Here is a 71,905-nt window from a genome sequence, read left to right on the forward strand (position 1 = left end):
GGGGGCGAATGGTACCTTGCTTGATCGACACTGGATCCATGGTATCCACAATAACTGAGTCCTTCTTTGTACAGAATTTCGAGCCATGGGGCCAGGATCGCCTACGATCGTGTCACTGGTTGCGGCTGAGCGCTGCTAATGGGCTCCCTATCCCTTATGTCGGCTACATGGAGCTGGACGTAGAGCTTTGTGGGAAAATCGTGCAGAAGTGCGGAATACTAATCGTCAGAGACCCTCCAACAACTCTTGCTTCCCAGGCTCCTGGGGTCCTGGGGATGAACGTCATGGTTCGTCGCTATCGCGAGCTCTTTGGCCAGCATGGGGCTGCACTCTTTAAATCGCTGCCAGTATTGCAGGCCCCCAGTCCCATCGTAGAGGCTTTACAACGATGCCACAGGGCGGAAACTCAACCAGCTAGGTTTGACCTGGGGAAGGTAAAGGTTCGTGGCAGGCACGCATGGCGCATCCCGGGGGGCATGATGAGGCTGGTCGCGGCGACATGTACAGACCACGAAGTTCCCACCTCGGTCTTCTTCGAACCCCCAGAGTCTGGTCTACCTGCTGGGTTGTTGGCTTCTCCAGCCTTACTTACAGTGACTCGGGGCACGGTCTATGTCCCAGTAGTCAATGTGGGGACCACCGACGTCTTGCTTTACCCACGGGTTGTCTTGGGCCAAGTGAGCAGCACTCAAGTGATTACCTTGCCGTCGGGCGTCATCGAGGATGGATCAGTCACAGCGACCATCTCTTCCCAAACCGGGTGTACTTCCATATCAGACCAGATTGAGGCTCTGGATCTGAGTGCTCTGTCGAGCGAAGACCAAGGGCCGGCTAGAGCCTTGCTGCGGAAGTACAGCGGAGTGTTCGCTGCCCATGAAGGGGACTTGGGCTGCACGGACTTGATCTCCCACGAGATTCCGTTGCTGGACGATGCACCAGTTCGCCAGAGACATCGGCGCATACCTCCCTCTGCATACGAGGTTGCAAAGGCCCATATTAATCAGCTGCTGGAGTCACACATTATCAGGGAGAGTAGCAGTCCATATGCATCTCCCATCGTCTTGGTAAAGAAGAAAGATGGTAGTCTCCGCATGTGCGTTGACTACCGACGGCTAAATGCAAAGACGAGGAGGGATGCATTCCCGCTGCCCCGAATCGAGGAGTCACTGGATGCGTTGACGGGAGCTCGCTGGTTCTCGGCGATGGACTTGGCCAGCGGGTACAACCAGGTCCCGGTCGTTGAAAAGGACCGTCAGAAGACTGCGTTCTGCACCCCATTTGGCCTCTTCGAATGGAACCGAATGCCATTTGGGCTCTGCAATGCCCCTGGGACTTTTCAGCGACTGATGGAACGCTTGTTTGGGGATCAGAACTGTCAAACTTTACTTCTTTATCTTGACGATATTGTCATTTTCTCTTCCACCGTGGCTCAGCACTTGGAGCGGATGGACCTCGTTCTTGGCAGACTGCAACGGGAGGGTTTGAAGGCCAAGCTGTCAAAGTGTGCTTTCTTCCAACGTGAAGTTCACTACTTGGGCCATGTGATCTCTGGCCAGGGAGTCTCCACAGACCCCGGGAAAATTGAGGCTGTCGCCAACTGGAGTCAACCAGCCACGGTCTCAGAGTTGCGCTCGTTCCTGGGCTTTGCCAGCTACTACCGCCGTTTTGTGGAGGGGTTTGCCAAAATGGCAGCCCCTCTGCATGCACTGGTAGCTGAGCTTGCAGGGACAAAGTCCAAGAGGGCTTCCCTTAGAGTTTCAGAACAGAACTTTCCTTCTCTATGGTCAGAGCAGTGCCAATCAAGCTTTGAGGCCTTGAAGAGGAAGCTTACATCTGCGCCTGTCCTGGCTTACGCGGACTTCTCCTTACCGTTCATCTTGGAAGTGGACGCCAGCCACAGCGGATTGGGTGCTGTCCTATCCCAGGAGCAGGAGGGCAAAGTGCGCCCAGTGGCTTTCGCCAGCCGGGGTCTCCGTCCCACTGAGCGCAACATGACGAACTATAGCTCCATGAAGTTGGAGTTTGTAGCGCTCAAGTGGGCCATGACAGAGAAATTCCGTGAGTACTTGCTAGGGCATCGTTGTATTGTTTATACAGACAACAACCCACTGGCACACCTCTCTTCAGCCAAACTCGGTGCAGTGGAGCAGCGCTGGGCCAGCGAACTGGCGCCATTCGACTTCGAGCTGAAATATCGCTCGGGTAGGAGTAATGGGAATGCGGACGCACTGTCTCGACAACACCCAGCAGGGGCGACAGAGCTACAGGAGTTGATTCCTGGTACCACCCTTCCAACCGTGCTGCGGATGACTGTACCACCGGAACAACCAGTTCAGGCAACTCAGGCCACCATTACAGCTTTGCCTGGCCATAGCTTATCTGACTTGCAGACCTTACAGGCGGGGGATACGGTCATTCAAGAAGTTCTAGTTCACTGGAGGCAGGGGACACGCCCAAGCACTGCGGAACGCAAATTATTGTCTAAACCAGCAACAACACTGCTTGGCCAATGGGACCGCTTAGTGGAGAGAGGGCGTGCTATACCGTAAGGTTTTCCGCCCGGATGGGGCGGAGGAGACACATCAGTTGGTTCTACCTGAGGTCCTGAGAAAGGACGTTCTGACGCAGTTACATCAGCAACATGGACATCAGGGTGTCGAGCGAACCACAGAGTTAATCCGTCAGCGTTGTTATTGGCCGGGTGTGTCTGCCGATGTGGCTCAGTGGTGCCTGGAATGTGAGCGGTGTCAGGTAGCAAAGGATACCAGACCGGCTGCACGAAGCTTCATGGGGCACCTTCTTGCTTCACGGCCCAACGAGATTGTGGCGATTGACTTCACCATCCTGGAACCTTCCCGGTCAGGTCACGAAAACGTCTTGGTCATAACTGACGTGTTCAGTAAATACACGCTGGCCATTCCCACTAGGGACCAACGGGCATCCACGGTGGCGCAAGTACTGGTCAATGAATGGTTTTATAAATTCGGGGTCCCTGGTCGCATTCATTCGGATCAGGGCCGAAACTTTGAAGCATCCCTCATCCAACAGCTCTGTAGTCTGTACGGGATTCAAAAGTCTCGGACTACACCGTACCACCCTGCTGGCAACGGACAGTGTGAACGATTCAATCGAACTCTACACAACCTCTTGCGCACACTGCCATCCTTCCGTAAGACGGATTGGGTTGACTATCTCCCGCAGATGCTATTCTGCTATAACACCACCCCCCCATCAGGCCACAGGGGAGACTCCTCATTACTTACTGTTTGGTCAGGAACCACGTCTACCTGTGGACTTCCTGTTAGGGAGGGTCCCGGAACCGATAGCAGGCAGCGTAAACGCTTGGGTCACCGGACATCAGAATCGGCTGCAGATAGCCTTTGAGGGGGCTCGGGATCGGCTGAAGATTGCGGCAGATCGGAGAAAAGCCCTTCATGACCCAAAAGTCCGGGACCCGTCCTTGGAGGAGGGCCAGCTGGTTTATCTCCGTGACCTTAGCGTTAGAGGCCGCCACAAAATTCATGACCTATGGCATCCCGAGGTTTATAGGGTAATTAAAGCTCCCAAGCCTGGGGGGGGCGTGTACACTATTGCACCTGTGAAGGAACCGAACCAAGTGAAGCATATTCATCGCACACTCCTCAAACTCCGGATTGGGAAAGAGCCTCCCACCAGTAACTCTCCAAGCGACCAACAGGTAGAGCAGTCACATTCTCAAGTGGGTGACGATCACAGCGATGGCGACTGGTTTGTTCTGACATCAGAAGTACCCCAGGCCCCTTTGGCTTTGCCCGTAGATCCACCTCCAGTGGGGACTCCCCTGTGTCCTTCTGGCCAACCAGATTCCACCTTGGCTGAGCCGGTCAACCCAGAAGAGAGCCCTACGGGGCAGTTGGATTTAGAACCCCCCCGTTCCTCGGTTAGACGAACCGCTTATTAACGAAGATAGACAGGTGAGTCCAGAGCGTGGGGAAGCGGATCCGAATCGGAAGGATTCACCCCCCACTGTGCTGGTGGCTCTAGAAACATCTGCGGTTGTGCCTGTGGACTTACTGTCCAGCAGGTTACTTCCACTCCCTACATCTGACGAAAATAGCGAGGCAGTCCGGAGAACGGAGAGGTCCACAGCAGGCCAACATTCGAACCGTTACCACCTTCCACAGGCTGTGGATAGGGGACCCACGTCGGCATCTAATGCTGTCTACGTGTTGCACAGACCATGGAGTTAGCCATCGTCGGGTCGACGATGCAAATGGGGGGGACGGATTGTGGCAGGATGGGCGTTAGCGTTCCCACGCTGTCACGGCCCGTCCTCCGCCCACTGATTAGGGCTTGATGAGTGTCCTGGCTGGCTTTATAAGGTGACGTGTCGGCCGTGTTTGTCAGCTGTCAGTCTCTCTCTGCCACACTGCTGGTGGGTTTCACGGCCAGGAGTTATTCCGCGCATTGAGGTGATCATCCTTAACAAAGCTGTCCCGTCGGGTGACAGGGTGTTTGGTCCGCACTTCAGTGCAGGTATGTTTCTATACGTTGCTGTTACGATCGCCTGCACTTAATAGTTGACTGTGAACTTGACTGTGAGCATTTGTTGTTGTTTTAGCCTTGGAGCTACTTGCTCTGGCCTGTGTCCTGTTCGGCGTGTTGTGAACCAACACCACGCCACCTAGGTTGGTGTTCCTCCCTCTCCGCAGTATTCATATTCATTTGGTGTCTGTGATACCATGGGGGTATAAACATGGGCTCTTGTTGTTTACAGTTGTATTATTTACCTGGCTACCGCTGCAGTGGGTACAACGACGGTGCACGTTGGCCTCATTAAAGCGGGTGAGTTTGCGTGTCTTTGCTGTTCCTGCCTCAGTGACTAGTAGTATAAGAGTAGTATTTTAATACAGCCGTTGTGCTTTCAGGGCCGGCACTACACCTGCTGCTTTGCTGAACCATTCTAACCATTCTACACACATTCGTACTGCCGGGTCTGAAAGGGCTCATCCCACGGCCACGAGTGGTCGGTCGCCTGAATCTGTGCCCTGGTTGATAGTAGCCCATATCGGGCACCATTATCTATATTTCTCCTGTATTATATATCGTATTCCTCCTTATCCTTGCTGGTGTATGTATAGATACTTGGTGCTGTATTATATATATATATATACCTCTAATCTGGATACGACTGGGCCCTATAGGCCCACTATAGGCTGGAGAGAGTACTGTCATTATTATTACCCTGTATACCCTCCCCTGCGAAGTGCTCATATTATATCTATCCTTCTTGCAGGACTGGTGCCGGGGGCAGCTACGCTGGAGCAGTGTGCAGCCGCCCAGTGGTGGTGGTAAAGCCCTTTTCCTTTGAGTTTGTTATTGTGTTGTGCTTTATTTTGAGTTGCTGTGTTGCATATATTACCACCACCCTGGATAGGTGAGCCTGCCAGCTCCCCTCATTCCCCCGGTACTGGCTTGTAGGGGTGCGATAGTGATATATATATATATGTATTTATGTATTATCTATATATAATATATATACATGCTCTATGCACTTTATAGCACTTAGACCTCCTGGGAGCTGTTGTTTATTGTTGAACTGTCTGCTTGCTATATGAAATACTTAACTGACTTGTTTTTATAACTTTTATATTGTTAAAACAATTAATTTAATAAAGACTTTTGTATATTTGTTACACACGTTTCTGCCTTGCCTATCTATTATACTGTATACTGAATCTGTGTTTGGGGAGTCATTACGTGCTCCGGGTGTTCAGTGTTGTATTTAGTAATTATCTCCTGGGGCGCAATTCCCCAGGTGGCGTAGTAGGCTACCTTAAGCAATACCACCTTACCACATTTACAAGAGGGTCCACCACAAACGGACGCACACGCTACATAAAATAGGTAAACATGACATCAAAGTAAGTGATCGCTGACCCAACAGGAAAATGTACAGAATGTGATAAACAAGAAACAGTTGAACATGTACAGTACAGTATCAGTACTACTCCATATTATATTAGGAAGTTATGAATCAATGAATCATGAATGATCCATCAAGTTGACTTGACTGCAAGGAATTCAATCTCTGCCGAGGTGTAAACTCTGGTGACGCGAGGTTAGTGGCACTGGCACTGTGTGACCACCGAGTGGTAGTATAGAGAGCTACACAAATAGCTTGATTAGATTGATTGAAATATTTATTAACAGTTTGCAGAATTACAGTACATTTCAAGCACAAACTCAATACAAAGTGGAGGACCCAATTAGGCGTTACACTTGTTTACAAGAGGGTCCACCATGTTCAATTCATCAAAACATTTAGAGACATACAAATAGGCACTTCAATATAGTCAAAGAACAGAACAGGAATTAATCATATCAGTGTCCACTGTCCATCCTCAATTCAAAACATCGGATAGGACACTCTGGGTCTTCAAAAAGAAGCCCTAATCACCAGTTATTTACATGAATTTAAGTAGGCCTATAGTTAAGTATAGGGAAGTAAGAAAAAATCCATAACAAATGGATAGTGATAATTACCCAGTACTTACGATATTAGATGATAATCAAATATTAGTAGTAGTTAAATATTAGGAAAGTATTAACCATTTGGCGTGTTTTTAACTCGTACTGCCAGTATACCTTTAAAGATATCCAGTCAATCAAGCTGTCTAAACATGCTGGATTTATAGCTAGAACAGAAGCACATTTCCATCCGTAATCCCCTGCACACTATTTGGTTTGTGTGGACTCTGAACTGTCCACATTTTAAACATGCTGTACAAATAGTGCTCTACTTTAATTAATGATTAGTGAATGTGTGATTGTTAGCTTGGGACACAGAGCAAACAGTGGTTGTAGGTATCCTTAGAGCTTCAGACACTGAGCAGACAGCAGGATGAAGATGATACTGTGGCTGAGTGTGACCTCTCTGCTCCTTTCCTCTCTAACCATGGAGCTGCAATCAGTGCATTGTAAGTAGATCAAATCCACCACCTGCTGATACCATGCATGTGGGCAGGGGTGGAAGAAGTGTTGATTTCTAAATAACTGTTCACCACCCGGTTTAGTAGCCTCGTAGTTGTTCAGTTCTGAGAGTTTATCGTCAACGTTTTGCCAGAAGCAAAAATTCAGCAACAGAATCAGCTTTATTGTCACGTAGGGCCTACGTTAAAAAAAGAGGTGAAAATGTGTTAATACAGCGTCACAATAATTTTAACCACTTTATTGATAGTACGTTGGCAATTCAAAGTTTGAGAAGCATTTGACTTAAGCAACAGAGAAGGCCCGGCCACATTCAGTTTAATTCCAAGGGCTTTATTGGCATGAGAAAACATACGTTTACATTGCCAAAGCAAAAAGTGGAACAATACGATCAAAACTAAATGAAGCCTATGTTCTCCAATAAATCAATTTCCATGTAGGCTACCAGGTCACTCAATGCAGTAGTCAAAGATTCGTAGTCTTTAGGGTGGTGGTGTAATTGTTCCATTTCATATCTCACATTCAGTGTTAAGGAGCTTTTGGGTCGACCATGGTGCATCAGGCAGTGGTTCTCAACCTTTTTACAATGTTTGCCTCTTATATTATCTAAGAATTTGGCAAATGTTTGAGCAAAGACAATGTTTCAGCAAAGACCCCCCCCCCCCCTCTCTCTCTCCTAATGCCCCCCATGTGTACTCTGTGACCGTCATGCTCATATATATTTGATGTTGTTTCTCTTCAGCTCTCCAAGTTCAACCAACACCAAAACCAACACCAGGTAAACAAAGATGATAACAACAACACATTATGTACACATTGTAGCCTAAAAAGGTTTTCTTCTGATCAAGGTATAACCTTATTTTTCTTTCTCTCCTACACTGTTTATTCTGTTGTCTCTGTACAGATGTCAAGTTGAGGGGAGGATCCAGTCGCTGCAGTGGTAAACTGTGGAAGGACAATGATGGGAAGTGGGCTAAGGTTCAGGTAGCGGTGAACGTGAAGGAAGCGCATGAAGTGTGTCGACAGTTGGATTGTGGCCCTGCTATTTCAGCCAAAACCATTGGGAAATATTCGAGCGCCTACGTGGAGGTGATCTGCTCCGGTAAGAAACAATGACTTAAACAGTTGCTTTTCCTAATCTTGATCTGTAACTAACTATGTAACTCCTGCTGTCTATCTATAGGAAAAGTACATTTTAAATTATTTTGAAAACTCTCTCTCTACAGAGTCCGTGAGGTTGGTGAATGGGACTGGTCTGTGTTCAGGCAGAGTGGAGGTGAAGTCAAATCAGTCGTGGGTCTCAGTGTGTGAAGGTGACTTTGACCAGCAGGATGCAGAGGTGGTGTGCAGGCAGCTTGGCTCAGTTGGCTGTGGATCTTATCCAGTCCTCCTGGGGGCGTTCTATGGAGAAGCCAATGTTCCAGTGTGGACCAAAGAGTTCCAGTGTGAAGGCAATGAGACTGTTCTCCTGGACTGTAGAGCCTCACACTCAACTAGAAACACCTGCTCACCTGACAAGGCTGTTGGACTCACCTGCTCAGGTAAAATATCAACTAGGCCTACACTTTACAGTGCCGTCGCTACATATACGTGCAATACACACTGCGAGTAGGGCAACACGCCGAGGAGGGCAACAAAATGTGCCAACAAGTACCAAGCCGACCCTATAATAACGCTCACTAGACAGTGCCCATAATAACCAATTTCTCCGCGGCTCTTCTGCGTAATAACGAGCGGCCGTGTGTGCGTCCTCGCAAACGGCAAAAATATCCGATCTGAATGAGAAAATGCAGCGCACTTGTCGGGAGGGAGGGGCAGCAGAAATATCCTACGAGTAGGGCAACCAAATGGTCAGCTACGTCCCTGACACTTTAGGTTATTTATATTCACAGTTTACAATTTAGGCATTTACCAGTCTTACCAGACGCTATTATCATTCCATCCTGGAGGCAAATCTTTCCTGTGATAAAATGGCCACAAATGTAATCAAAAAAGTCAACCAAAGAACAATATTCCTGTATAGGCCTACAGGATCTCCTCACTGGTCAACAAAATCACTTTGAAGACTGTCTTGTATGTAACCTTGTATGAGGGCTCCTGTTACGGCGCAAAACAGGTGCAAAACAGCCAACAGCTAATATATTATAGATTGCGGCCTATTAACCCATTTTGGGCAGGAACCCCTTTTGGTGTTTTAAAGCATTATGTTATACTTTAGCTATTGAGTGCCGCGCTATGAACTCGTAGTATAGGTCTGCTATTCTTGAAAAATCATGAAAATGTGCCTCTAATCTTTGAATATATATTATTACAGAGTGAACATTTTAACTCAAATCTTTGCTTCTGGGGAGGTCCCTGGAACAACATATTTCCAGATGGGGGGCGGAGGCATATTACAGTTTTTGGGGTCCTGAAATATGAAATATTGAGCACCACTGATACAGAAACATTTTCAGAAAACTGTCAGGATTTTGAAGACTTTTAATCAAAGTAATATTATTTTGAACTGTCTATTCTGTTGCCTCTGTATAGGGGTCAGGTTGGTCAGAGAAACAAGTAAATGTATTGGTACACTAGAGGAAACACCAGATGGAGAGTGGAGAACCTTGTATCCGTATGAGACTGAGTACAATATTAACCATATATGGAAGCTGATGGAAACACATCACATGTGTAGACAGCTGGACTGTGGCTCTGCTACTCCAGCAGGAACGAGTGAGTCATTTGGGTTCTGGTTCCGGAAGAGTGATGACACAGTGGAGGTGATCTGTTCAGGTAACAAACAACGACTTCAACGATGACACAACTCTAAACAGTTACCAAACTGTGGTTCAAATCTTCAGAGAGGTCAGCCTCTATTCAACAAAATGCTCATGTCCATGTTACAGATGTCAGGTTGGTGGGAGGAGGCAGTGGCTGTAATGGTACACTGGAGAAGAAACTCGATGGAGAGTGGAGTCCAGTGCATGATGATAATTATAAGCTTAACCAGAAGACGGCACAAGAAGTATGTCGACAGCTGGACTGTGGTACTGCTGTTTCAACAAAAACCAGTAAAATTGAGCCAGACGGTAAACACACTAAAGTGAAGGTGATATGTTCAGGTAATAAATTACATCTATCTATCTATCTATCTATCTATCTATCTATCTATCTATCTATCTATCTATCTATCTATCTATCTATCTATCTATCTATCTATCTATCTATCTATCTGATAAAAAAGAAAGCAGGCTCACATGCTGCAAGGTAGTCCATGATCCATGCCACCATTCTCTCTCTCTCTCTCTCTCTCTCTCTCTCTCTCTCTCCCCCCAGAGTCTGTGAGGTTGGTGAATGGGACCAGTGTGTGTTCAGGCACAGTGGAGGTAAAGTCTAATCAGTCGTGGGTCTCAGTGTGTGAAGGTGACTTTGACCAGCAGGACGCAGAGGTGGTCTGTAGACAGCTTGGCTGTGGGATTCCTTTAGTCCTCCAGGGGGCGCTCTATGGGAAAGCCAATGTTCCAATGTGGAACAAAGAGCTCCAGTGTGAAGGCAGTGAGTCTGTTCTCCTGGACTGTAGAACCTCAGACTCAACTAGAAACACCTGCTCACCTGACACGGCTGTTGGACTCACCTGTTCAGGTAAAAAACTCGTTCTATGCAGGCAATGAGTTTTAACACTTTAACACTCCCTGCTGACAGGCTCCGCCCCCAGCCAATAGGAGTACAAGCAGTGACAAATATCGGGCCATTGGAATACAAAAATATGATACCGGAAGTCCCCACTTTTTCTCCCAGGGGATCCTTAACCCTTTTACTGCTGCCATTTATTGAGAAATTAGGACCTAATTCATGCCAGCATTTTTTTAATTTGAGCTCTTATTTTGAAAAGCCACATTTTGCCTCAACCGGAAGTGAGCTTATCCCTGCCAGCTTTACGTTGCCAAGACAACCTTTGTTTACATAATCGAATCAATGCCGGTACATATAGCACTGCACAACGTCGGCTCTGTGCCGTCAAAGAAACGCTGGTTTGACCAAAAATGCCATCTGGGACAAGGAATAGGAGATACAGGCGATTGAAAGAAACGGATAGAATGGATTCTTATGGCGACCGCGATCTAATCTGAACGATCCAGTGCAGTGCTAACAACATTGCTAGCTAACCGGCTAACGTGAGTAGCATTATGGCTCGATCGATCATATGCACTATAAAAGTATAATTGCCGAAGGGCTACGGCAATGGCAGCAAGGTGTATTATCAAATTGAGGCTTTGATTGCCGAAGGGCTTCGGCAATGGCAGGAAGACGGTTAAGGGTCAAGCAATAATTCACGTGAGTGTATTTGGTCTACAATGGCCTACTGTCCACAAAGCTCACAATCATTTCACACAAAGGTACATTGAAGTTAAAATAATACAAAAGCATGCAGTATAATTATAAAAACACAGGCTAGAGGTCTGTGTCCCAAACAAACAGTGAATCAATTTCTCCAAACAGGTGGAGGCTGACAATAAAAACTATAACTAAAATAATGGTTAAACTGAATCCATTCAATGATTCGACTGCACAGTGCACACGCCGTCAATATCATCAGCTACAAGGTCATAGAGGGGTACTTGGCTCCAAAGAGGGGCTAGTCGAAACGTGGCCCGATCTGCTGAGTTGAGTTGGCATCCCTTCTTTCACCGTCTGCCACCTCTCACTGGGTCCTCTCCTCTGGGTCCTCTCACTGGGTCCTCTCACTGGGTCCTCTCACTGGGTCCTCTCCTCTGGGTCCTCTCACTGGGTCCTCTCACTGGGTCCTCTCACTGGGTCCTCTCACTGGGTCCTCTCCTCTGGGTCCTCTCCTCTGGGTCCTCTCACTGGGTCCTCTCACTGGGTCCTCTCCTCTGGGTCCTCTCCTCTGTGTCCTCTCACTGGGTCCTCTCACTGGGTCCTCTCACTGGGTCCTCTCACTGGGTCCTCTCCTCTGGGTCCTCTCACTGGGTCCTCTCCTCTGGGTCCTCTCCTCTGGGTCCTCTCACTGGGTCCTCTCCTCTGGGTCCTCTCACTGGGTCCTCTCCTCTGGGTCCTCTCCTCTGTGTCCTCTCACTGGGTCCTCTCCTCTGGGTCCTCTCCTCTAGGTCCTCTCACTGGGTCCTCTCCTCTGGGTCCTCTCACTGGGTCCTCTCCTCTGGGTCCTCTCCTCTAGGTCCTCTCACTGGGTCCTCTCCTCTGGGTCCTCTCCTCTAGGTCCTCTCACTGGGTCCTCTCCTCTGGGTCCTCTCCTCTGGGTCCTCTCACTGGGTCCTCTCACTGGGTCCTCTCACTGGGTCCTCTCACTGGGTCCTCTCACTGGGTCCTCTCCTCTGGGTCCTCTCACTGGGTCCTCTCACTGGGTCCTCTCCTCTGGGTCCTCTCCTCTGGGTCCTCTCACTGGGTCCTCTCACTGGGTCCTCTCCTCTGGGTCCTCTCCTCTGGGTCCTCTCACTGGGTCCTCTCCTCTGGGTCCTCTCCTCTGGGTCCTCTCACTGGGTCCTCTCACTGGGTCCTCTCACTGGGTCCTCTCACTGGGTCCTCTCCTCTGGGTCCTCTCCTCTGGGTCCTCTCACTGGGTCCTCTCACTGGGTCCTCTCCTCTGGGTCCTCTCACTGGGTCCTCTCCTCTGGGTCCTCTCACTGGGTCCTCTCCTCTGGGTCCTCTCCTCTGGGTCCTCTCACTGGGTCCTCTCACTGGGTCCTCTCCTCTGGGTCCTCTCACTGGGTCCTCTCCTCTGGGTCCTCTCACTGGGTCCTCTCCTCTGGGTCCTCTCCTCTGGGTCCTCTCACTGGGTCCTCTCCTCTGGGTCCTCTCACTGGGTCCTCTCCTCTGGGTCCTCTCACTGGGTCCTCTCACTGGGTCCTCTCCTCTGGGTCCTCTCACTGGGTCCTCTCCTCTGGGTCCTCTCACTGGGTCCTCTCCTCTGGGTCCTCTCCTCTGGGTCCTCTCACTGGGTCCTCTCCTCTGGGTCCTCTCACTGGGTCCTCTCACTGGGTCCTCTCACTCGGGCCTTCCCTCCTCTGGCGTCCTCCCTCAGCGCCTCCACAGACGGGTCCTGCCACGGGCGGACAGGGCACATAATACAACAATACAACATCAGAGCCAGGGGGGATTAGATTACTAACAGAAAACATTAAAGAGTGAACACAAAGCAACAGTTCTCTGCAGCTTTTTTATTTAGAAGTGCTGAATGCATTTTCTGAAGGCACTCTGCGTCGCCACCCAAGTGATGTCACTCCTCCATGTCTCAGGCTGTCACTCAAGTGACTACTGGCCACTCACAGCGCCTCTTTTCCGGGACTTATGTAACGCACGCGGAAGCTGCTCATTGAAGGCAAATGCTTTGCAGGGAATCTCGGGAAAATTGTGCCTTCAATTGTGACATGCGCCTCAGAGCCGGAAAGGGCGTCTACGTTTATAGATTCTTCTATGCTTCTTCTGCCCTCTGCTCCTCTGCACCAAACAACTTTCTTCTCTCTGGACTGCTCTCTCTCTCTCTGCACTGCAGTCTGCATTTTAAAGCCTCCACCCAATTGAGCAGGTGCAGGTGATTTCCTATAATCACCAGCTCTCAGAAACCATTCTGGCACTGGCTCAATCAAAACCGACCCCGTCACATAAACACAAACATTGAAGACGAAGGTGAGTACGCAAATTGTGATTGTGCCGGAATGAGATGATGTATGATGATAAGAGCGCCCCTCACTTCACACGGGTGTGATTGTTTTTGTTTTTTTCCTGTTGTCTCTATCAGCTTACAGGTTGTTGGATCCAAGCCACAGTGAACCAAACTGTTTTGGTAACCTGGCCGAGAGACACGATGGAGGGTTGAGATATCTGCATGACAGAGATCACATATGGAAGCTGATGAAGGAAAACAACCTGTGTAGGCAGCTGGACTGTGGCTCTGCTCCCTCTGGGATCTGGATCTATCATACTGGTTGGAACATGGAGATGATCTGTCTAGGTAACAAACAATCAGTGGTGGAAAGTAACTAAGTACTTTTAGGTATTTTAGGTATACTTTTTAGGTGTTTGTACTTTTACTTCTACTTCACTACATCTCGGAGCCAAAATGTGTACTTTTACTCCACTACAATTGATTTGAAAACTTTAGTTACTAGTTACTTTGGCGATTTAAACATACATTAACCACTTCAACCCTATACATTTCGGCCATTTGAAAATAGCCGATTTACAAGCTCTCAATGTGTCGCAGATCTGCTATTTTCAATACATTTTCTACACATTTTGAACTTGTGAAATGGGACATTCTGCAACATGAGTACTTTAAGTACATTTTGATGCCGATACTTTTGTACATTTTAAATTCCGTACTTTTACTTGTAACGAAGTATAGTTCTACAGCAGTATTGGTACAATGGAGTACTTTTTCCACCACTGCAAACAATGAAAGGCATCTATGGGAGGTGCCAGTGACTGGCTATATAGACTGCAGAAAGGTGCTCAACAACATTTTCATGTCTATACTACAGAGCTCAGGTTGGTGGGAGGAACCAGTGACTGTGATGGTACACTGGAGAAGAAAGAGCATGGAAAGTGGGCTACGGTTCAGGATCGTGAACGCCAAATTAAAATGAGGACGGCGCACGAAGTGTGTCGACTGCTGGACTGTGGCTCTGCCGTTTCGACGGAAACAATCGGGGATTGGAGTTGGGACCCTAAAATCACCAAGATGATCTGTTCAGGTATAACAGATTTTGTCTGTCTGTCTGTCTGTCTGTCTGTCTGTCTGTCTGTCTGTCTGTCTGTCTGTCTGTCTGTCACGGCATTCCCCTGGGTGTCCAGATGTGTGAAGTGCATGTTCATCAATGGTACGTGCCGTGGACTGATAAGCGTGTGGAGGTGGTCACTCACCAGCAGTCTCAGATGAGGCAGTAACAGGCTCAGCCGATCAAAGGTTGTGACTCTCCCTCGTTTTTATTTATGTATTTTATTTTATTGATTGAATACTATATACTGCTAAAAGTATAACACAAGAAGTCTTGGGAACTTGTTTCCATTGTGGTCCTTTTATTCAATTAATCAACATAGCATTCCCAAATCATATGTTCCCTCAATCCCTGCATTCTGTTTTGCCAAATTATGCCCTATATTCCCTCAGCCCAATGTTCCCTCAACCCTCTGTTCCTCCATCCCAAAATAGACCCTATGTTCACTCAGCAACACATATCATATATGGCCCTTCCATAATGTGCTGTCGGGGTAACCTGTTACAACATTTATTAATGTGCTTGTAAGGCACTATAATACTCATTATAAAGGTTTATAGACTCTGGGGGTGGGGGGAGAGAGAGAGAGAGAGAGAGAGAGAGAGAGAGAGAGTGTGTGATGCAGTCTAAACACAATTATTTGAGATAATCAAAATTACTTTGCAAACATGTAAGTAGCAGATCTACAAGCTGGTTGTGAGCTTGTAGATCGGCTATCAGTGTCCCGTGTGTTCCATACTCTCTCTCTCTCTCTCTCTCTCTCTCTCTCTCCCTCTCTCTCTCTCCCCACCCCCAGAGTCTGTGAGGTTGGTGAACGGGCCTAGTGAATATTCAGGCAGAGTGGAGGTGAAGTCTAACCAGTCGTGGGTCTCAGTGTGTGAAGGTGACTTTGACCAGCAGGACGCAGAGGTGGTGTGCAGGCAGCTTGGCGGGGGAACTCATGCAGTCCTCCAGGGGGCGCTCTATGGAGAAGGGAACGTTCCAATGTGGACCAGAGAGTTCCATTGTGAAGGCAACGAGTCCGTTATCCTGGACTGTAAAACCTCAAACTCAACTAGAAACACATGCTCACCTGACAAGGCTGTTGGACTCACCTGTTCAGGTAAAATATCAACTATACGCTTTTTTAATTATTATGGTGTCTGTGTGTGCATGTGGTATGTGTGTTCTACACATAAGTAAAGTTACAAATTCCCACCCAGTGAATATCAAATAAATAGCAGCAAATCATGTCCTTCAACAAATAAACCAACCTGTTGCACTCACACACTCACACACACTCTCACACACACTCTCTCTCTCTCTCTCTCTCTCTCTCTCTCTCTCTTTCTCTCTCTCTCTCTCTCTCAACCAACACACCAACAAAACAACAACTGAACATTATTGATTGTAGCCACAAGGTTTTCATCAATCATTACTTTTTCTTTCAATTTCTTTCCTTCACTGTTTATTCTCTGTTGTCTCTGTATACAGAGTTCAGGTTGGTGGGAGGAACCAGTAACTGTGCCGGTGTACTGGAGATGGAAATCGGGAAAGCGTGGAGACCGACGTTTGATCGGTATCGCGACTGGGACATGAAGGATTCACATGTGGTGTGTAGACAGCTGGGCTGTGGCCATGCTCTTTACATAAAACGCACAAGGCGGGGTTCTAAACGCCATGCTGTATGGCACACCATATCCAACTGTAAAGGATCTGAGGCTGTGGCAAAAGACTGCATTACAAAGGAATGGACTTACTCTGGTAAAACTAACGACTTATGGGAGATAACATGTTCAGGTAACCCCATTTAGACCTGAAGTCGATTCTACAAATGTCTTCTAAATCCTGACAGTTTTCTGAAAAACCTCATGTTTCTATGGCAGTTGTTCTCAAACATTTTCATGTCAAGGACCCCCAAAAGTGTATGTATTTGGCCGCTGTCCGCCATCTGAAAATGTGTTGTTCCAGGGATCCCCTCAGAAGCAAAGATTTGAGTTAAAATTGTTCGCTCTGAAGGAATATATATTCAAAGATTTGGGCCACATTTTCACACTTTTTCAAAAATAGCAGATCTACAAGAGCTTTTTTTTTTTCAATAGCTAAATTATAACATAATGTTATAACATAATGTTTAAAACACCAAAAGGGGTTCCCGCCCAGAATGGGTTTACAAACAATGACTAATGAGTAATACAGTAACATGTATTTAAGACATGCCCAAATGCTACCACCCTATGACTCTGATGAAGACCGCAAGGTCGAAACGTTAGTCGTTTGTATACTCAGCACCTAAATAAAAGGCTCTAAATGTCCGTGCTGCTCCAGTCTCTTATGTAATACAGTAACTTATTTCATCTATCTATCTCAGCTATAGAAATATTTTGACAAATTGAAAAACCTTTTTAAAAGAAGTAGTATTCTGCACAATGAGTACTTTTAATGTTGGCACTTTGTATTAACATGAACCGGCTGGGGTGGGTGTGTTGCGGTTGCACATCATCAAACCAAAAAAGACAGTTTACTGGCCTCAAGTAGCCTATACCCGCTCGTAAATTGCAATAACAACAATTAGAATAAATTACGAATTATTGAGAAGTGTGTGGTACTGAGCGCAGCGTGACACACACACAGCTAACTGCGCTCTGTAGTAACTAGTTGGTGTTGGCTAGACCTCACTCTGTGGTGTTGGTGTTAGACCTCACTCTGTAGTAACTAGTTGGTGTTGGCTAGACCTCACTCTGTAGTAACTAGTTGGTGTTGGCTAGACCTCACTCTGCAGTAACTAACTAGTTGGTGTTGGCTAGACCTCACTCAGTAACTAGTTGGTGTTGGCTAGACCTCACTCAGTAACTAGTTGGTGTTGGCTAGACCTCACTCAGTAACTAGTTGGTGTTGGCTAGACCTCACTCTGTAGTAACTAGTTGGTGTTGGCTAGACCTCACTCTGTGGTGTTGGTGTTAGACCTCACTCTGTAGTAACTAGTTGGTGTTGGCTAGACCTCACTCTGTAGTAACTAGTTGGTGTTGGCTAGACCTCACTCTGCAGTAACTAGTTGGTGTTGGCTAGACCTCACTCAGTAACTAGTTGGTGTTGGCTAGACCTCACTCAGTAACTAGTTGGTGTTGGCTAGACCTCACTCAGTAACTAGTTGGTGTTGGCTAGACCTCACTCTGTAGTAACTAGTTGGTGTTGGCTAGACCTCACTCTGCAGTAACTAGTTGGTGTTGGCTAGACCTCACTCAGTAACTAGTTGGTGTTGGCTAGACCTCACTCTGTAGTAACTAGTTGGTGTTGGCTAGACCTCACTCTGTAGTAACTAGTTGGTGTTGGCTAGACCTCACTCTGTAGTAACTAGTTGGTGTTGGCTAGACCTCACTCTGTAGTAACTAGTTGGTGTTGGCTAGACCTCACTCTGTGGTGTTGGCTAGACCTAACTCTGTAGTAACTAGTTGGTGTTGGCTAGACCTCACTCTGTGGTGTTGGCTAGACCTCACTCTGTTGTGTTGGCTAGACCTCACTCTGTGGTGTTGGCTAGACCTCACTCTGTGGTGTTGGCTAGACCTCACTCTGTGGTGTTGGCTAGACCTCACTCTGTAGTAACTAGTTGGTGTTGGCTAGACCTCAGTCTGTGGTGTTGTCTAGACCTCACTCAGTAACTAGTTGGTGTTGGCTAGACCTCACTCTGTGGTGTTGGCTAGACCTCACTCTGTAGTAACTAGTTGGTGTTGGCTAGACCTCAGTCTGTGGTGTTGTCTAGACCTCACTCAGTAACTAGTTGGTGTTGGCTAGACCTCACTCTGTGGTGTTGGTTAGACCTCACTCTGTAGTAACTAGTTGGTGTTGGCTAGACCTCACTCTGTAGTAACTAGTTGGTGTTGGCTAGACCTCACTCTGTAGTAACTAGTTGGTGTTGGCTAGACCTCACTCTGTGGTGTTGGCTAGACCTCACTCTGTGGTGTTGGCTAGACCTCACTCTGTGGTGTTGGCTAGACCTCACTCTGTGGTGTTGGCTAGACCTCACGCTGCAGCAACTAACTAACAGTGGTGTTATGGTGGTGCAGTGCTCTGCCCTTCAGCATCTCTGAAGGGACCCAACTCATAAACTATGATATAGATATAAAGATATAGTGAGAGACCCAACTCATAAACTATGAGGTCCTGTTCTCAGGTATAGAAGATATAATGGTGCCTCTCTCAAGAAGGCAAAGTGTCAGTTTCATCCCCACAGCCATCAGGCTCCTTAATTAATAAACACAAACTCCCTAATACCTGATCCAGCTCAACTGGTCCAACTGGACTTGCCCCATTTATGCACGTCACACACACACACACACACACACACACACACACACACACACACACACACACACACACACACACACACACACACACACACACACTGGATGAGCTGGACTCGGTGTGCTAATTGCTTCCATTGTGCATCATTGCATGCATGCACACATACACACATGAAAACTACACACAAACACATAGGGTATTCCACAACTATAGAGAGGACATATTGCTTTCTTTAAAAAAACAACTTTGCTTGGTGTTTTAATTGTGTATAAAATGATGTATTGTCTTGTCTTGAATGTATGCATTGACCCACGCAAAATGATTTTCCCTGGATGGATAATAAAGGACATCTAATCTAATCTTTCTCACAACAAGCAACACAAAATGCATTTGCCATGAAAAGCTCTGGTAGAGTCACAACCTAGCCTGGGCACCATTCCATTTCGGGTTTATGATCCGGTCAGGAGCGGATGATATCGCTACGTCATGTTGTAGTATTGTTTTGTAGTCATCAATCTTCCGGAACTTCCTTTTCCCTCAAACCGATTTTTCTCAATAAAAGCTACAGGCTACGAGAGCTTTTATTGTTATTCTTCCGTTTTGAGGGAAAAGGACGTCCCGTTTGATTGTTCCTGCCTGATGACTACAACATGACGTAACGATATCATCCGCACCAGACCGGTTCCCACGGCACTTTTGGAACAGAGACCAGGCTTTCCTCCGAGGTGGAAAGCCTGGTGAGGTGAGGTTAGTCACAACCTGAGAAGGTATGGATCCCAATAAGTGCTTGAACACACACTGGTGTCAAGATAGCTGATATAACACCTAGTACATCTGACTGCCGGCTTAAATCAATCACAGGGATTGTTATGTTTGATTGTACAGGTAAAAACACCCATGGTGGGGTCCACCCCACCCCACCTCGAGGTGAGCTGAGATAGGGTCTCAGGGTGAGGTAGGCTCAGGGGGGGTGAGGTGGAGTGAGATAGGGTGCACAGTGAGAGTGAGGTGAGTCGTTTTGAGATGGGGTGGGGAAAGGTGGCTGCATAATATTACAGTATGCTACAGGATATTTTTATTTGGGTTGAGTTCAGTATTGTTTTTGGCAGCAATTTTTGATTTTTAGTTTTAGTCAGATTTTCTTGAATAGTTTTAATTTTGTTTTAGTCACATTTTAGTCACCTGGAATGTTTGTTAGTCTAGTTTTAGTCGACTAAATATAAGATTTTAGTCGACTAAATCTACAATTGATTTAGTCGACTAAAATGTATTTTGGCGGTCCTTGATGCCCTCGTAATGACACTTGCTGAAAATAGCCGATCTACAAGCTCACAACGCCTCGCACTGCGACGCGTTGTGAGCTTGCAGATCGGCTATTTTCAGCATGCAACTAATTGTAAAATTACTTATACTGGATCTCTTGTCCACTAGCCACTAGTGACTAGTCCCTTCCTAACATTTTAGTTAGGAAGGTTCTGTGGGGCTGCCGGCATACTAGGCAGCAGACCAGTACAACACTGATGACTGAAGAGATAGCATCCATAGCTGTGGAGCACCCAGCTCTCCCAGTGCAGTGCAGTGGCAGATTAACTGGGATTTAGAGCTTCCTCCACTATACTGAACCAACACACAGCAAGGGGACAACACAACGCAGGAGGTCATTCAGCCGGCCGCATGTGGCCCAGCGTTTCCCACATGGTCCGGCTTTGATTGTCTCGATGATGCATGGAGCCCATTTGCTCCTACAGTGACCACAAAACCCCTCTGCTCACATCCTACATGGTCTCACTCTCATTCATACAGGTGTCGTTCTAAATGAACAAGGTGCATTGACACAGATTGTCACATGTCACAATAGAGGGTGGGCACATAGTGAGTTGCAAAGTGAGTTTAATGTCGTGTAAACGTTGTTTAATGCAATCAGATAGGACTTTTCTGTTTATGGGCTGTCAAGGCCAGAAAGTAGTTTTTTGCCACTCGGTAGGCGTTCCCGCATAACTTCTGGGCATGATGATGATGTCATGCGCATACCCTCTATAGAGCCATCATGTGTCAATATTGTCAGAATGTGTCAGTTTTAGTTTCAGTTTTAGTTTATTTGTTGACGGAAATTTTCAGTATATTTAGTCTTAGTTTTAAGTCATCATAGCTTAGTTTTCATTTAGTTTCCATTTAGTTTTCGTCAGTGGAAAAAGGTCCAAGGTCCAAAATGACATGGCGTAGGACGATCGAGAAGGAGCTCCAGCAACAACATCAGAGCTGGGGGACCATAGAGAATATGGCAAAGACAGATACAAGTGGAGGAACTTTGTTGCTGCCCTATGCGCCAGCCGGCGTAATGGGGATAAGTAAGTAAGTAAGTGGAAAAAAGTAGTCGACGAACATTTTTAGTTGACGAAATCAACACTGGTTTAGTTGTAACATAGAAATAGAATATTTTGCGAGAGGTTCTGATCTACTGATGAGTGATGAGACACACTGTGACATTAATACATTGTTGTATTGTAATAAATATTGTGTAGTATTACCATATTCTGTAATGCATCTTTTCTAGTATTGTAGTTATTTTTTTTTGCATTATTTGAAGATAAACACAATAAGTAGATTGCACCTACACCATGTGATGGGGGCACACACACACGTACACACACGTACACACACACACTCTGAATCTAGCAGAATGCAATTTACAATGGAAACAAGCTTCCTGTGTTGTCCTTTTAACAATCATTGTAAACTCTCTACAAATTGAAAACTGTTAATAAAGTAATCAATCAATCAATCAATCACGAGGCTATGCCACCAAAATGTGGAATGCTCTACCAACAGCCATCGGAAAGCGTGACTGCTTACCCTCCTTCAAAACCTCCACAAAAGAGCACCTATCTGTCTGCAAATGGTAACTGGTCCTATTAATCTCAACACCAGAAATGACCCCCCACTACCACCCCCAACTGTTTACTGTAGGCTACATTTTATTTGCTGATTATGTTATGTCTGGTGTATTATTGTATGTCTAGTTTAAATGTCTCTATGAATTGACAGTCAGGAGTCGACCACAATGGAAATAAGCCCTCAGGCCTTTTTGTGTTATCCTTTTAGCACTATTGTATAAATAATCATACTAGTCTAGTAGTGTACTGGCACAGTACTGTACTGTTAATAAAGTATTCAATCAATCAGTCTGTCAGTTAGTCAGTCAGTCAGTCAAATGTCGGTGATAAAATGGCCACCAACGTAATCAAAAAAGTCAACCAAAGAACAAGATTCCTTTACAGGATCTCCTCACTGGTCAACAAAAACACCTTTAAGACCCTAACAGGAGCCCTTGTACAAGGTTTCTTTGACTATGCATGCACCTCTTGGTACCACAGCACCTCAAATGCCCTTAAAACAAGGCTCCAGACTTCCCAAAACAAACTGGTCAGGCTCCTACTTGGCCTCACCCCCCGAACCCACCTCACCCCTACCCACTTTGACAGGCTGGCTTAGGGTCGATGACAGAGTACAGCGTCTTGCAATGGGTCTGGTCCACAAGATTCGATACACCACCCATGTAGGCCTACCTGTCTAAATACTTCCTTAATGTTAACGAAGTCCACACCCACAACACCAGAGGGAGTGCAACAAACCATGTGCAACCCAGATTCGGCACAAACAAGGGACAAAATAATTTTCGCACGTATGCCACCAAAATGTGGAACGCCCTACCAACAGTCATTAAAACATGTGTTTTGATGATTTGAACATGGTGGACCCTATAGCTAAACAAGTGTAATGAGTAATGCTTTATTGGGTCGTCCACTCACATTTAACAGTTTTTGTATTGAGTTGTGCTTGAAATGTACTGTAATTCTGCAAACTGTTAATACATATTTCAATCAATCAATCAATCAATCAATCAATCAATCAATCAATCAATCAATCAATCAATCAATCAATCAATCAATCAATCAATCAATCAATCAATCAATCAATCAATCAATCAATCAAATAAATAAACGCAGAAGTTCCGAGCACCAAAAGTGGACCAAACACTACCATCTAGTGTTATTTTGCTGGAATATCACCGTGCTTTCTTTCTGCTGGCGGCGCCCTGTGCTCCGCTCTCTCTGTCATGACGATCACTGGCCGCTAGTAACGTTCCTGTGTCAGACCTAGCCTGGGTAAACCTGGGGTAAACCCCTCCCAATGAAATGTTGTCCAGCAGGGGGAGTGGGTTTACCCAGGCTATGTCAGACCACACAGTGTCACATAATACCGCTGGCTCAAGAAGGCACAACAACACCACGGCACGGATACCTGCAACTTAATCCTGGTAAACAACCGCTGTGTCCCACTCGTTCCTAGAAGAAGATTAGATCATCACACAGAGTCCTTCGGATGAAGAAGAAGAAGACGCGATTTTGGACGCAGCCACCATAGCAGCAGCGCCAGACAGCAGTAATAATAATAATAATGGCAACCGTTACAGAAGACGTCAGACTGACAAACTACCAGGGCTTTTTGTGCGTCGGTTTCGCTGGGTTTTTCAGCAAGACCGTCACGTCGCCTCTGGAGGTGGTGAAGATCAAGAGCCAGGTGGGCACTTTCCACTGCAAGAGGGGCTTCTGGCACACTTTTCTCCTCGTCGCACAGAACGAGGGACTCAGGGGATTCTGGAAAGGGAATGTGGTCTCCTGTCTCCGACTGTTTCCCTACAGCGCGGTGCATGTAGCAACGTACAAAAAGTAAGCGAATTGAGACAGACACACTCACACAAATATTATAAATATGAAATATTGTACACATATTAATAGGTTGTAGCCTGTGGGACACATTCAAACTGTTAATTACTGGGGGGACAGTGGGGTAGAAAGAATGCTGCACCCTCTTGTAAACAAGTGTAATGCTTTTTTATGGTGTCGTCCACTCACAGTTAACAGTTTTTGTATTGAGTTGTGCTTGAAATGTACTGTAACTCTGCAAACTGTTAATAAATACTTCAATCAATCAATCAAAAAGCTACCAGTGTCTTGTAAAAAGCCCGCTGAAAAAGTGGATAATAGCTTGAACATGTACAACTACTGCAAGCATGGTTGTTTGTGTCTTCAATTGTGTCTAATTTGGACTGGACAGCAAATTAAGGAAATGCATTGTGTACTTTAAAATGGAACAACGTGTGATCATATTATTATTAGCAAGCCAAGCTCTGACAGTAGCTTTAAGCTTCTACAAAACCAACACATACATGACTTCCTGTTTTCTGGAACGCGAGTGTCACGCCTTCACTATTGGTCCAATCAGAACGCTAGGATTTACTCGGACGATTTTGGTGTCATTGTAGGGCAAGAAAATCCCCCCCCCCCCCGTACCGTACAGCTATTGATTGTAAACAGACTATCGGGGATATAAATAATAATAGTATATGATGAGGTGTAACACGTGTCATCTAGTTAGTACCTAAGGTTAGTACTTTAATAGAGTAGTTATTGCTGTAGCCTGTCATGATGGGTGAAGAAGGCACGTGTAGGCTATATGTAAACAACAGCACACACCCCATCCCCTCTGCAAATGATTGTTCTGTTCTGTACACAATGTTCCTTCCTGGAGAGAAGAGCTCTTCTGTTTTATGATTATCCCTCATAAACAGTACGCCTTCCTGGATAATATTAGTTGGTTGATTAGCACACTAATGAATAATAATGACCTGCTTAGTTTTGTTGATGCTGCTTTTCAAATACCCAAGAGGCACTATTTATTATGTTCTTTCTGGATGCCTTGTCAGCAAATACAATTCCTGATTATTGTTTGTAAATAACAGAATGAAACGGCCAGCAGCAACGTTTTAGTTGTAGTTGCTATATTTAACCATGACACAAATCTGCAAACCTGCTTAAAAACAATTATGCCATGCCTGAATAATCCCCTCTCGACTGTCCCAGCCAACGCCCCACTATAGAGGGTATGCGTGTGACATCATCATCAAACCCGGAAGTTATGCAGGAATGCCCACTGGGCAACAAACTACTTTCTGGCCTTGACAGCCCATGCATCCAAACAGAAAAGTCCTATCTGATTGCATTAAACAACGTTAAACAATGTTAAACTCACTTTGCAATGCATGTTGCTTTGCCACTCGATTTGCCACTCGACGTGCCATTCACTTTAAGCATGCGCATACCTTCTATATCTTAACCCCTCTCGGCATATCCCTGCCTAAAAACTCATCACAATGACAAATGACAAAACTGTCATCACTCGACCCCCAGCCGACTCCCCTGCCGGAAAGTCTGCTGTCAGTCCCTGGCTGCCGACGCCTGAAACCCCCCACCCGGCCTTCTCTCTCTGCTGAAGCCCCCTGACCTTGTCTGCTGATGCCCTGCCTCAGACCATTTCGTTTTAGTCAAGTCAAAATTGTCTAGTTTTAGTTGACTGAATATCATAAGATTTTACCATTCATCAGTGAAAAAAAGGTAGTCGTTAGTTTAGTTTTAGTGGTCGCAGAAATGAACACTGAGACCGCCATGAGAATTTTTAGGAGTCTCTCACAACAACCACGTCCTGTGGAGTCAGATTCACTGACTGTACAGGGCAGCCTGTACAGTAAAACTTTATACATTATTCATTACAGTAAGGGGAGTTATGTCCTCCCAGTCAGCTGTAGTCTGTGCAGTGTGCTGTGTGGTGCTACTTTTACCCAAGACATGTGACGTCACCCGATCTTACCTCCTGACATAGTCACAGTTAAGGTCACACCGGGTGCGATTTTCAGATTTTTTTTTTTCCTCCATCGGTTTTCCAAAAAACGCGCCCAGTGTGCAACCACCTTTACAGTCAGGAAAAGACAGCTTGGTCTTTTCACAGGCATGAAATTAGGCTGATTTTGTAATTTGTTCTCTTGTTCAGGTTAAAAACTATGTACTGCCGATTAGATCATGGCTTGTAAGCAACGCAGCTGAATACAATTAATGATGGGTGTGTTAAGGCCCAAACCGCACCAATGATTGGCCATGCAACTCCTTGCAACCAAACGGTTGCGAGTAGTTGCATGAAATCAGTATCCTCAGTGGCAGTTGCAAGGACTTGCATTGGTGCGGTTTTGGCCTAATGTGCCTAGAGCCATGGGTGTGCCAATTTGCAAGTAGGCTTGTATTGTCAAAGCACATTGACAGTGACAGACACACCTAAATCTTTTTAACCTGAACTGGAACACAAAAGTCAAACTCAACCTAGAGTTTCATCCCGCATTAAGAGTGAGATGGGTTTTTGAGATTGTCAGGACTTTTAAAGCAAAACCAGGCCCATTAGAGTTGAGACACATTCCATACATTCTACAAAAGCCTGTTGCACGGGTGCCACCTCTCGGCCATCCCCCATATAGCTGAGATCCCACCCCGTCCACGTGACAACCCTCTACCACACAATGATCAGCTGTTAACCCGTTACGACCCACCTCAGACCCATTCTACCAATGCATTCTAAATCAGTAGTTTAGATTGAACCCCAGAATTATATGTATTTGGCAGAAATGTTTCATGTAAAAAAATGGCAGATGTACAAGCTGGCAGAGACTCGCTGTGTTTACATTTTGTCCATATTCAGTAATTGTCAACATTAGCTGTAAGTCACTGTATTGTTAAACGACCACAAGCCAACATTCAAGTTTCAAATGCACAATGCAGCAGAATTCTTCCAGGCCTTGAGCAAGAGACACTGAACCCCAAACTGCTCCCGATGAGCAGGTTGGTGCCTTGGCCTGGTTTCCTCCAATTTACAATTTACGATTTAGGCATTTAGCAGACGCTCTTAATCCAGAGCAAGAACAAAAAAGCATGGGAATACATCACATAAAAAGCATTTATCATGAAACATGCGTAAGCTAAGAAAGTAACAGTGGAATATCTATATAATTAAACTATACATATATACTATACTATGCTATACATAATGTACTGTCTATGACGTGCTATGACTACATACAATGCAATTATAGTGCTGTCTACATAATATGCTATAAGTCTGTATCAAGTGCTATCTAAGTGTACAGAAATGCTATCTAAGGGGGTAGGGTAAGTGCTATGGGCCGTGTGTGTGTGTGTGTGTGTGTGTGAGAGAAAGGCACTATATAAATGCACCAATCACAATTCTTTCATGTGACTTTGATTTTTTCGTTCCCACCTTCTGAGTGTTTATATTTTCTTTCTTCCATCTCCAGGATAGTCCACCTGCACATGGATGAATTGGGCTACATATCTCAGTGGAGGGCTATATTTGCTGGAAGTGTGGCGGGAATAGCGGCTGCCCTGGTCACGTACCCTCTGGAGGTGGCAGAGACCAGGCTCATTGTTCAGAACTGCAGGGAGCCCACGTATGTCGGTGTGGTTCACACTCTCACAAAGATCTACCGGGGCGAAGGACTTCTGGCACTTTATAGGGGCTTCTCTCTCACCGTCTTAGGTAAACTAAACATCAATACACAAATAGCATTCATTCATTTACAATAAGGTTGTGGCACGATGATAAAGATGATAAATGATAAAGATAATGTTGGAGGTTGACTGTGTCATTGCTGACCACTTATTTTCAGAAATTGTAATATGTAGCTTCAGTGTGTTCTATTCTAAATAATTTAAACCGGGAAAGGATCTGTGTCATTTTAGATTTTTAGCGCTCAAAAATAGCAGATGTACAAGTTCACTTTGTGCCACGCTGTGAGCTTGTGCTGCTATTTTTGAACATTTTAGAAAAATCTTCAAAGTGTTTTTTGGAATTATTTGGAATTATGAAAAATAACTACTGGTTTCTCAGGTCTTAAGTTTGGCAACCTGCATTTTCTTTCACTACAGGTGCATTCCCCTTTTCTGTTGGGTGCTGTGTGGTTTACATGAACCTGGATAAGCTGTGGCAGCAGCCTCTTTTCCGTTTAACTTCACTCCAGAACTTTATTATTGGCTGTGTTGCTGCAGGAGTGGCACAAACCTTGTCTTACCCATTTGAAACTGTCAAAAGGAAGATGCAAGTAAGTTTACTAATTGGTGGTATTGATCTTGTTCATTGCATGCAATTTGTATGTAAGGCTATTGTTTCTCGCTCTTTTGCCTACAATCATTTTGAAATCTCAGTAAGAAATAGTATGTTGAATTGAATTGAATTGCATATTTATTTGGTTACATTTTGAAAAGTAGTGAAGTTATATGGGTTTCAATTTCAGAAAATGAAATTAATAAGGGGGCACGGTGGCACAGTTGGTAGTGCTGTCGCCTCACAGCTAGAAGGTCCTGGGTTCGATTCCCGCTCTGGGCACTGTGGGTGCTGGCGGCGTGTTTCCTCCTCCACGTCATCAGTGCCCATACCCGAAGGTGGGGTTGGCGAAAGGGCCTTTCTGTGTGGAGTTTGCATGTTCTCCCCGTGTCCCCTAGGGTAGGTACCCTCACAAAAACATGCAGTAATCCTGGTCTCTAAACTGCCTCCCCCTGGCCACCCGGAGCGCCTGATGGAGGGGAAAGGAACTGGTTGGAATAATGTGTTCCTTCCACGCGCTACGTCCAACCAGGGAAACTCCCCCCTGTCAGGTGTAAAGGAGCAACTTGGACACTCAAGCATGAAGGAAGCATGAGTTAGGTCCGTTGCTCTCCCCAGGTTGGCGGAGGGTGTGTAGAGCCCAGGATCACATTAGATGATTGACACAGGGGTGAAAAATGGGTTACAAAATCGTGGGATAAAAAATATATTAAAAAAAAAGAAAATTAAATTAATACTACATGAGTAGTGCATGCTTTCATGTGTCTTGTCTGTCTGTCTTTCCACAGCTAATCTTACAAACTACTTGGTGGATCAGTGTCATATTTATTTTCCGTGCTATATAGATATATATGTATATAGTACCATACGCGATATAAGCAGGGGTGTCAGTGGTGAACGCAGTACCACGCCTTGGTACCAAAACAAAAGTGATGTGCACGCGTAGGTATGGAACGGTGCACGCACATGCATGCTAGACGTGTCCCCCGGCCTAGATTCAAGAGAACGCCCCTCACCCCCCCCGTGTCAAGTACCGTGCCCAAATAAAATGCTACCACTTTGCATAACAACACGTGAACGCACGTTCTCATAGCAACACAGCACAGCAGTGATAGCAGTATTGCTCATGTAGGCTGCTGCTTCTGTGTTCTGCACGCAACAAGAATGCCCCCTCCTCTATCAAAGAAGATATCATTCAAAGCAAACTTTAGTTTCGCTACGCAGCGCAGTAGAGAACTTTTTCTGATTTATATTAAGTCTACTTTTGTGTTGTGTGCGTCTAAAACTCATAATACACTATAAACAATATAGGCTTAGGCTACCAGCAGTTCTCTGTGTGTGTGTGTGTGTGTGTGTGTGTGTGTGTGTGTGTGTGTGTGTGTGTGTGTACACACACACACACACACACAGAGTGTGTACACACACACACACACACACATGGGGAACAATAGGTCTTCGAAGGGCAGAATACTACTTCCGGTTTTATCAGCCTATTATTAGCTACCGTACCACAAGGTTCAACAGCAGCTGAGAATGCAAATGTAGTCTTTGGTCTGCTGAAGCTATAGATAGCCAGTAACTATCACACAGTCGGCTAGTTGGGTGTCACTTGTTTCTAGTATATCAAACAATAAAACAACTTTCAGATGTGATAGTTACTACAATTTAAAACTCTCACATATCTATTATGAGACTTATCCACAGTTCCTCTGTCATCAACAGCTCGGAGTTAAGTGTCAGTGAGAAATGGACAATAGAAACGCAATCTTTGTAGTAGTAGATTAACCTAGGTATTGTTTAACTGATAAGTTTGCTGAGCATTCATGTACCTTAACAAAAGGTCATCCAGTGTGATTGTAAAACTGAATTATTCTATTCCCAGCAAAACCGTGATAACTGCACTGTGAGTTTTTTTCTGTTCTGCGGAATATTACCGATTCCTATGCTAGGCTATTAGGTCAACATTATCTATTGAAATATGTTGTAGTCACTTTGTTGTGTTCACAACTATCACACATTTGAATGTTCTTATTGATCGATCTGCCCACATAAAAAATAAAACCAGAGTATCTTCTTGATGTTAAATGCACATTTTCACTTTTGCAAGTTAATCATGTACCAATTGGTCCATTGAATGAGCCTTACTCAGTGGAACCAGAAGCTTACATTTTCCTTGATGAAAATAAAAGTAATGTAATACACAGAGTTTGTGTCCATCACATCCGTGAACCCAATTGCACTTACTTAATCTGTCTTCTTTTAATATGCCACCTTCTTCCTGAAGTTTGGTTTATTAGATACCTCATGACACTTTACTGACTGACATTTGTATTCTCCTCTCAGGCGCAGAGTGCCCGGTTGCCCCATTTTGGTGGAGTTGACGTTCATTTCAGAGGAATGGTGGACTGTTTTAGACAAGTGGTGAAAAACAAGGGCATCCTCTCACTTTGGAGTGGCTTTACTGCCAATGCAATAAAGGTATGGCTTGACTCGACGGTATATGTTGGCTATAAATTGCCGTACTCTACATTGTTTGTTTATTCATGTCAACTTGTCAAGTAAGACACGATTGTACACATGGCTGTTCACATCAATAGTGTGTGAGCTTGATGTCACAACAGTCACATGCGTCAAAATCGTACTTTGTCTGTTACATTAAATAATTACAACCTCTGTTCCAGATAGTAAACGACGTGTTCAGATGAGTTCAAGGGGCGTTACACTGGCAGATAAAAAGTTAAACTTAACTTGAAACCAGCTCAACCTTTTTGTAGCTGCTGTAGCAACTACTAATATATATATATGACTGTATGTCGCTGGCTTACATTGAAAATGAATGGTAGCCTGTATCTTTATAGCTGTCAGTGTGAATGCAGCATTACCTTGAATTATTTTATTTTTGCCAAGAGATACCGTCGTGCGGCGGCGTATACATTAGACGTGTGTGGGTGTGGGATGGGGTTTGGAAAGCAAAGCTCTACGTGTAATACATGAAGGTATGCCACAACGCTAGGTGGGCAGCTTCTATTTCTGGCATAGCATGCTCTGTTCTGTTATTCCACCTCCAAATGTCATTTGATGGCAGTTTGCGGCCCCAATATGTAAATGCTCAGAACGTGCACCGCGTTGTGAGCTTGTAGATCTGCTATTTTCTCCCTAATTTAGTCATGAAATTATTTAGTCATGAATTATTCTTTTGAATAATGTTTTAATTAGTTTTAAATTTACATTAAAATTTACATTTTAATTTACATTTTTAAACAACTGTAATTATCCCATTTAGAATTGAATTTAGTTTTAAATTTACATTTAAATTTACATTTTTAAACAACTGTAATTATCCCATTTAGAATTGAATTTAGTTTAAAATTTACATTTAAATTTACATTTTTAAACAACTGTAATTATCCCATTTAGACCTGAGGACGATTCTACAAATGTCTTCTAAATAATGACAGTTTTCTGAAAAACCTATGTTTCTATGTCAGTGGTGCTCAAACTATTTCATGTCAAGGACCCCAAAAATAATCTGTAATTGGCCTCCGACCCCCATCTGAAAATATGTTGTTCCAGGGATCCCCCAGAAGCAAATATTTGAGTTAAAAAGTTTGCTCTCAAAGAATATTTATTCAAAGATTTACGCCACATTTTCACGATTTAAAAAAAATAGCAGACCTACAAGCTCATAGCGCGGCACTCGGTGCCACGCTATGAGCTTGTACGAGCTTGTGTTTGAGAACCAGTGTTCTAAAATATCTACCCCTTTCTTCCACAGATTGTTCCCTACTCTGGCCTTCTCTTCACCTGCTTTGAGATGTGCAAGCAGGTGTGCCTTTACCGCAACGGGTACATTGTCTCGCCGCTGAGCTACACACGCAAACCAGGGGTAGACCAAAGCCTGAGGCCTTACGAGTTGGAAGAGGTGAAGCGTCGTGTGAAAAACATGAGCTTTCGGTCACAGGCGTCATCCTTTGAAAATCGTTGGTGACACAGCGCGATGAATTTTGTCTTCTATGCCGGAATATACTCCTCCTCACCTCACTGGTGAATATTTTATAAGACATGGACTGGCCAAATGGGCCTTGAACCTTTTACTAGCTGCTATGGCAGAAGCTAGTGTCAGTCTTAATCCTCCTATTCTCCTGAATTTCAGCTTTCATGTGCAATCACACCGAACTTTGATTCGGCCTATCTCCGGTTGGATTCTGCCATTGCTTTCCAATGGAAATGAAGCGGTGTGTTGCCGTTCGAGGATTTCCGCAAAAAAGACTCCATTCCCATTGAAAAGCATTGGCAGAATCTGACCCCATAGGCAGAATTTAAGTTTGATGTGACCGCACCCTTCATTTGTTCATGGCAATGATATTATACGTACTTGACTTGACATCTACTATCATGCATTTCTGCCAGCAAAGCTCTACCTCTATCACAACAGTTATTCTTCTGACAGTATTATCTCTCCATGTATTATTATCTTGGTCTGACCATGGCCTTACATGGTGCAAAGCACAAACTTTAATTTATATACATTTTTCTTATCTTTCTTAATATTTCTGTAACTACTATTCGTATTTAAACCATAGTAACATGGTTTGCTACATGGTTGTAATGTGCCTTGGGTGTCATTATTATTATTATTATTTTATTATTTTGTAGTGTTTTTAGAATTGCACAACTTGGCCTTAATCCAGAAGATGAGACTGATATTATTATGAGGTTACAATGCAGTTAGGCTAGAAAGACATCCCAATCTAAAGTCAAGGTGCTGGACAAACAGAAGTTCAGTTCAACAGTAAAATGAGTGAGGTCCACACATCGGTTCTCAGCTCCACTTTCTTTTTATTGGTATTCAATGCACACGATCACAAGATCTTTTATCAGGAAGAACTAGCAGCAATAAAAGTCTGAACCGGTGTGCAGACTTTTAATTGTTTATTACTATAATACAGTAGGCTTCCTAACATTACAGTATTGGCCTGACATTCAGGCTGATGTTATAATGAATGAATGTAGAACAGTAATTGTTCACATGCCATTTGGCTGCTCTATGTTTCACCTGTACAAACCCTGGAAATTTGACATGTGTTGTTTAAAAAAGAAAAGAAAATCATCATGCTGTATGAAAACACATTTCAATATGTTACATACTTGATTCTGGACTGTCAACAATAGCATTGTGGGGTTCTAATAAACCATCGCATTGCATTGTAGTGAGACTTGTTTTCGTGGGTCCATGTGGTCACTAGTGATTGTTTTCATTTTGTTGCCCTCGGGTGGAAACCTTGTATGTCCAAAACCGTTTTTATTGTTTTAACCCATTAAAACAGGGAAAGCATCCGTGTCATTTTAGATTTGAGCTATATAGCGTCGGGTGGAAACCTCATGTGTCCAATGCTTTTAAGTTTCAGGATTCAAATTCAAAAGTAGTAGATCTACATGCTCAAAACATTGCTTGGCAGCGCATTTTGAACTTGTGAATCTGCTACTTTTGATACTTTTTGTTTGATGCTGTAGTATGATCAAGTATAGGGTGTTCATTTATGAAAAAACACAAAGTTAAACTAGAAAAAGTGCCCCATTGGGGCACAGGTCTCCACCAGGAGGAGAGGAGTGTTTGTGATAGATAGTGTATACTGATGTGGCAGTTTTACACACACTAAACGCGTGAGGAATAATTCTTGATTATCTTCATTTAACGTGCACAGCAGTACACGGATGCTGCAGCACCGGCGGGTCTCAAGGCAGCCAGGCACAAAGTCACAAATCAGAGGTACAGATTATATCAGTGATAGACCCCACCCAGAATTTGGGGCAGAAAGAGACATGAGAGAGAGGGAAGGTTTAGGAACAGGAGGGGACCAGGTGAGCAGGAAATGGTCCCAGGTCACAGGAGCCATGTGTCAGGCACTGTTGTTATCACAGCGTGGTTCAGAGCTTCAAAGCGTTTGTATAGACTCATGTCATGCTGTCAATACATTTAAATGTCCTTTTGGTGTGAATGTATGATGGAAATTCCTCGTCAATACCGATTTGTGTGATGATGGATAAAATGTATACGAGTAATGTTAAGAACTGTGTTTTGCAAAAATCTGCCTCATATCAGGCAGATGCGAAAAATGCAGGGTAAAGGTGTTTTCCTTGCCCTCTAGGCCTAGGGAGTGCGCATACAAAGTTGTACTGTACACAGATCAGTGACGTTATCAGTAAAAACAGGAATTGGCCTGTTATAGCACCACCATGAGGCTAATTTGACAAAATTGCATTCACGGAAATGGCACACTGTTCATGATTTGTGGCATTTTGTTAGAAAAGGACCAATCCTGCAAGCTTTAGAAGGCAATCTTAGCCAAACGGGATGGAATATAGCAAATGGGACAGATCTGTGTTGATCACATGACTATAGAGATAGTGTATACCGATTTGCGTGATGTATGGTTAAAATGTGTACGAGTAATGGAATGTGTGTGTTTAGTATAAATCGGCCTCATGGTGGTCACTAAAGGAAGCGCTTGTTTTACAGGCAACCGGATTAAGGTTGGCGAGGGGTCCTTTAAAACCACCGGATTAAGGTTGGTGAGGGGTCCGTTAAAACGACCAGTTTAAGGTTGGTGAGGGGTCCGTTAAAACGACTGGATTAAGGTTGGTGAGCGGTCCGTTAAAACGACCGGTTTAAGGTTGGTGAGGGATATATTGCGTTATGGTTGGGGTTTGAGGTAGGTAGTAGCCGGCGCTGTAAAACAAGCGTCCCATCAGCGCCCATCGAAACCGAGGCTCTGCATAAAAGGTAGTCCCAGTTTAGCATCTGCCGGGCCAACGGTGCCGGAGATTAGCTGTACACGGACGGACAGACACACACACGGACGGACGGACGGACGGACGGACGGACGGACGGACGGACGAAGTGCAAAACATACTCTCTCCCCATGCCTTCGGCCTGGTGGAGACAAATATGGAGATAAGGGGTTTCTTAGAAACATAGGCTTTTCAGAAAACTTATTTAGAAGGCATTTGGCCTCAGGTCTTAATGGGTTCAAAAAAAGGGGAAAATAGAACTACCGGTAAGCTCTCAACAACAACATGCAGGTCTATATATATTACCCCCCATTTGTCTGACACCTGTGATCCAACTTCTTACACCTGTTAATGTCACTAATCCTATCTGAAGTGTCTGCACAATAGTGTTGCATTTCCAACTAACCATAGCCTACAATTACTTTCTCTCAAAATAATTACGTGAAATTATGTTGGGTTGGTATAATTGGGTTCTCTTAGCTTTGATTAGTATATTCATTTAAAAACGTACAATTAGATCAAATCATTATGAGAAATTGAAGATTAGAGGACATGAACTGGTTAGATGACCTTTCCTTACTATTGGGACCCAATTGAGAGGGCCTCCTGCACAAAGCTGACATTTGATTTGACCTTGATCCAGTTAAAGAACATGACATGATGATAAATACCCTCCAATTCGGCACTGTGTGTTTAAAACTGACAATATCAAAACAAGTAGCAGCCCTATGAATTGATTGTGTAACGTGGTGCCATAAATTGCGACCCCCAAACTTTGCTATTATTTGCCCTGACTTGAGAGTCATGAGGAAGACAGACAAATGTGTCCAAGGACATTCTATCCCCGCCCACAACTTCACTTCACACAGCTTGCAACCAATTAAATCTGAGTGTGAGGCTCACGTTTTTTTCCTCGCCGTCCAGCCTTCTTCTTAAACGCCCTGTCAAAGTTAGCAGAACGTTCACTTCACCTCTGTCGGCATACCCTACCGGTCCTGTCCTGAGTGAGTCCTGCGGCTGTCTGAACGGGGAGGACATTTGACAACATCTGAAAACATGAATGAGACGGCAATTTCTTTCGCCAAGGACTTCTTGGCTGGTGGCATATCCGCTGCCGTCTCCAAGACAGCTGTTGCTCCCATTGAGAGAGTGAAGCTCCTTCTCCAGGTTAGTAATAATTGTTACATAAGTTGTTCGGGAACAATGGGGCTTTATTCTTTTCTCCCACTGCGGTTATTTGGCAATGAGCATTGTGCAACCGTCTCTCAATGCTAACGTCAGCTAGCTAGCAGCTAGCTCATGGGCTGTAGCGGTAGGTAATTCGACATTTGACTTCTTCCTGTTTCTTGCTGTCGTCTAAAAGGTTGAGATAATTAAACTTGTATGTGTATGCCCCATTTCATATACCATATCACAGGTGCAACAATGTGCTTCGTAGAAAAGAACAACTTTAAAAGAGGGGGAAATGTTTTTTGTTAATGGGCCAAAAATGAATAGTTGTGTTGACTAATGGCATATTTTTCCCCACTTCCTGACAGTGATACGTTAGTGAATTCACACATTGTTCGTGTCAAATGACCACCAAGGTCAACTCAAAGGGGTTAGCGTCGGTCCCCATGTTTGAAAGTTTGCCAGTTTGTACTAGCGGCGCATGGTGCGTCGAGGCTCAAATTACATGCAGGAGGCGGGGCTGTGAATTTGGTCAATGGCTGCCATGAAGTTTTTAGTAGTAGGCTAATGGTCTTGCTATGAGTAGTAGGCCTCAACTGAACGGCTAGTATTTCAGTCTCCCTTATGCGAGTTTTTCTTCCTAGGATGGCTGGGGGATTCGATGAATTTGGAGCGCTGTGATTGGTTGTCAGTGGAGTAGGAAGCGCTGGGCTGTGTTTTGGACCGCACACAAGTGTTTATGCCTACCAACCTTAATCCAAAAACTATTAAAAAATCCGCTGTGGCGGCAGTGGGGCGCGAACGGGCAAAGCATGTATTACAAATCGACGTAATCCGCGAGGCAGCTGGCTGGGGGTTTGTTTATTAGAAGGTGAGGTTCTGCCCGTGCGGGCGGCGCTTTCCTTGACTACTAGTAGTAGGGAAGCCCCGCCCTAGTAGCCGGCGTGGTAAAACGAGCGCTCCTTTCCTGAGCTATCCTAGGAATAAAAAAACTTTCCTCCGCGAATGGCAGCGTGGTGTAATTTAAGTTTGTACTTTACTCCGTTACAATTATTTGACTGCCTTAGTTACTAGTTTGTAGATTTAGATTATTTAAAAAAATTGCATTATGAACCGTTTCAGCCCATTTGAAAGTGGCCGATTTACAAGCTCACAATGCGTCACTATGAGCTTGTAGCTATGCTATTTTCAAAAGTTTTTATATATTTGAATACCTGGAAATGTGCATTATGAGTACTTTCTAGTCTACTTTTGGTACATTTTGATACCAATACTTTTAATCAAGTAAATTGAATTCCAGACCTTTACTTGTAACAGTATTTATTGATCCCTTTAAAAGTAAAAACATGTCCACCTGCTATTTTGCATATTATATTTTTAAGTTGTCACAGTTTTTTTGCGGCTTACGCCTTTATTGATTTTTTTAAGGGACAGACAGTAGGCTGACAGGAAACGGGAGAGAGATGGGGGGATGACATGCGGTAAAGGCCGTGTCGGGTCCGGGAGTCGAACCCGCGGCACACCGCGACTGGATCACCAGTCCGGTGCCCAGACCGTTACGCTACGGCCTGGGCCAAGTTGTCACAGTTTAACCTTCAAATGTTGACGTTTGAATTGTGACTCCTCAAAATGTGATACAAATCTATGACCCTTGAATAGTAGGCTGGTTGAGAACAACCTTTTTTGTATTAATCACTAATGCTAAAATTAATCTCAAAATCACTTTGCTTATTCCAGGTACAACATGCCAGCAAACAGATCACAGCTGCCCAACAGTACAAGGGCATCATGGACTGCATCGTTCGTATCCCCAAGGAACAGGGCTTCATGGCCTTCTGGAGAGGGAACCTGGCCAACGTCATCAGATACTTCCCCACCCAGGCTCTCAACTTTGCGTTCAAGGATAAGTACAAGAAGGTCTTCCTCGACGGTGTGGACAAGACCCAGTTCTGGAGGTACTTCGCTGGCAACCTGGCCTGTGGCGGTGCCGCAGGTGCCACCTCCCTCTGCTTCGTCTACCCACTTGACTTCGCCAGAACGCGCCTCGCCGCCGACGTCGGCACGAGTGGAAAGCGTGAATTCAGTGGCCTCGGCAACTGCTTGGCGTCGATCTTCAAGTCTGACGGCCTCAAGGGCCTGTACCAGGGCTTCAGTGTGTCTGTGCAGGGCATCATCATCTACAGAGCTGCCTACTTTGGCGTCTATGACACAGCCAAGGGTAAATTCAAATTATTTCTTGGCAAAATGTCTACCAGGGTTTGGGTGTTTAGGTGAACTCTTGGACGGTCCTAATCCTCTTGCATCATTTTTCTCCAGGTATGCTGCCAGATCCCAAGAATACACACATTGTTGTCAGCTGGGCAATTGCTCAGACTGTGACTGCCTGCGCCGGTTTCGTTTCCTACCCCTTCGATACCGTCCGCCGTCGTATGATGATGCAGTCTGGACGCAAAGGAGGTAAGTTAAAATCTGACAGAGAAAAGACAACGCTCATGCACTTTAACACTAGTTTCCAAAAACATTATTGCACCCACAAAGTGCCCATGTACAAATTTTTTTGGCTTTTCTAATCCTTTAGTTCAGCACCTGCCCAATTTATGGGATTGGATGTGCGTGTAAAGGTTAAATCTGAAACATTTTTAAGCTTAAAAAAAACCTTGCAACGTTTGTGTGATGCATCTTTGTATTTCCTCCCCCCCCCAGCGGACATCATGTACAGTGGCACCATGGACTGCTGGAGGAAGATTGCCCGTGATGAAGGCAGCAAGGCTTTCTTCAAGGGAGCCTGGTCCAATGTGCTCAGAGGCATGGGCGGAGCCTTTGTGCTTGTCTTGTATGACGAGCTGAAGAAAGTCATGTAAATCATTTTGTATGTCCACTGTTCATGTCGTGAAGTGTAACTGTAACATACCATGTACATTTTACTTAATGCTGCAATATTTATAGGGACCAGCTAGTATTTTATTACTAGTTGTACCAGGGGAATCCGTTTAGAATTTGTTTCTTGGCCCATGTTCGTTTAGTATTTTGTCATTGCCCCTCACCAGAATGTCATTCCCTAAACACAGGAACCTTGTCGGAAAAAGTGAATAAAAGCAATTAACCTACATGACTCCCCTGCCTGTTTGAATGTTTTTTGTTTGTTCCAGAGTAGCCCTACCTGAAACCAAGTTAGACTTCTGCTGGATTCATTGGATGTTATCCTGGGGTAGTAGTTTCACTGAGGGTGGTCTGACTTGGTGTTTCAGTGTTGGTGATAACATGGGAATATTGCAGCAGTGTCATGTGACATGCTTGAGTTGTAAGTACACATTTTTGCTAATTTGAGGACCTTTAGTGCTTGTAAAAATAGTGGTGTGCACCAGGATTGCCTGTGCCACTGTGTGGCTTGTTCCACATATCTTATCTCTTCCTGACTTTAATCTGTGAATTAGGACTTTAACCTTGCGCTGCTTGCCTGAGTGACACACCTGTTTTCAGGAAAGTCACTAACAGTCAAGGACGACACACTAATATTCAGTGCATGTTCCCAGAACATAATCATCTACAGGACTGTAAAGGGTAGCGTTGCGTGCCTGATGACATTTGAGTCGCTGTTTACATGCCTGGACTGTCCTGCTCAGAGTGTGATGAAACACTGATCACACCAGTTGTAAAGTAGCGTGGGGTTCTAGCCAAATGTCTGTCAACATAGTCTAGCGGTGAGTATTCATGCCCTCTCAACTATCACAGGGGTCATATTTAAGTGCCAGGCCTGTAGTAGCTGGCTACAAACCTTGCAGTCTCGTGACTGCTTAACTACCATGTCTTGTCAAGTGATCAGCACAAAGTAATGGTTACGGATAGTACCACAGTACACTGTAAAATCCAATCGTAGATGGGCAACCTTTGGGGAACAAGAATGTAGATGCCTACCCTGGACCTGGGAGAAATTGTTTGCCACAGATGCATATTGTGACTGTACAGTGTCGTATTTATATGCATTAAAATTTTGGGAGTACCATTTTAATCTAAAAGATGCTCGTTGCCATCTTATAAGGAATTATTTTAGAGAGCATATTATAATTGCATGTTGACTCATGTCACAACGGTACTGTTCATGTCAATCTGGATAATTCTCTTTATATAAAGATTAAACTCATGTCGATGGACATACAGTTGGGGCATTATGGTGAATAGAACAGCTGTGAGTAGGTTTTGCTCTAGTATTAAAACTTTGAATCCATATTTACAATACAGATTCTCAAAGACAAGGACCTGCTTTAAAATCTCTGAAATCTTCATTAGAGCAATTTGTTCCAATGAAGTATCCAATCGGCTCACCTATATTTCCCTACAAGCTGTAATTACTAAAATATTCCACAAGGTGGAACTGTGGGAACAAGAACCATGTTCCAGAGGAGAAGTAGAATTAAAATCTGTAGTGAAAATTCAAAACTGTTACAAGGAAGGACATTCCTACTACTAGGAAATCTGAATCTCTTGTAGGCTAGTAAAAGCATATTTTTCAAACCCTTCATTTCAAGTGCACCAACTTTGGTGTATAAAATAAGGAACTGGGATTATGAAATGTAGGCCTACTACAAGATCAATTTAAAATAGTGATTATATTCTACTGAACTGACATTAAGAAATTAGATTTTTCCTCAATTTCATACTGTGTGATTTGGGCTAAAGGTGCATTTTCTGGAGTTTACTGCAGTTGCTTTAAAATTCCACTTTCTGGAGTTCGGGAGTGAGTCTGCCGTATACCGTCTGTGAGTGGAGTTTATTCCACAGCTTGGGAGCCAGGAAGAAGACTAGATCACGCAGAGCATGTAGCATCTTGTCAAAGTAGTTGGTGGTGATAAGCCTCAGCAGAGAGGGATGGGTGGGGGTACCCTTTCTCCACCAACATCAGTGTATACCCTTTTCTCCTCAGGTCCAACACCAAACATCATGATTTCTATACTTTTTAAGTTATGTTGTTGCAATGGATTCTAATAAGCGATATGACTTGTACATAAGATTGTCATCTCTCAAGAAAGACGCATAAACACTCAAAGCACACAGAAAGCTGAGGAGCTTTATCTATGGACATTATTATTTATTTTACTTTATTTATGGAATTGTTTTTGAGCGGTGACTCCATTACGCAGCTACCGGTATGTGTGTCCCTATCTATGTCTAGTCTACGCGACGTGAGCACGGAAAGCTGCAACACGATAACTCTGTAATTTCTCGACCATTTCGGACGCAGGAAGGCTCGCCAGAACTGGCCCGGCCCCCTGGGCGAGTTCCCAGGGGTCTGGATGTTCGGGGTCCCCCACGCGGTAACTCATTTCTCAAAGATTTCTTCCAAAAATAATCACAGTACAGTACAGTACAGAGCACAGCACAGTCAAGTACTATACACACTAGCAATTCTGGCCAGGTGCTCCCAATGGATTGGCACCCCAATTTTGCAACCTGCAGGCCTTGTGAAGACAGAGACAGTAGGCAGCACAGACTCTGGCAGGCCAAGCTACAAGGGGTTGTGACAGGCGATATAACTTGACCCTTTCAGTGGAACAACAGCACCTAGTGTACAACACATGGTGATGGACACTTCACAACAAGACAATGTGGTAAGAAAAATGTTCAAAGATACAAAACTTAAGTATTGTCCCATTTTTTGTTTTTAGCCTACCTTCGAGGAAGAGGGAACTATACCATTGTATCTGGTGTACAGCAGATGGTAAATGTTGAAAGAAATATAGCCTGAATATTATCTGTAATGTCAGTTAAATTGCCCATCATAAACTATTATTTTCTGTATCTATAGGTAAATCATGGCAGAGGCAGAAGTACCTGAAGAGGGACCATCAAAGACCGAACTGAATTTCCAACTGTGCATCAAATGCCAAAAAGGTCCATCTAATGATCTGGTACGGCCAGCAAACCAGTCTTATGATAAAGTCTTGGCAGCAGTTGTAAAGAGAGCAGATTTCGGTAACAGTGAATGTATTGCACTCAAAGAGAAAATTGGAAAATTTAGTGCACAAGATTTAAGTGACAAACATGTAGTGTGGCATAAAACATGTTATGGAAACACTGTCAGTAAAGTACATACAGAACGTGATGAAGAGCGCTACAAGCGAGCTTGTGTCACATCAAATGTTACTATACTTAGTAACCGAAGTAAAGGGAGACCATATACTGGTGGTAGGTACTCATCAGTGGTCAGGCCTACTGTAACGGATGAGGTCCCAACAAAATACACCCGGTCAAAGAAGGAACCTTTTAATAAAAAAAATTTCTTTTGTCAATGCAAAAGTCATGCTCCTTTAATCGAAGGTCGATCGAGAAATATTGGGAAACAAATCAGAGAGTGCAATCATCATGGGCACAGGAGATCAAAGACGGACGATAAAACTCAGACCAATCTACACGGCCATTGGCCCCAAACGAGCAGCCGCATTGCCAGGATTCCACACGCTCACTGGTTGCGATACCACTGGTCACATCCGAGGAAAAGGTAAATCTTCCTGCTTCAAATCGTTCATGAAGACTGGTGATGATGTTCTCCATGCACTTGCTGAACTTGGTGTTGGCCCTCATCCATCCTTGGAGGTGTTAGCCGGGTGTGAAAAGTTTGTTTGTCAGCTCTTCAAACCTGGGTATGAATCAGCTGAAGTACTTCGGTGGCACATGTTTAAACAGCTCAAGGGCAATCAGGGTGTTGAAAAGATATGTCCAACGCAACGGTCCATCGTCGAACACATTCTGCGAGCACATTGGCAAGCCAATGTATGGGCACAAGACATCGTTGCTGAGCCACAGGTTTTAGATCCACTTTCTTTAGGATGGAAGCAACAAGATGATGGAAGGTGTGTCCTTTGATTTTGATTTGAAATAAAACTGTCCGTTACTGATTATTCAAGGTTTTTGTGGAAAATTGGTCAGGTAGCTTATGCACCTTGTGAAATTGCATATTGAATCTGTTGTTGTAGCGCCACCTATTGGTGGATTTTGGTCAAACTTTCTGGGCTTGTGCTTCAGCCCATGGTACAACAACCTAGCCAATGTCATTGGAATTGGACAAGTAGTTTGTGAATAATCATGAATTTTCGTTTTGAATCTGGTGCTGTAGCGCTACCTATGGGCTGATCGTGGTGAAATTTTTATTGGGTCTTCCAGAGCACATCATACACTCCTGGACCACATTTGGTGTAAATCGGGGTGGCAGATTTGGAGAAATGATGTCGACAGAAATACAGACAGACACGGAATATTGCTACACATTGCCATGTATTGCATGGTGATAAAATGTTGTTAGGGCGGGAAAAAAAAAAGTAAACCGTTTTCTTTGTGTCTTCTAGGGTCCATGGAACAGATAAAACATGGTTTACAAGAATCTTCACGAAACGTTCACTTAATTACACAATGACATACACTACTATAACAAAAAATGTATAGTTGCACCGCTCAGTCCACACAGGTGTGATTTTCTTTTAATGTATTGCTACAGCAAAAGGCTAAAGCCAACCTGTTGCTCCCTCTCTCTCTCTCTCTCTCATACTTATCCTCTCTCCCCGCCCCCGTCTCTCTCTCCTCTCTCCCCGCCCCCTCTCTCTCTCTCCTCCCCCCCCCCCCCCCCCTCTCTCTCTCATACTTATCCTCTCTCCCCGCCCCCGTCTCGCTCTCTCTCTCTCTCTCCTCTCTCCCCGCCCCCTCTCTCTCCTCCCACCCTCTCTCTCTCTCTCTCTCTCTCTCATCTCTCTCTTATATCCTCTGCTTTGCGCTGGAACAGCTAGAAAGCAGCTGAGCTTAACGTTTATTGCTCAGAGAGCTCGTCAGAGGAAAGCATGGCTGAGAAGAAGCGGGTTATCGTCTACGGTGGAAGAGGAGCACTGGGTTCTAAGATTGTTCAGCATTTCAAATCCAAAGGATGGGTGAGTGAGTGTTGATTAGTTGGGTTCAGTAGGCTACACTACACTACTGCACGCTTCTTGTTGCTAGTTTGGCTACTCGAACTTTTATTTTCATGTGTAATTAATTACACTATTTACCTCGCTGCTCACGGTCCCTTTCTTAACCTAGCTGTCTCTGTTTTTACTCAATATAGTGGGTCGCCAGCATCGACATCATTGCAAACGAGGACGCAGATGAAAATGTGCCTGTCAAGTTGTCTGAATGCTTTACGGAGCAGGCGGGACAGGTAGGTACAAGTACAACATGCTCATAAGCTCCCCCAATGTGGCCAGAACTAAGATTTAAACAACTTCTTCAATAAAGAAGTGTTAATTGGCTTTTTGATTCCATAATAAATTACGAGCAATTGCAGCCAGCTGGAAAAGTTGAAAAACCATACACCGTGGTAGGCTTTACCTATTTTTTTTACATTAACTATTTTAATTATTGAAGTGAATTCATAGGTTTTTATAAAATAAAGATTTTCCAGTCCAGTAGGGTGTCCATGTCCAGCATATTTAAACCTCTAAAAGCCTAAAACCACACCAATGCCAATGGGTCGCCATGCAACTCCTTTGCAACCAAACGGTAAAAACAGAGTTTCATGGCGACCCATTGGTGTGGTTCTGGGCTTAATAACAAGACGTGTTATCTCTAGGTGACAGCAGATGTGGCCCAGTTGCTAGGGCAACAGAAAGTGGATGCCATCTTGTGTGTGGCTGGAGGCTGGGCCGGAGGAAACTGCAGCTCTAAAGGTCAGAGCAGGATGCACGATGTTGCAGCATCACTTATGTCCTTTTTGCCTTTACATCAGGTAGCCTATATTCGTAGTCAGTATATATTCTTATCGATTACTTGTTTGATTAATCAAATAATAAAAAAAAAAAAAATAGATTTCTTTTAATAATTGACTGAATTGATTTGTCTGCCAGTGATTAATCACTTAAACACTTTTATATTATTTTATACAAAATAGCAATATATTCAAGCTTGTAGATAAAAAATGAACCCCAATTATTTTTATTTATTAGGAATGATATGGAAATCCTTGGCCAATACCGATGTTTAAAATAAAAATGTAGCCGACCGCCAATACTGATACAGATAAATGTTTATTTAGTTTTTGTTGTTTTTATTTCCCCCTTTTGTGCCAGAGAAACAAATACATGTTCAATACAAGTCATACATTTTCAGAATTTCAGAAGTTGCCACAGACTACAGATAACCAACATACCAACATAGCCAATGCGAAATGTATGCATCAACAACATAACACCAGCTACTGCCATCAGTTAATGTCTATTGCAGATTCCGATTATGTGGCCGATACATCGGTGCATCACTCTTTTTTAGAATTGATTTGTTCGCAATGGAACTTTTAACACATTTATTTGCATCCATATTATTAAACTGTACTCTTACACTTCACATACGTGTCTGCATTAGACTTCTACAAGAACACAGACATGATGTGGAAGCAGAGTGTGTGGACGTGCACGGTCTCCAGCCATCTAGCTGCTCTCCACCTGAAGCCTGGAGGTCTGTTGACTCTTCCCGGGGCTAAGGCATCCCTCGCCGGCACAAGTGGTAAGGACAAGCAAATGGACTAATCACGTAGGATCACTGATACGTTCCCCACAACCGTGTTAGTGAGCCCACGCAATGCCAGGCTAACGCACATTTGTTTAACCAACTTAGACCTGAGAACAGATTCTACAAAATGTATATAACGTGTACACAAGCGTACACGTTACATGATATTGGCTAGTACTACTACTATTATCCATATGATAACCTTTCTGGGCTTACTGTTATGGAAACCGTGTTAATCCGTTTTCAGCTTCACCCAGCTGATGGCTACTCAGATGGCTTTGATGAGCGCTCGGTTAGGGGTTACCATAAACCGTGTCTTGTTCATCATGGGCACGTCTGCACCGTATGGCCGTGGCGGGAACGGCAAAGAGATTTGCTGTAGAGGGGGAAAGAAAATGAGGCGGCACCTGTGTGGCCTCCAGTCAACAAAGTAGACTAGGTAGGATTGAAGTGGTTAAGTCACAGAGCTGAGCCACTGTGCAGACACTATCAGCTTTTGGTCATTTGACAGACAGCGGCTAGCGGTACATTGCGGTCCACTGCCAAACCCACAAACAACATCAGGAGATAGAGATGATCCAAAAACACTTGAGCGCTCACTTGAACATATGGGTTCATCCTGTGATTTCTCTCCTCTAATGTTTCCTATTGTCCGGTTCAATAAAGAAACAAGCTTAACAAATACACAGGCAAGTAGTCTGCCCACTTAATGGTAATAGTCATTGGCATAGTCATTAGTGGCATGGGAAACGGTCCAGACAATTAGGAAGAAAACAAGACACAAGACTGATGCTGATGAATCTCTGGTGGTTGTGTAATGTGGGCCTCCTATAGCCTTGTTCACAGCAACATCCCCAGTATTGGTTTAACTGAAGACTTTGTGTATAGAGAGTAACGGGATCACAGTGCTGAAAAAAGTGTCAACCGATCAGCTTGCATCCTACACGCCTTACCTCAAGAATAATCCATTGCTACAGTATAACTTAGCCCATTTAGACCTGAGGACGATTCTACAAATGTCTTCTAAATCCTGACTGTTTTCTGAAAAACCCATGTTTCTATATCAGTGGTTCTCAAACTATTTCCCCAGAATTATATGTATTTGGCCACAGAACCCCATCTGAAAATATGTTGTTCCAGGGGCCCCCCAGAAGCAAAGATTTGAGTTAAAAACGCTCTGAAAGAATATATATTCCAAATTTGTGCCACATTTTCACGACTTTTTATATATTAACTTGCTGTATTACTAATTAATTGAGACTCACTGACAAAACCTCAGTTATGATTTCAACATTAAAGTCATAACGTTTATATTCTATATTGCGTTCTTGTCCATTTTTAGCCATGGGACATAAACCTTCCGATTTGATTCCCTGCTGCACTCAAGCTGCTGTGGAGTGTGGACTCATGTGATGCCCCCCCCTCGTAACCAATCTTATCCATGTGACGGGTTTATGTTTTGCACATTTCACACATTCTGGGAAACTCATTGTGCCTCGTAGCAAAAACACCTAATGTATTCTGTACACGCCGCATACACAACATAGTGGACAGAACACGCAACATACATAGCGCATGAGGGGCGAAGTGGGGTGGCGTGCAATACAGAACAAGGGCAGGCTAACCATGCTGGCTATATGATGTGCTTAGATCCTACAATAAATACACTGTATACGACAGTTAGTACAATGCAAACCCTCTCGCTCAGCAGTCGGCAGCACAGCAGACAATCCCATTGGTTGTGTTGGAGGATGACTCAGCTGTTCACCATATTATCCTAGTCCTCACATGTGGACGCAGACAGGACACGGTTGCGATGCTTTGTTCAAATGGAGAGCAGCTGTCGTCAGGGGATTGCAGAGCTCCTATACACTCCCATGTGTGTACACTTCCATTTAGTGATGTTTTGATGTCATGTGAATCTTCACAGTACAAGTAAACACGTGTCTGCTCTGATTAGGGGGGGTCCGGGATCAAGGCATGTACAGATGAGACATTTATTTTATTTTATTTTATAACTTTGTTTATTGGTTTTTTTCACAGAAGCATTTAAATACTGAGTTTGAAAAATAATAATTAACATTAACAGCTTCTCTTAAATAAACCCCACAAGTATGACATAAGAGTAAACACATTGAATTTTCACCCCAAAGAAAAAGGACAACAGAAAACAAGACAAACAAACCTTAAATACAAGATCAGTAAAAGTTGAAAAATAAAAGGCAGACAAAAACAGACAAAACAACAGTACACAACATCCTATAAAAAAAAGCATAGGTACATGATACATCCATAATCCAATACAATACAATCCATACAATCACAGTATAAACTACTTTTAAAACAAAAGTCCAGCAGACCTCACACATCCCCAAGCAGAGACGGATCCAAATTCTGAATGAATTGAAAGAATGGACCCCATATCCTCCCAAACGTATCGGAAGAACCATTCAAGGAGTGTCTAATCTTCTCCAGTTTTACACAGTACAAGGTGTCCCTAACCCAATGAGTGTGAGAAGGGGAAGTGGGCGATTTCCAGTTGGTCAGAATTAGTCTCCTAGCTAACAGAGTGACAAAGGCCAAAACATCCCTCTCTGGTTTAGAGAGCGACGGTACTGAGGGAAAAACACCAAACAGGGCCCCCAAAGGTGTGGGCTCCACTCTTTGCCCGACTATCTTTGATAAGGAATTAAAGATATCGGTCCAATATTTGTGTAGAGAAGGGCAGAGCCAGAACGTATGGATGAGGTCTGCGGGAGCCTGCCGACATCTATCAGATGAGACATTTTTACCGATATCCGATATAATGAATTGCTGTTATGGCTGATATAACCGATGTCAATATGATCGACATGTATTCAAAAATTATAACAATTTTGTCCATTCTGAAAAAGGCTTATATAAACACTGAATTAAAAAACAAAGAAAAAAACAATGACTCTGTATTCTAAAACTAGGGATGCACCCTTATTGACATGTTGGCTCATATCCCAACATAACTGTATATCAGTAGTTCAACCAGGTTAGGGAACTGGATGTTTAGAAGTCGGAACACTTGCAACCATTACCAAGACTGATTGTTTTAGAATAGTTCTAATAGTTATTTGCATTGAAATGTTAATTCTTTGTGTGTTTATTTATTTACCCCAAAAGTCATGTAGACAAATTCTGTTTTAATACCAGGTCACACGAGGCAACGTTAAGAGACAAATATTGAATGAAAAAGCCCTAAATTGTCCCAACAGACATAGTAGAGATAGAGAAGCAGAGGGACAGACGGTACGTATTCTGTACCGACCCTCCCCCTCCACCCCTCAGTTGGCTTTGATCAAACATGTTGAGCAAACAACAATGTTGATCTAATGACCAGATCGATCATCTGCAGTGGAAAGCAGGGGAGGAGATTGCCATGACAAACTTAGGGCAACATAGATCGACAGAGAGCATAGAGCATAGACTAGAGCAACAGCAGAATCAGGCTCATTCATTGTAAACGACAAAGTCAGACTGGAAAAAGAGGATTTGAAAGTCACGTCAAGTAACGGTTTAACAAACCATGTGAGTGAGTGACCTTGTGACCTATTAGCCTAATATGGATGATGTGGAATTCAGCTTGAACCCCAGGAGGTGTCCCAAACCTCTAGCCTATTGCATGTGAGCCGCGTTACATTTTGTGGTAGTACAGGTTGTTAATCACATTTATTTTAAGTGTTTTTATTTATTTTCAAAGTGGACAGTCAGTTGGTAATGATTGAATTTAGCCTGATTATCAGAGTCTGAAGCTTCCTGAAGCAGTTCACTCAGTGTAGTGGGCGGGGTTTAAACCAGGCTATAATGAATTAGTATGATAATGGAAAATAACCCTCTTTTCCTCTTTACCCTGAATATTAAACAAACTTTCCACTTCTTTCCACGTCTTTGTAGGCATGTGTGTGTAGGCCTATATTTGTACAGTATGTGTGTGTGTGGCATAAGTTTTCTTTATTGATGTATTTATTCATCAGAGACCAGTCCACACACCTGCCTGTGACCCCTTCTCATTCTCTATACGTGTATATATATATTTGACTTGATTTCACATGCTTACCGTTGCTGCCAGAAGAAGAGTTTTTGTGCTCTGTAGTGTAGTCTGTAAGATTTTAAGCCAAATGTTTGTTTGCCTAAATAAAAGTTCCAAAAATGTGCTGTTTGGAGGCATTAAAACAATTTTGCATTGTACAGTGCAAAATAATATTCAATTGTTTTTTTTTTGCCTTGGATTTTTGCCCCTTGGGAACCCTAGCAACAAAATGAAAAAAAAAAATGAAAAAAAACTTGATGAAAACACACCACCCATTTCTCCCATTGGTCAATTCTTCAAAGGTCGCTTGGCATGTCCGTCATGTGATTGGCGGAGGGGGTGGGAGAAAATCTTTGCATTCTTTTAAAACCCTGTTTAAATGGAAAATGGCCACTTATTGATTCCAGATGCTTTTTTAAACACAAAGCATTCACACAATTAAGCCAAGCCCGGGGCTCTGCAATAAGTCTGTGTCACGGTGTGTAAAGCATAGACAAACACTGGATACAACAGATCAGGCAGCAGGTTTGTTTTAACCCTAGCTAATTAATCAGAGCTAATCTAATCTAATCTACTACGTACACTTCTAATCTGATCAACATTTGTTATCTAATATCCTACTTTAATCCATTTCAACCTGGAACACCTAGAGTATTTGTTGTTTCAACACCTCCTTGTGTAGTTGTTGCTATATACGGTATATACTGTAGCAACATTATTATTATTATTATTTTACTCTTTTGAGGTTTTACTTAGGAATGGATTTAGAAGTTGTTTTTAGAATCGGCCTCAGATCTAAATGGACTAAGAACTTGGTTCTCAAAGTGTGGTCCGGGACCCCCAGGGGTCCTTGGGGGAGTACCAGGGGGTCCCCAGCTAAATTAGTTAATATACAATCATGTGACAAGAGTATTGTCTGCTATCTAGTGTAGTCTACTGCCTGGATGGATGTTCTGTTCTTTTTTTTCATTTTTTTTAGATTTGTTTTCTTTTTTGCTCTCGCCTTTTTTTCTTTTTTATTGATAGAGGGATAGATGAAAGTAGGCTGACAGGAAATGGGGAGAGAGTAAAGGCCGTCGGGATCGGGAGTCGAACCCGCGGCACGCTGCCAGACTGTTCTGTAATATCTTATTGCACTGTCTGGTTCCTGTAAATCCATTAAAACTGGGAAATCTGTGTCATTTTAGATGTCTTTGGATATATATTTTTTTAAATCATGAAGATTTGTGCAAATCAATTTCTTTAAGCAAACTCAAATCCCTGGGATCCCTAGAACAAAATATTTGTAGATGGGGGCCGGGGTCGATGGCCAAATGCATATAATTTTGGGGGTCCTTGACATGAAAAAGTTTGAGAACCACTGAAAACAATCAACATGATTTAGAAGACATTCTTTGTAGGCCTCAGGTCTTAATGGGCTGCAGGTACAGTACTTTGTTAAGTCCATTTTTAATCGAGCTGTCACTAAAACAAATTCCTTGTTGTGAACCTGCTTTTGGAAATAATAATAATCTGATTCAATGTCAAATAAAGGGCACAGATAACATACAAACAATTAATTAATGATTAGCGATTCATATTCTACAAGATTATGTTTAGTTTTGTTGTCTTGTTCAAGCCATCATACATACAGTGAAATAGTGTGGAGAGAAAAGCAAGTCAGCAAATCTTTTGTCTTTAGTCACCTCTCTCCACAGTCCCCCACCCCTGTGACCCATTCTAAAGCGGTCATTATTCACATTCAGTAATGTTGCAAATGCATGTTATCCACGGCTGTGTGTCAGTGTGTGAATGATTCTCTTTCTCAATGCATGTTTTCTGTCCCTTTTTGGAAGGCGCGTTTCCCTCGGAAACGATAACATCCGACATTGTATGTCTGTGTTGTGTCTTTGTCTCCCTTAGGCATGGTGGGCTATGGCATGGCTAAAGCTGCTGTGCATCAGCTGTGTCAGAGTCTGGCTGGAGAGGACGGTGGGCTTCCCTCTGGGGCTACCGCTGTGGCCATACTGCCGTGAGTACTGCTCGCAGCATGCCATGCAGCATTTAGGTCTGCATGACTGGTTCTGATCCAGAGCACTATTCTAATCATGCTTTATTGTCTAAGAGTTGTATACCACCTGTTGTAGTATACAACAGGTCGTTTCGAGGAAGCAATCTGATATTGAAACAGCCTTCTAGCCGTGGTTCAAACGAGCACCACTCCACACCTAATCAAAACAAAGAATTCAGCTGCTCCGTTCTCCCAGAGCGCAGAAAACTCGGTGGCTAGGCTAGCTAGTTTCTTGGGACATTTGTGGTCGTAGTGACTACATCTGTCATTAAAAGAATATGTTGTTTCAGCCATTTTCTTAGTTTTAAGGGAAACTGTTGTATAATTGCAATATTACACTCGAGGGTGTGATTTAACGTGATTATTGCCACGACAGTGATGCGGTCAGGAACGAGACGTAGTCGAGTTCCGCAAGCATCACTGAAGTGAAAAACCACACCCTCTCGTGTAATATTGTCTAAATATCACTTTCACTTTCACTTATTAACAAATAAATGTGCATGCGCGTGCATGCGTCACGCATGTAACAGAGCTATATGTCCCACAGCCTGGAGGGATGCGACGTTCTGATTGGTTCAGAAACGTACAGCTTTCCGTTTCAAACTTCAAAACAAAATGACCGAAATAGCCATTGCAGCGGGTCTTTAATACTAGACAGCTACAACAAGTCAAATAATGGCACGTTCTGGTTATGGGCCATGGCTTGTTCACTTTAGCCATGGCTTGTTGTCGAACCGAAAAACATGCCACCGTCGCGATCCGGAACAACAACAACAACAGGCAGTGAGAGCTGCTGGAGTCCAGTTCAAACTACCGTTCACTTGCATTGAACTAATTTTCCCAGAAGCCCTTGCAGCCCAGAGCACGGGTTTCATCATCATAACGTGACGGCCTCGTCACCAAGTCCGCAGACTATGGTGACGAGGCCAAAACAAATAGCGGGTGTAGTGTATTACGCAGGGCAGAAACATGTATTAAATAGCGTGGAAAGCGGGTTATGCAGTATAAACTGTTAATATCGGATGCAACACGTGTCCCTATAGAATAGATTAAACAATCATGTATAATATAAAACGTACGTTTGCTTGCACTGGTTAAGAAACACGAACCAGGCAGAAGTGTTAGAAGAGGAATATTGAATCACACTGTGTTTGTATTTCATGTGGCTGACTTTAATTAATATTACATCATAGCCTTATTGATTGGTTCACATTATGTAGAGCAGTATTTCTGCATTGTCATCGTGAGAAGCTAGTTCTGGAGCATTTTGGGGGGGGAGTGTATTTTCCAGAAGCTCTACCCGGTCATGTTCCTAGCAATCATGCCAAGGCTGAATGAAGTCCACCCCTCCAGCTAGCTGTCACATCTGGTCAGCATTAGCCCATGACTTGCATTTCTGCAACAGCAAACCCAGAGCAGAGCAGTAGTGTGCGTGTGTGTGTTTGTGTGACTGTGTGCGCATGCATTACAAAGCCTACTTAACATGATGTTTTTAATGTTTACGTGTAAAATGCTTTTCTTCTTGATGCTTTTTATTGTCCATCATGCTTCTTCAAGCCGGAAATGTATTTGCAAAATTCTAAACATGCCAGGTCTGAGTAAAAAATGAAAAACAAAGCCAGTTGAGTGTGTGTTACTGACTGTATATAAATATGTTTTTATTTGAATATGCAAGGTTCCTTTTCACAGTGTGTGAAATGCTGCAGTCTGGTACTGTAGCTTCTCCTCTCCTCTCCTCTCCTCTCCTCTCCTCTCCTCTCCTCTCCTCTCCTCTCCTCTCCTCTCCTCTCCTCTCCTCTCCTCTCCTCTCCTCTCCTCTCCTCTCCTCTCCTCTCCTCTCCTCTCCTCTCCTCTCCTCTCCTCTCCTCCCTTCTCCTCCTCCTCTCCTCCCTGATTATCATCTGGCTTCATTTTGACAGGGTTACCTTGGATACGCCAATGAACAGGAAATTCATGCCTGACGCAGACTTTGGTTCTTGGACCCCATTGGAGTACATCGTGGAGTGAGTGTTGATGATGTCATCGCCGTTACGCGCACACACACACACACACACACACACACACACACACACACACACACACACACACACACACACACACACACACACACACACACACACACACACACACACACAGTCGTGTTTCAGAATGTTTCAGTTGTCCAGAGCGGGGTGTTCATATTTTGAGTCTTTTGAGTTAGAACATGGCTGACCAATGTCAATGGCCTTGTAACACCATGCTCGGCATGTTTTATATCGGACAGTGCTTATATGTCATCTGATCAGAATGATGGCTGATCACACCTTCTGCTCTCCAGATTATCAATTATTTTAACCCAATTTGGTCGGGAACCCCCTTTTGGTGTTTTAAGCATTATGTTCTGCTTTAGCTATTGAAAAATAGCAGATCTACAAGCTCATAGCGTGGCACAGAGTGCCGTGCTATGAACTTGTAGGTCTGCTATTTTTGAAAATTTGTGAAAAATGCGGCCTACATCTTTGAATATATATTCTTTCAGAGCGAACGTTTTTAACTCAAATCTTTGCTTCTGGGGGGGTCCCTGGAACAACATATTTTCAGATGCTGGTCGGCGACCAATTACATATAATTTTTGGGGTCCATGACATGAAATATTGAGCACGTATTTCAGAAAACCTAAATGGGTTAATATGTGACTAAAATAATAATATACAGGGGAGTGAAATGTCACTATTTCACCACAAGATGGCAAAATTGATCCACACAGAATGCTGGGTTTCTTCTCCATCTCCCCTATATGTTAAGAACGCAAGTAATCTGCTTATCTATTGTTACTTGTTACTACACACTGATGATATTAATTTGACTATGTTATCCGCTTAACCCATTTTGACCTGAGATCAGATTCTAAAAATGTCTTCTACATCCTGACAGTTTTCTGAAAAAGCTATGTTTCTGTCGTTTCTATGTTATGTCGTTCTTCAATCTTTCTAAAATAGCGGACCTACAAGCTCGTAGGAGTACGAGCTTGTAGATCTGCTATTTTTCAATAGCTAAAGCATAACATAATGCTAACACCAAAAGGGGTTCCCGCCTGACGTCGAAACTTGTAAAATGTCTTCTAAATGATGAAACATTTCGGAAAAACCTCATGTTTCTGTATCAGTGGTGCTCAATATTTCTTGTCAAGGACCCCAAGAATTATATGTATTTGGCCCCCATCTAAAAATATGATGTTCCAGGAACATCTTCGATTTGAGTTAAAAAAGTTCACTCTGAAAGAATATAGGCTACATTCAAAGATTTGAGCCACATTTTCAGCTATAAAATAAAAAAAAGCTTGTACATTTGCTATTTTTAAACAGCTAAAGTATAACATAATGCTTAAAACACCAAAAGGGGTTCCCGCCCAAAATGGGTTAAATTATACATTGTGGCTTTGCTGACAATGCACGACACAAAACAACACCAATTTCCAACCGGATTAGGAGCCAGCAGTGATCATAATATAAAGTCTTAAGACAAATATATGAACAATTAATCAATTAGCCTATACGATTAAATAATCACTTCCATTCAGAACAGAGGCTGTCCTGCTTTGGAAACAACACAGTGACAATATCGGGCTACATCATTTAAAAAATTTTTTTACAAAAAAATAATTTGTTGTGTCAGGAGATATCGTGTTCTGTACTGATTAAAATTAGAAACGGCAAACGTGGGAGTTTGAATTAATGCCAGACTAGAGTAAGCTGCTGGCACATAAAGACATACAGTACAGACTCCCTGTTGGCTTCCATTCAGTTTAGAAACCAGAGCTCTCTCTCTGCGTGTGTGCGTGCGTGCGTGGAGGGATTTGATTAGAGATCTGATCCAGTGTGATAATCCCTGAGAAAAGAGATGAATGCCTGGAAAACAATCTGGAGGGAGTTCTTGTCTCTTGATGACCAGATGAAGTGGTGGAAGAACATCTTGGATCTAGTTGTGCCTTTTTTAATTATTTAACATTTTATTTGTTTTTTTACTCTCTCTCGCTCCAAGGATGTTCTTCGGCTGGGCTTGTGGGGCGAACCGGCCCGCCTCCGGCAGCCTGATGCAGCTCTTGACCTCTGGAGGGGAGACCGAATCTGTAGCCACACAGTAAACAACACACACACACACCTCTGTGGAGATGATGGGAGGTGGAGAGAGAGAGAGAGAAGGCGGCGGTGAGGAAAACAGAGAGAAGGAGAGACGGAGTCAGGGAAACGAGAGGTAGAGAGAAGGAGAGTGAACAAGGAGATATTGAAGAGGAGCCGTAGGTAGGAGGGAAGCAGGTTGAGTTGGTAATTTAAGGCAAATTTTACACTTTGTTGAACGACAGTGTCGTATGACAAGAACAGCGTGTCGGCAACAGAAGATTTGCTGTATAACATGGTCATTCGACAAAGTGTCTCTAGCCTAGAGGGTGAGATGGGGTGGCAGAGAATGGGGATGCAGGTCCTTACAAATATGCTGCCTCACAGTGCCATCTAGCTGTGGTTTACAATAGCTGTTTTTTTTTTTTTTTTTAGCATTTTAACTTAAACGTTACAGGCACACTCGTCAAGCCAACCCGTAATTGGGGTGATTTCATGTTTTTTTTTTCTTTTATATGAATGATACACGGAATAAAATTATTTTTTGTTCGGTTGTGACATTTCATTGTTTGAGTGTGGTGGGAAGCCTTAATACACATAAAACCCACCTTGAATAAAAAACAAACACATTTGAACAACATTGTGCCTGTAGTTTTCCATATGTACAGAAGTAGTACATGACATATGTAAACGTGTCTGTGTAACTGTATGTTTGTATAGAGCACATATCGGTAGAGGGCGCAAATCCACGGGTTCATGTACTCTTTATTTGCATTGTAATCCCCATAGGGGGATTTTAGATCGCCTCATATAAGAACTGTGTTTGAAAAATAAACATGTCATCCCGGCCGTTACACTCTATTGTTACTGCTACTGAATTAGTTACATTTTCGCTAGAAACAGACTGTATCATATACGAGTTACTGACGGGTCGTAAACGATACAGAGACACCTCCCTGACAATAACGCAGAGACAGCTTGTTGGACCACATTGCTTAAATATTAAACGATTTTAAAGAGGACCCCATGTTATTCTCCATAGAGAAATTACTTCCGTGAACCAGGCAGAACCAGGGGATGAGCGAGTGACGTCAAGACTTCGGCGCTCTATTGTTGTCTGTTGTAGCGCTCCTCTCCTACTGTGAAAGGAACCCAATGTTGAAATAAGCCGCTGTCTTCTAACAAACGGACAATCTGTTCCAGAGTGAATTGTTTGTATACACTATACTAGGGACTGGATGATAATCGTTATTATCGTTTATTGTCACCAGAAAACGCTCACAGTAATCGTATCGCAGAGATTTAAAGTGATTGTGAAATTGTCCTCTGGGTGAATTAGCTTTTTATTTATTTATTTTTATATATAATTTTTATCCCACGATTTTTGCAACCCAGTTTTTTCACCCAGTGTCAATTGTAATCCTGGGCTCTACACTTCCTCTGCCAACCTGGGGGGTAGCGGACTGACCTCATGCCTCCTATGCATGAGGAGTCCAAGCTGCTTCTTTTCACCTGACAGGGGCCCTTTAGATTTTGTTGAGGTGCACATTCAGTACCACTTCTTAAAGGGACAATTTTTGCAAAAACATATATGTTAATGACATTTAGAAGATTTAGAACACTTTCCTGGGGGTCTTTATGTGTGTAATATGTGGTTTCAGATATTTTTGATTTTAGCAGTGAGCCCAGTGTCTCTGATGTCATGGACTCTGGGCTCACTTCCTTTCTGGACTACAATTCCCATAATGCTTTGGTGCACTGCTCCTCCTTGTGGATAGGGGGAGGGCTGACTTACTGAGACAACATGTAGTCCAGGAAGTAAGTGAGCCCAGTGTCCATGACATCAGAGACACTGGGCTCATTGCTAATATCTAAAATATCTAAAACCACATATTACACCCATAAAGACCTCCAGGAAAGTGTTCTAAATCTTCTAAACGCCATTAACATATATTTTGTTGTGCATTCGATACGCTCTTAGTTCACACTCACTCTCGATTCACCTCACCAAAAATAGCAGATCTACAAGCTCAACGCTTTACAACGCAACCCGTTTGTTGTGAGCTTAGTGGCAATTTTTGGCAAATGTTTCTCCCTGAATAGCGATGCTGGGGGTTCAAGTGGTATAACAAAACATTTTAAACATGTTTTTTATTATCGCGATAATGTTGTTAATTTTCATATATCGTCCCATCCCTAGTTCACGTGCCCCTGTCTTAGTTCTGTGTGTTTGTGTCAACGAGGTGATTGTGCTTTGTCTAGTCTTTGCTATCATTAGTAACCTCTCTGTATTTGTATCACATTTACAGTAATAAATCGTCCAAAATAAAGACACGTATTAAGCTTTGAATTTGGACACTTTATGAGACTTTTTTTTCCTACTCTATATTTCCCCCAGATTCTGTATGTTGTGGAACACACAGCTGTTGATGGACACAATGGCTGTTGCAGGAATCAAAGCTGTGGAGCTATGGTTAGTTATCCCATTTAGGCCTGACGTCGAAATTTAAAAAATGTCTTCTAAATCCTGACAGTTTTCTGAAAAACCCATGTTTCTATGTCGGTGGTTCTCAAACATTTTCATGTCAAGGACCCCCAAAAATATATGACATTGGCCGCCGACCCCCATCTGAAAATATGTAGTTCCAGGGGACCTCCCAGTAGCAAAGATTTGAGTTCAAAACGTTCGCTGTGAATGAATATATATTCAAAGATTTGTGCCACATTTTCACGATTAAAAGAAAAAGCAGACGTACAAGCTCGTAGCTATGAGCTTATGTTAGTTATGTGGGTTAGTTATCTATGGTTGGTTATGGTTATGGTTAGTCTATATGGAAATACTAAAGACTATAAAATACTGTCACTTGTAATAAAGTAATTAAACTGAATTCTGAGGACACTAAAGCAAATGAGAGTTAAAATACAATCTACTATGTAGCCTAATCATCACTAAATCAATGATTCTTATGAAAACTATGAATACTATATTAGTACTATTATAAACTGCATACAAGGTACATACAATTTATCGCATCACCATTACGGATCTGATTTATATGAAGTTGTCATGTCTTATCCCACCACCAGATGGCACTCGTTCATAACCCTCAATGGCATGGAGCCCCCCCCCCCCCCCCCCCCCCTCAACAAGAACCACTGTTAATCAAATGGATGAGTTCATTCTTGGAACTGAACGGGTGCTGTCATGCACATGGCAGGACCCCGTAACACCTACCTACCTACCCACCCAGTGGCGTGCACAGACATTTAGAGGGGCAGGTGCTCAATTGGGAAAAAAGGGCACCTTGTGCAGTGCGTGGAACCGGCGGTTGCCTTAACCCATTTAGAACTGAGGACGATTCTACAAATGTCTTCGAAATCATGACAGTTTTCTGAAAAACCCTATGTTTCTATGTGAGTCGTTCTGAAACATTTCCATGTCAAGGCAGTGCCCCCAAAGATATATGAGATGTAATTGGCCGCCGACCCCCCCATCTGAAAATATGTTGTTCCAGGGACCCCCCAGAAGCAAAGATTTGAGTTAAAAACGCTCGCTCTGAAAGAATATATTCAAAGATTGGCACCACATTATCACAATTCTTAAAAAATAGCAGATCATCTACAAGCTCGTAGCGCGGCACTCGGTACCGCGCAGCCCTTTGCCCTCTGGACATTGCTGTCCAGAGGGCAAAGGGCAGATGCTCTCTAGCACCACCTAGTGTCTATCTGTGCACGACACTGTACCTACCTGCAAACACAGATCTTTATACAACTGCTTAGCCATTTCAGGCCATTCACCTTGGCAAAATGACAAACCTTCCAAAGCGAGAGGGAAGGGGGGCCAACAGAAACATACATTTAGCAGCCAGGTAACGCGGCGTTTGTTTGTTTGTTTACAACCTCGTCCATTCCGCAACTGCATAAAAAAAAACGTCTTGTTGCTGACTCATATATTCACACTTAGCAATGCACATAAATAGACTATAGAACGTTTACTGGGTCTCAGTCTTAAACTCCTGCAATTTCTCCTGGCTGGCCACGGTATATGGGGTGGGCCGTTGAGGAGCCCACTGCAATAAATCACTGCACCGAGGATTAATAGGAGCGGTCTAGCTTACTGTGGATGATGTGTATTTATACGTGGTGGCATTGCAATTCATCTAGTCTAGTGTGTGTGTGTGTGTGTGTGTGAGGCCCTGCGGCGTGTTCAAGACGCCAGCGCATACATTAGCTCCCATGATGCCACCGTTGGAGTGATTGCCCATGGGGATCCCCCGCTGTGTTTATCGCTGTAAGGGTTTGAGCTGATCAAAGATTATCGCATGTTTAGGGTGTTGCAACCCACCAGAGCCTGATATAGCATGATGTGAGCCAGGTGACTATTGTTCTGTGTTAGGTGTAGGCCGGGCCTTAATAGCACATGGTTTCTTTTGTGTGTCGTCACACCGTAGAATAATGCGTGGGTATTAGTAGGTGGCTATAGGTAGTTTTTGGTCCCATTTGAAAAGATTTTGTGGCAGGGAGAATTCTGTACTGTAGTGTTTTGAGGGTTTTTTTTAGATTTATTTCAAATTCCTCAGATGTAAAGTGCAATATGAATGAAATTAAAATGTATTATTATTATTATTATGAAGTAGGTTGGCTTTTTTCGAATAGCCAATTTTTTTTAGAAATTAGGTGTGTTGTAGACTGTTTCTGGGGACCCCCTGGAACCGCCTCAGCTGAGGGTCCCCAGACAGACCCCACTTAGAAACCAATGTTCTCTTTGCTTTTGTGGGACAGGTTTTTTTTTTTGGGGGGGTGGGGGAAGATTTGATTCTATTGACTATTCTATGCCGTTCACTTGAACTTGAGTTGAACCCATTTAGACCTGACTTCGAAATAAATAAAAAAGTCTTCTAAATCCTGTCAGTTTTCTGAAATACCTAATGTTTCTAATGTTTGTGGTCCATGTCAAGGACCACACAAATTATATGTAATCGGCCACCGACCCCCATCTGAAAATACGTTGTGTCCCCCCCCCCCCCCCCCCCCCCCAGAAGCAAAGACTACAAGCTCATAGCGCGGCACTCTGTGCTGCGCTATGAGCTTGTAGATCTGCTATTTCTCAATAGCTAAAATATAACATAATGCTTAAAACACCAAAAGGGAAGAGTTCCAGACCCACAGGAACGCATCCAGGGTGCCGGCCCGGTTCTGGCGAGCCGCCCCGCGTCCGAAACGGTAGAGAAATGACAGAGTTACCGTGTGCCGGTCCCTCTACTGTACCCTATGTGCGTGTATGTTTGTGTGTGTGTTAGGTTGCGCACAGGTGGTGAAAAACAACCATGCTGTTTTCGTGCTCATACCCAGCCAGGCAGGCAGGCACCCACCCACACATAACTTTTAATTGTACCACTCAAAAACTGTGTCAAGGCCCGCCAAAATACATTTTAGTCAACTAAATGAACTGTAGATTTAGTCGACTTAAAATCTTAGGATATTTAGTCGACTAAAACTAGACTAACTAAAACATTCCAGGTGACTAAAATGTGACTAAAACAAAATGTAAACTATTCTAGAGACTATACTAAAACTAAAATCAAAATGTGCTGCCAAGAGCAACACTGCTACCCAGAGTCTAAAACGTGATGTAGCATTAGGTTTATTGACATGAGTATGGCGTCACAGATGAATTGTCTGCTCTGAGCCAGAGAGAAGGCTTGTTCTCTCGTTCCGTACACAAACCCCCCTGGAGGTGAATTTCCTGATTAAAGAACCCCTCCTCTCTGCTCCTCCCATCCCCCTCAAACCCTGGCTGTTAGTGTGCACGTCCGTGTGTATGTGTGTGTGTGTGTGTGTGTGCATGCACTTCACGTGTTTGCATAATGTGTGTGTGTATACATGAGTGTATTGTGAACAGCATCCATGCACTTGTCTGTGTGTGTGTGTGCATACAGGTCAAGTACATGTGTGTGTGTGCGCGTGTGCACGCGAGCGCACTCCTGTGTGTGTGTTCATACATGGTCATACATAGATGTTTGCAATGCCTGCATACATGAGTATATGATTGTGTACAGTGTATGTCTAGTGAGTGCATGTGCACAAACATGTTTATCCGTGTGTGTGTGTGTGTGTGTGTGTGTGTGTGTGTGTGTGTGTGTGTGTGTGTGTGTGTGCGTGAGTGTGTGCGTGCGTGCGTGTGTGTGTGTGTGTGCGTCTGGGTGTGTGTGCGTGTGTGTGTTCACATGAACGTAATAGTGAATATTTTAAAGGGGTTATGTCTGAGATGGCGGGGTGCCATGTGGAAACCATTGAATCCAGCAAGAAGCAGTGAGTGAACACGAGAGAGAGAGAGAGCCAGCCAGATGGTAGTGGTTAGCCCCTGGCTGCTCCGGGTAACATGACCTACAGGGGAGGAACCCCTCTCCTACCTCCCCATGACCAGGCCCTCCACACATGTGTTGCGTGTGAGTAAAGAAGTCGCCCCAAAGCAGGGGAGACGCCTCTTATATACTTGACTTCCTGGCTGCCTGCCCCCTTGGAGCTGAAGCTGCTGTTTTCTTAACCACAGGATCTAAAACAACAGACACGTCAGACACAACAGACACAGAAAGAGCAGTCAGAAGAGAGACATGATGATGGGAGCCATTGGCTTTGTGGTCGCCACTTTTTAAAGCCATCCTCTGTGCTTTTAGTACTGGATATACAGTTCAGAGCTTCAGTCACACACTTCTGAACTTCAGAAGTTTGTGACATTATTTGCCTATAGTCTGCATGCAAACATGACCCTTAAGGGTCCATTTGGTTACATGTGTCTATCCTGTAGTAGTAGTACTGTGGTAATAATTTAACCGCTCCCCTATTCTTGCACTTATTCCTGGATTCATTCACTAACAACACAAATAGTCCTTTGAATCTGATTTCTCTCCTGTTGATGCATGGTGCCAAAATGCAACTGTACTTTACAATGGGATTCATCATGGCTACATGTATACATGTAAACATTTATTTGTTTCATAAAATCAGTGCCCCATTTCATACTTCGCAAAAGTAACAAACATATAGCCAATCTACAAATGTATACATTTATAACGCACCTGCAGGCCAATTCTACAAATATATATATATATATATATATATATATATATATATATACATATATATATATATATATATGCCCCAAAATAGGGTAATAGCAGGTTGAAAGTGGTTAAGTAAGTCTGCCTGTGGCTGTAATAATAAATATTCAACCAATGAGAAGTCTTAACACAAGGTTCATGCCCACAACAGACGGCAACAACGCATAGTAAAAGGCACGCATCGCGACCCGGTGGTCAACAGACACATCAACTAAATCAGACAGAGATTGAGATGTAGCTGTTAAAAGCAGATGCTTTTCTCCTTTATATGAGACGTACTTAATGTCAATTTAATGCCAGATGGGGGAGCAGAAAGCCCCATATGCTTTTCAGCATTTAGACACTTAAAAATCACATTCCACCAGGACTGGAACCACTTCAGTCACCCTTTCATGACTTTTATCAAATATTTAAAGGACACATTTATCAGCCTCCTCTTTTTTTCTCCCCCCCTTTTGATAAATAGGACGTTTAGGTCATAAACTACGTTGAAACCATTCCACTGAACCTAGATTGTAAACTAGCCTTGATTCATGGATGTGTATAAACTGTCATTCTAACCCGCTTCAGAGGCAAATCGTCACAGCATTTAATGACATGACAGTAGCCGCTTGCTTCAGGTTGCACCCCACATCGTCCTCTAGATGGCACTAAGCCATAAATGAATCTGTGATTAGAAGAGGCAAGAGTAATTAAAATTTGAGTGATACGATTTTGATGTAATTAAATGGGGCCCTTCGTGCCAGTAACTCACAATGAAAGGGTCAAAGAGGATGGGACATTTTATTTCTGAGGGGGACAGACATTTAGACGCATGCAACAACAGTGCAGTGGACATCAAGGCATGCACGCATGCACGCACACATGCACGCAGCGGGCGGATGGCTGTAAACATCTGCTCACACTGAGATGTGTGCTGCACAATTTGAGATGCGTGTCAGTTAACCACTTAACCACTTGAACTCCAGTATCCATATTTGGGGGGGTGGGGGTAAAGAGTTTAACCACTTAACCCATTTAGACCTGAGGACGATTCTACAAATGACTTCTAAATCCTGACAGTTGTCTGAAAAACCCCATGATTCTATGTCAGTGGTTCTCAAACATTTTCATGTCAAGGACCCCCAAAGATTAAATGTAATTGGCCGCCGGCCCCCATCTGAAAATATGTTGTTCCAGGGACCCTCCCCCAGAAGTTCGCTCTGAAAGAATATATATTCAAAGATTTGCAGTACGTTTTCACTCTGTGCCGCGCGGTGAGCTTGTAGATCTGCTATTTTTCAAAAGCTAACGTACAACATAATGCTATAAAACACCAAAAGAGGTTCCCGCCCGAAATGGCTTAAACCCTCTAGACCAGGGGTCTTCAACATTATCCAGGCCACAGATCCCCTAAGCCCAGAGAGCTGCAGCAGGGACCCCCCACTGCACATTATCTTTTTCTATTCATATTTTCAATTAATTTAACCATGTTTAGTCCTCTCAATATCTTTGGCTCTGTGCTTGGTCTGCTCTTTCCCCCCCCCCTCTATCTACATACCAAACCTCTCAAAATAGCAGATCTGCAAGCTCACAAGCTCATATAGGTCTGCCATAGGAGTTGAGGCAATCAATCAGTCAATCAATCAACCAGGCATTACATTTTGTTTGACTCGGTTCTACAGATACATATTGTGAAAATAGTAGTAGATCGGCTATTTTCACAATTTCTTTGCCTCTTTCTTATATTTGTTGCCTCTTTCATATATTATTTGACAATTGGGCCAATGTTTGAACCAATTTTCACAGTATGGTTTGTTGATGGATGCAGCCATGGTCTTTTTCTCCAATTTGTTTTGTTTGAGGTATTAAAAAGGTCTCAAAAGTCCTTAAATTGTCATTTCACTATCTGGGTACAGCCTCAATATCCATTTATCCATCCATCCATCCATCCATCCATCTTCAAACGCTTATCCGTAGTCGGGTTGCGGGGGGCAACGGCTCCACCAGAGAGCTCCAGACATTCCTCTCCAGAGCAACATTAGTAACGTCCTCCTGGGGGATCCCGAGGCGTTCCAAGGCCAGTGAGTCGATGTAATCCCTCCATCTGTGCCTTGGTCTGCCCCGGGGTCTCCTCCCAGTGGGACGTGCATCAAGGACCTCCCTAGGGAGACGCTCGAGATGCATCCTAACCAGATGCCCGAACCACCTAAGCTCAATATCATGTAATAATAATAATAATAATGGATTGCATTTTTATCACGCTTTTCTATACGCATTACGTGCCTACTCAGAGCTTTAACAATGGTCCAATTTACAATTTACAATTTAGGCATTTAGCAGACGCTCTTAATCCAGAGCGATTTACATTTAAGCAAGAACAAAAGCATGGGAATACATCACATAGAAGCATTTATCATGAAACATGCGTAAGCTAAGAAGGTAACAGTGGAATATCTATATGATGAAACTATACATACACTATACATAATAAACTATACATATTCACTACTATGCTATACATATGTACTATGGCGTGCTATGACTATATACAATACAATTATAGTGCTGTCTACATAACATGCTATAAGTCTGTGTCAAATGCTATCTAAGCCAACAGAAATGCTATCTAAGGGGTTAGGGTAAGTGCTATGGGCCATGATGGAGTCTGAAAAGGTGGGTTTTCAGGCTACGGCGGAAGATTGGGAGTGATGCTGCAGTTCTGACTGCAATGGGAAGTGCATTCCACAGTTTTGGAGCCAGCACCAAAAGCAGTCCATTCATTCATTCATACATACTTTGGGAGGTGAAGCGGCGAACAGTCAACGCCAGCGTCCTCACTTCCCACATTCACACACCAACGGTGGCAACTGGCAACCACTGGAGGCAATGCGGGGTTCAGTGTCTTGCCCAAGGACACTTCCACATGTGGACAGGAGAAGCCCGGATTCGAACCACGGATCATTGGACGACCTGCTCTTCCTCCTGAGCACCCCCCTGTGGGTCCAGACTCCCGACCCACAGGTTGAGAACTACTGTTGTGAGCTTGTAGATCTGCATTTTGCTTAAAGGTTTTATGACATTCATTTTAATTTCTTTTTCTTTTTTCTTTTAGGTTTTATGACCTCAATTACACCCAAAAAACCTGAACTTTGAACATTCAGTGGATTTTCATTGGTCTGTAGTTTTCTTTGGGGTTTGGAAGCATTTTGAGCTACAATGAAAACAGGCAACACAGTGAAAACAGTGACATCTGCTGGAAAATCCCATTGACATATATGGGATTTGCAGGCTCTTACATCACAAACTGCCGGCAAATCAGAGCACCTGTTTGAGCCAGAAAACCCCAGATCACAGAAAATCTACTGAATGTTAAAAGTTCATGTTTTTTGGGTGCAATTGAGTTTAGAAAACCTAAAAAAAATAAGAACAATTCCAAAACCTTTTTTTAATGTCACAATTCCTTTAAGATTTGAATGATCGAGTCCACATTTTCATTTACTCTGTCTCGTCTCAGACTCGCCCCTGAATTTGACATGGACTTGCCTCGGACCAAGGGACTCAGGACTCCCCCAGGATTCTACTTGAGTCGAGAGCAACGAAATATAATTGTATTATACCCATATCATATGAGGAGCCCATTCACATTAACATTTTAAGAGAACTGTCTGGCGCGCAGCTGATGGGCCTGGCTGCTCTCGCTGAGTTGTCTGTACCTATCAAACAGTGGTGGAAAAAAACTTTTACTTAAGTACTGTACTTAAGTACAATTTTGAGGTATTTGTACTTGTATTTCCAATTTCCAGTACTTTTACTTCTACTCCACTACATCTCGGAGCCAAAATTTGTACTTTTACTTCACTACAATTATTTGAAAACTTTAGTTACTAGTTACTTTGGAGATTTTAATTTTGATTAGAAAACATACATTAACCACTTACTTACTATACATTTCGACCATTTGAAAATGGCCGATCTACAAGCTTGTAGATCGGCTATTTTCAATAGGCTAGATGTGACATTCTGCAATATGAATACTTTTAGTACTTTAAGTACATTTTGATGCCAAAACTTTTGTACATTTTCAATCCGTTACTTGTAACAAAGTAGTTCTAAATTTCAGTATTGGTACTTTTACTTAAGTAAAACAATTGAGTACTTTTTCCACCACCGCTATCAAATGAGGAAAAGAATGATCTCGGTCTTGACTCGGACTCAACCCCCTCCAAACTCGGTCTTGACTCAGACTCTCCCCACCTCGGACTTGGTCTTGACTTGGACTCGCTTTAGGTGCTGGACTCAACTACAACACTTGGGGCTCAATTTTCGTCAACGCTAAAGCCCTTATCCCTAAACTTCTTAGCTTTTTTTTAAACTATTTTACAAAACATTTTTGAATAGTTAAAATGGCCAGTCTACAAGCTCACAACGTGTCAATGTAGATTGGCTCTTTGAACTATTCAAAAATGTTTTTAAAAATATAAAAAAAAAAAAAGAAAGAAGGCAAAGAAGTTTTAGGATAATGGGTTTAGCCGTGACGAAAATGGAGCCCTTGGTCCCCTTCTTTGCTGAAAGTAGAAGATACAAAGTGAGCCTGAAGAAGATGTGCTATTTTCATATTATGACAAACTGCCTCAAATAGGAATGCTAGTATATAGGGTTCATGTGGTTAATTACTGTAGCAATGGCTCTATGACGGCTTGTCTTACAAACTGCACAATTCTACACTAAATACTAAAGTCGTTATATATTTATTTTATTTTTGACTGAAAATCCTATGAATAGGAATTATTCATGAAGTCATGATGCTTGAAGTTGAAAGGCACGCACGCACACACACACACACACACAGTGCATTGCACCCTATACACTTTACACCATTGCGTTGGGAGCACTTTCAGTTGTTATTATATTGAAGTTGTGTGGAACCATGTTCTTCGTGACAGCGTGTCAATAGCCTGTCGGCTACACACCAGGAAAATTTACTGTGACAAAACTACATGACATTGGCTTACAAGAATGACTTGTAACTGGCAGACAGATGCAGTCTGTAAAATATTATATACTACACTTTACAATAATGATAAATAAGAAGATAAACTGTTTCAACACATTAATTGTGTCTTGGGAGCCATGGAATCAGTAACCAGTCAAAAGGCTCTACTGTTGCTATTATGTTTTGCCCCTAGAAGACCCATTATGATTAATTATTTCATCAACCAGTCAAAATACTGTTCTTATGTTATGCCCATCATCATCATCATCATCATCATCATCATACTATAATTAACCGAGTGTCTGTGTGTCTGTGTGTGTGTGTGTGTCTGTCAGAAACATTGCCGTAACTCCTTACTGCCTGCACCAATCACTCCCACTTTTCACACAGGCATTGACCATATGAATATGGAGGGCGTTTTTCGATTTGACACATTAATGATTATTAATTAATTTATTCATCAATTACAAACGCACCCAGGCGCAGTACCCTTCACGGCCACAAGGGGGGCAAATATCTCACAACGGGTAAGGACTGTATATAACTCACTAAAATGGCACGGATGATGCATACAAAATCTGTTCACGGTGTTGTTTTCCTCCTTGCCACAATTTCTCTATGACTTATCACTGAGGTATTTCATTTCACTATGCCCAACAATGACCTTGACCCAAGCAATAAAAAAGTTTGAGGGTCAGGCATAGTTTTACTGGGGTTAAGTTTAGGTATAAGGTTAAGTTTAGGCATAGTTTTACTGAGGTTAAGGTTGGGAATAAGGTTAGGTTTAATCACAATTTACTTACTGTAGGTTACTTTAGGAATACCAGGCCGCGCAGTACGCCCGGGGAGAGTTGGTAAAGGGGCGAGTTGTTTGGTATTCTGCCCAACACTGCCCTGTTGACGGGTGCCGCCCCAGCCTGTATAGGATGCAATGAAACTTATCACCCTCCCTGCCCGGCTTCTATTCCCCGAGCCAATTTTGTTTGTGTACAGACCGTAGAGTATATAACTCTACAGACCTTAGATTATATAACTCTACAGACCTTAGAGTATATAACTCTACAGACCTAGAGTATATAACTCTACAGACCTAGAGTATATAACTCTACAGACCTTAGAGTATATAACTCTACAGACCTTAGAGTATATAACTCTACAGACCTAAGAGTATATAACTCTACAGACCTTAGAGTATATAACTCTACAAACCTTAGAGTATATAACTCTACAGACCTTAGAGTATAACTCTACAGACCTTAGACTATAACTCTACAGACCTTAGAGTATATAACTCTACAGACCTTAGAGTATATAACTCTACAGACCTTAGAGTATATAACTCTACAGACCTTAGAGTATATAACTCTACAGACCTTAGAGTATAACTCTACAGACCTTAGAGTATAACTCTACAGACCTTAGAGTATATAACTCTACAGACCTTAGAGTATATAACTCTACAGACCTTAGACTATATAACTCTACACTCGCAGTGGATTTGAACACTCAAACAATCTCCATGGTAGTGGGCAGGCACGTTACCACTGTGTTATACCCGCCTTTCCTTCATTTATATCCTCTAGCCTCTCAAAGTCTAAATAGAAACCATTCTAGTGTCACAGTCATTAGTGCTGCCAACAAATATTCCATATTCGAATGAATATTCAAATGTAAAAAATAAAAGAATACCGGTAATCAAATCTTAAATTAAGATTTGAATTAAAAAAAATAACAATAAAATTGCTGTGTGAGTTCTGGCAAGACTCTGTGCCACGTAAACTAAAACATACACAAATTAGGCTATTAAGATAATTATGAATCATTCAATTGATCTGCACAAGACTCAAGAGAGCGCATTTCTCAGCAACAAGCCCATACAGGACCGGACCATATAGATAAAGAAAGAGAAAGTTTTACAGCATATTAGGCAGCAATATTCATATCATATTCATATTAAAATCATATACATTCGACATTCGAAATCATTCGAAATTTGTTCGAATACATGTGGTGTTTTAAAAGGAATATTCGAATATCATTTTTGGCCAATTCTGGCAGCACTAACAGTCATATTTGTTATCTATCTTTCGCCAGGTGCTGCGGTTCTATCCAGAAGATAGAGATTCAAGAGGGATTATTTTGTCACTATAGATAGATATTATAGATATTATTTTGTCATATAGATACAAGCAGCAAAATTGGTGTGGTATGTTCCACAGACCATGCTAACAACAACAATTACAATCTCATGACAAACTAATGATAATGCTGGATGTCATTAAAAAAAAGAAAAAGAAAATAAACTAACTATTGCCTGGTTCATAAAATGAACCAGGCAATGGTACAGAAAGAGATATACCAATTTCTTTAGAAGAAATTGGTATTGTGCATAATATGAGTGGAGAGAATAATCTAGTATCTGGATGTGCCATAAAGGCATACACATAGCCCATACATTACACACACACACACACACACACACACACACACACACACACACACACACACACGCGCACGCACGCGCGCGCACGCACCCACCCACACACACACACACACACACACACACACACACACACACACACACACACACACACACACACACACAGCACATTGTATATCTTCAATGTAAACGCCTGTCAGCTAAACCCATGTCACTCCATCCCAGGCCCAGAAGGCCAAGCAGGGACCACTTTGTCAGAATATCTGACATGCTCCTCCTGCTGAACACGGTGCATGTTTGTACCCTTTTTCCACCAGCGAGACCTTTGCCTCTCTAAAGTCTAAACGATGCATTAGGTTTATACGGCAGCCTTTAAATACAAAGCCTATATAAAGACTCCTATGAGATCTTCAGAAGACGGAACGCTCCGTGCCACCAGGAAGGGATCTCGTTGATAGGTGAAGTATGTAAGACATAATGCCTAATGACATCCCGACAAGCTTTGAACACGGAAAGCCCTTTTTGATGTCTCCAACGCTTCCCCCTTGAGATGTCTGTGTTGACAAGCACTGTACTGTGCTGTAGTAGGATGGAGATACCCTGTGCACCCCCCCCCCCCCCCTCCAATACACTATCACTGGAATATGCCTACGCTGCAAAAATACTGACTGTTAATTTATAAAATGTCTCACACTCTCTAGTCAACTTGAGTTGAACTGTATACTTGTACTCAAACCGTTTGGTTTCCGTCAACGTTTCTCATACCAAGGACCTCTTAGCCGAGAGAGAGAGAGATGAAGCAGGGACACCCCCATACATATTGGATTCATGTTCAATGTGTGTTTTCAGTGGCATTTATAACCACTTTAAACCCTCAATACTTTGTAAACTTGACCTTTGGCTTTGTACTTGGTCCGCTCTTTTTGACTGCACCAAACCTCTTTGCCGAAAATAGCCGATCCACAAGCTCCCAACGCCCCCCCCCACAGCACAAGGCGTTGTGAGCTTGGAGATCTGCTATTTTTGTTCTCTTAAAACAAGGTCCCTATCACACAAGATTTGGTGGCCCCCCTGTAGTAACTCTGAGGACTCCCTAGGACGGTGTCCTGGATCCCCTGTAGTAACTCTGAGGACTCCTAGGATGGTGTCCTGGATCCCCTGTAGTAACACTGAGGACTCCCTATAGACGGTGTCCTGGATCCCCTGTAGTAACTCTGAGGACTACCTAGGACGGTGTCCTGGATCCCCTGTAGTAACTCTGAGGACTCCTAGGACGGTGTCCTGGATCCCCTGTAGTAACACTGAGGACTCCCTAGGATAGTGTCCTGGATCCCCTGTAGTAACTCTGAGGACTCCCTAGGACGGTGTCCTGGATCCCCTGTAGTAACTCTGAGGACTCCCTAGGACGGTGTCCTGGATCCCCTGTAGTAACACTGAGGACTCCCTAGGATGGTGTCCTGGATCCCCTGTAGTAACTCTGAGGACTCCTAGGACGGTGTCCTGGATCCCCTGTAGTAACTCTGAGGACTCCCTAGGATGGTGTCCTGGATCCCCTGTAGTAACACTGAGGACTCCCTAGGACGGTGTCCTGGATCCCCTGTAGTAACTGAGGACTCTCTAGGTGTCCTGGATCCCCTGTAGTAACTGAGGACTCCCTAGGACGGTGTCCTGGATCCCCTGTTGAAG

At 43.4% G+C, this 71,905-nt stretch overlaps 3 protein-coding genes and 2 long non-coding RNA genes across 6 annotated transcripts; 4 read left to right on the plus strand and 1 right to left on the minus strand.

The window, feature by feature from the left end:
* Positions 1–14,487: 14,487 nt before the first annotated feature.
* LOC310873549 lies at positions 14,488–16,646 on the plus strand. Its single transcript, XR_014570502.1, has 3 exons — positions 14,488–14,681; positions 15,502–15,807; positions 16,179–16,646. It is a non-coding gene; the product is annotated as an uncharacterized lncRNA (long non-coding RNA).
* A 2,234-nt stretch (positions 16,647–18,880) lies between these two features.
* slc25a43 (solute carrier family 25 member 43) lies at positions 18,881–33,199 on the plus strand. 2 transcript variants are annotated; one of them, XM_083785736.1, is made up of 6 exons: positions 18,881–18,894; positions 23,260–23,716; positions 27,184–27,425; positions 27,815–27,987; positions 30,333–30,467; positions 31,765–33,199. In XM_083785736.1, the coding sequence occupies exons 2-6, from the start codon at positions 23,445–23,447 to the stop codon at positions 31,975–31,977; spliced, it is 1,035 nt and encodes a 344-aa protein (XP_083641862.1). In that variant the 5' UTR covers positions 18,881–18,894; positions 23,260–23,444; the 3' UTR covers positions 31,978–33,199. The 2 variants fall into 2 exon arrangements, with proteins under 2 accessions (XP_083641862.1, XP_083641861.1); XM_083785735.1 differs by lacking the exon at positions 18,881–18,894 and having other exon boundaries at positions 23,218–23,716.
* Positions 33,200–35,732: 2,533 nt separating this feature from the next.
* LOC310873631 (ADP/ATP translocase 3-like) lies at positions 35,733–39,063 on the plus strand. Its single transcript, XM_083786174.1, has 4 exons — positions 35,733–35,948; positions 37,689–38,169; positions 38,268–38,408; positions 38,655–39,063. The coding sequence occupies exons 1-4, from the start codon at positions 35,838–35,840 to the stop codon at positions 38,810–38,812; spliced, it is 891 nt and encodes a 296-aa protein (XP_083642300.1). The 5' UTR covers positions 35,733–35,837; the 3' UTR covers positions 38,813–39,063.
* Positions 39,064–43,717: 4,654 nt separating this feature from the next.
* On the plus strand, positions 43,718–56,700 carry qdpra (quinoid dihydropteridine reductase a). The gene is made up of 7 exons (XM_083785175.1): positions 43,718–43,864; positions 44,038–44,130; positions 44,542–44,638; positions 45,330–45,470; positions 51,439–51,547; positions 53,506–53,589; positions 55,607–56,700. Exons 1-7 carry the CDS (start codon positions 43,778–43,780, stop codon positions 55,707–55,709), a joined length of 714 nt encoding a protein of 237 aa, XP_083641301.1. The 5' UTR covers positions 43,718–43,777; the 3' UTR covers positions 55,710–56,700.
* LOC310872958 lies at positions 56,098–58,016 on the minus strand. The gene is made up of 2 exons (XR_014570438.1): positions 56,674–58,016; positions 56,098–56,639 (listed from the first exon to the last, which is right to left on the minus strand). It is a non-coding gene; the product is annotated as an uncharacterized lncRNA (long non-coding RNA).
* Positions 58,017–71,905: the final 13,889 nt, after the last annotated feature.

The sequence above is a fragment of the Protomyctophum parallelum genome, assembly GCF_964188405.1.
Source record: "Protomyctophum parallelum genome assembly, chromosome: 16".
NCBI lineage: Eukaryota > Metazoa > Chordata > Actinopteri > Myctophiformes > Myctophidae > Protomyctophum > Protomyctophum parallelum.

What these genes read in the sequence shown, in the direction of transcription:
- LOC310873631 (XM_083786174.1), top strand. Translation starts at nt 35,838, where the DNA reads ATGAATGAGACGGCAATTTCTTTCGCCAAGGACTTCTTGGCTGGTGGC. An exon ending in GAGTGAAGCTCCTTCTCCAG is followed by an intron (nt 35,949 to 37,688) that starts GTTAGTAATAAT and finishes TGCTTATTCCAG; the next exon opens with GTACAACATGCCAGCAAACA. An exon ending in CGTCTATGACACAGCCAAGG is followed by an intron (nt 38,170 to 38,267) that starts GTAAATTCAAAT and finishes ATTTTTCTCCAG; the next exon opens with GTATGCTGCCAGATCCCAAG.
- slc25a43 (XM_083785736.1), top strand. Translation starts at nt 23,445, where the DNA reads ATGGCAACCGTTACAGAAGACGTCAGACTGACAAACTACCAGGGCTTT. An exon ending in CATGTAGCAACGTACAAAAA is followed by an intron (nt 23,717 to 27,183) that starts GTAAGCGAATTG and finishes TTCCATCTCCAG; the next exon opens with GATAGTCCACCTGCACATGG. An exon ending in TTACTGCCAATGCAATAAAG is followed by an intron (nt 30,468 to 31,764) that starts GTATGGCTTGAC and finishes TTTCTTCCACAG; the next exon opens with ATTGTTCCCTACTCTGGCCT.
- qdpra (XM_083785175.1), top strand. Translation starts at nt 43,778, where the DNA reads ATGGCTGAGAAGAAGCGGGTTATCGTCTACGGTGGAAGAGGAGCACTG. An exon ending in TTACGGAGCAGGCGGGACAG is followed by an intron (nt 44,131 to 44,541) that starts GTAGGTACAAGT and finishes TGTTATCTCTAG; the next exon opens with GTGACAGCAGATGTGGCCCA. An exon ending in ACCGCTGTGGCCATACTGCC is followed by an intron (nt 51,548 to 53,505) that starts GTGAGTACTGCT and finishes TCATTTTGACAG; the next exon opens with GGTTACCTTGGATACGCCAA.